Raw genomic sequence first — 72,089 nt, forward strand, 5'->3', positions numbered from 1 at the left:
CCACACATCGACCGCTATCCAGCATGCATCTAGAGTATTAAGTTCATAAGAACAGAGTAATGCTTTAAGTAAGATGACATGATGTAGAGGGATAAACTCATGCAATATGATATAAACCCCATCTTTTTATCCTCGATGGCAACAATACAATACGTGTCGTTTCCCTTTCTGTCACTGGGATCGAGCACCGCAAGATTGAACCCAAAGCTAAGCACTTCTCCCATTGCAAGAAAGATCAATCTAGTAGGCCAAACCAAACTGATAATTCGAAGAGACTTGCAAAGATATCCAATCATACATAAAAGAATTCAGAGGAGATTCAAATATTTGTCATAGATAAACTTGATCATAAACCCACAATTCATCGGATCTCGACAAACACACCGCAAAAAGAAGATTACATCGAATAGATCTCCAAGAAGATCGAGGAGAACTTTGTATTGAGATCCAAAGAGAGAGAAGAAGCCATCTAGCTAATAACTATGGACCCGAAGGTCTGAGGTAAACTACTCACACATCATCGGAGAGGCTATGGTGTTGATGTAGAAGCCCTCCGTGATCAATGCCCCCTCCGGCGGAGCACCGGAAAAGGCCCCAAGATGGGATCTCACAGGTACAGAAGGTTGCGGCAGTGGAAATAGGGTTTTGGCTCCGTATATGATGTTTCCGGGGTGTATGGGTATATATAGGAGGAATAAGTACGTCGGTGGAACAACGAGGGGCCCACGAGGGTGGAGGGCGCGCCCCCCTGCCTCGTGCCTTCCTCGTTGATTACTTTACGTAGACTCCAAGTCCTGTGGATCACGTTTGTTCCAAAAATCACGTTCTCGAAGGTTTCATTCCGTTTGGACTCCGTTTGATATCCTTTTCCTTCGAAACACTGAAATAGGCAAAAAAACAGCAATTTGGGCTAGGCCTCCGGTTAATAGGTTAGTCCCAAAAATAATATAAAAGTGTATAATAAAGCCCAATAAACATCTAAAACAGAATATAACATAGCATGGAACAATCAAAAATTATAGATACGTTGGAGACGTATCAAGCATCCCCAAGCTTAATTCCTGTTCGTCCTCGAGTAGGTAAATGATAAAAACAGAATTTTTGATGTGGAATGCTACTTAGCATAATTTTCAATGTAACCCTCTTAATTGTGGTACGAATATTCAGATCCGAAAGATTCAAGATAAAAGTTTAATATTGACATAAAAGTAATAATACTTCAAGCATACTAACTAACCAGTTGTGTCTTCTCAAAATACAATGGCCAAAGAAAGTTCATCCCTACAAAATCATATAGTTTGGTCATTCTCCATTTTCGTCACACAAGAATGCTCTCATCATGCACAACCCTGATGACAAGCCAAGCAATTGTTTCATACTTTAGTAATCTCAAACTTTTTTCAACTTTCACACAATACATGAGCGTCAGCCATGGATATAGCACTATGGGTGGAATAGAATATAATGATGGGGGTTATGTGGAGAAGACAAAAAAGGAGAAAGTCTCACATCAACGCAGCTAATCAACGGGCTATGGAGATGCCCATCAATTGATGTTAATGTGAGGAGTAGGGATTGCCATGCAACGGATGCACTAGAGCTATAAATGTATGAAAGCTCAACAAAAGAAACTAAGTGGGTGTGCATCCAACTTGCTTGCTCACGAAGACCTAGGGCATTTGAGGAAGCCCATTGTTGGAATATACAAGCCAAGTTCTATAACGAAAAATTCCCACTAGTATATGAAAGTGACAAAACAAGAGACTATCTATCATAAAGATCATGGTGCTACTTTGAAGCACAAGTATGTAAAAATATAGTAGCATTGCCCCTTTTTATTTCTCTTTTTTTTGGGCCTTTTTTTTTCTTTTGGCCTTTCTCTTTTTTTTGGAACAATGCTCTATGAATGATGATCATCACACTTCTATTCATTTACAACTCAATGATTACAACTCGATACTAGAACAAAGTATGACTCTATATGAATGCCTCCGGCGGTGTACCGAGATGGGCAATGAATCAAGAGTGACATGTATGAAATAATATGCATGGTGGCTTTGCCACAAATACGATGTCAACTACATGATCATGCAAGGCAATATGACAATGATGAACGTGTCATGATAAACGGAACGGTGGAAAGTTGCATGGCAATATATCTCGGAATGGCTATGGAAATGCCATAATAGGTAGGTATGGTGGCTGTTTTGAGGAAGATATAAGGAGGTTTATCTATGATAGAGTGTATTGTATCACGGGGTTTGGATGCACCGGCGAAGTTTGCACCAACTCTCAAGGTGAGAAAGGGCAATGCACGGTACCGAAGAGGCTAGCAATGATGGAAGGTTAAGAGTGCGTATAATCCATGGACTCAACATTAGTCATAAAGAACTCACATACTTATTACAAAAATCTACAAGTCATCAAAAACCAAGCACTACGCGCATGCTCCTAGGGGGATAGATTGGTAGGAAAAGACCATCGCTCGTCCCCGACCGCCACTCATAAGGAGGACAATCAAAGAACACCTCATGTTTCAAATTTGTTACACAACGTTTACCATACGTGCATGCTACGGGATTTGCAAACTTCAACACAAGTATTTCTCAAATTCACAACTACTCAACTAGCACAACTTTAATATCACTACCTCCATATCTCAAAACAATCATCAAGCATTAAACTTCTCTTAGTATTCAACACACTCATAAGAAAGTTTTACTAATCTTGAATACTTTAGCATATTTCACAATTAAAGCAAATTACCATGCTGTTTTGTAGGACTCTCAAAATAATATAAGTAACGCATGAGAGAACAACAATTTCTATAAAACAAATCCACCACCGTGCTCTAAAAGATATAAGTGAAGCACTAGAGCAAAAACTATATAGCTCAAAAAATATAAGTGAAGCGCATAGAGTATTCTAATAAATTCCGAATCATGTGTGTCTCTCTCAAAAGTGTATTCAGCGAGGATGATTGTGGTAAACTAAAAAGCAAAGACTCAAATCATACAAGACGCTCCAAGCAAAACACATATCATGTGGTGAATAAAAATATAGCTCCAAGTAAAGTTACCGATGGACGAAGACGAAAGAGGGGATGCCCTTCCGGGGCATCCCCAAGCTTTGGCTTTTTGGTGTCCTTAGATTATCTTGGGGTGCCATGGGCATCCCCAAGCTTAGGCTCTTGCCACTCCTTGTTCCATAATCCATCAAATCTTTACCCAAAACTTGAAAACTTCACAACACAAAACTTAACAGAAAATCTCGTGAGCTCCGTTAGCGAAAGAAAAGAAAACACCACTTCAAGGTACTGTATTGAACTCATTCTTTATTTATATTGGTGTTAAAATTACTGTATTCCAAATTCTCTATGGTTTATAAACTATTTTACTAGCCATAGATTCATCAAAATAAGCAAACAACACACGAAAAACAGAATCTGTGAAAAACAGAACAGTCTGTAGTAATCTGTAACTAACGCAAACTTATGTAACTCAAAAAATTCTACCAAAATAGGAAGACCTAGAAAATTTGATTATTGATCAGCTTCAATTGGAATCAGTATTTTATCACATTCTGGTGATTTTTAACAATTGTTTTCGTGAACAGAAAGTTTCTGGAATTTTCAGCAAGATCAAATAACTATCATCCAAGAAGATCCTATAGGTTTAACTTGGCACAAACACTAATTAAAACATAAAAACAAATCTAACCAGAGGCTAGATCAAATATTTATTCAAAAACAGAACGGAAATATATTGGGTTGTCTCCCAACAAGCGCTTTTCTTTAAAGCCTTTTAGCTAGGCATTGATAATTTTAATGATGCTCACATGAAAGACAAGAATTGAAGCACAAAAGGAGCATGATAAGGCATGTGACAAACACATCTAAGTCTAACATGCTTCCTATGCATAGGCATTTTATAAGCAAACAAATTATCATAGCAAGCAAAAATTAGCATATGCAAGGAAGAAGAAAGAGACGATAGCAATCTCAACATGACGAGAGGTAATTTAGTAACATGAAAATTTCTACAACCATATTTTCCTCTCTCGTAATAATTACATGTAGGATCATAGGCAAATTCAACAAAATAGCTATTACATAACATATTCTCAACACGATCCACATGCATGCGAAGTTGACACTCTTCCAAAATAGTGGGATTATCATTAACTAAAGTCATGACCTCTCCAAACCCACTTTTATCAAAAATACCATAAGATTGGACATTCTCCAAATATGTGGGATCTAAACTTGACACTCTTCCAAACCCACTTTCAATATTATTTCAAACACTATTATCAATCTCATATTCATCATGGGGCTTAAATAAATTTTCAAGATCATAAGAAGAATCACCCCAATCATAATCATTCCAACAAGTAATAGTCATACAAAAACTAGCATCTCCAAGCTTAGGGTTCTGCATATTATTAGCACAATTGACATCAAGAGAATTTATAGTAAAATTCTTGCAATCATGCTTTTTATTCAAGGAGCTATCGTGAATCTCTTCATAAATTTCTTCATCACAATTTTCAGATTCATGAATTTCAAGCAAAACCTCATAAAGATAATCTAGTGCACTCAAATCACTAGAAATTGGTTCATCATAATTGGATCTCGTAAAAAGATTAGCAAGTCGATGGGGTTCCATATCAATAGGTTTTTAGCAAGCGAAGATGCAAGCATATAAAAGGCACATGGTAACACAAGCAAACAAGAAGCAAGCGAAAAAGAGGCGAACGGAAAAGTGAGGGCGAATAAAACGGCAAGGGTGAAGTGGGGGAGAGGAAAACGAGAGGCAAATGGCAAATAATGTAATGCGAGGGATAAGAGTTTGTGATGGGTACTTGGTATGTCTTGACTTGTGCGTAGACTCCCCGGCAACGGCGCCAGAAATGGCTCGTTGTCGGGAGTCAAATCTTGACTTAACTTGGCGCGAATCTCCCCCGCAACGGCGCCAGAAATTCTTCTTGCTACCTCTTGAGCACTGTGTTGGTTTTCCCTTGAAGAGGAAAGGGTGATGCAGTAAAGTAGCGTAAGTATTTCCCTCAGTTTTTGAGAACCAAGGTATCAATCCAGTAGGAAACCACGCTCGAGTCCCACGCACCTACACAAACAAATAAGAACCTCGCAACCAACGCGATAAAGGGGTTGTCAATCCCTTCACGGTCACTTACGAGAGTGAGATCTGATAGATATGATAAGATAATATTTTTGGTATTTTTACGATAAAGACTAAAAGTAAAGAAAGCAAAATAAACGGTAATAGAAATAGCTTGTTGTTGGGAAATTAATATGATGGAAAATAGACCCGGGGGCCATAGGTTTCACTAGTGGCTTCTCTCAAGAGCATAAGTATTACGGTGGGTAAATGAATTACTGTCAAGCAATTGATAGAATTGAGCGTAGTTATGAGAATATCTAGGTATGATCATGTATATAGGCATCATGTCCGCGACAAGTAGACCGAAACGATTCTGCATCTACTACTATTACTCCACACATCGAACGCTATCCAGCATGCATCTAGAGTATTAAGTTCATAAGAACAGAGTAATGCTTTAAGTAAGATGACATGATGTAGAGGGATAAACTCATGCAATATGATATAAACCCCATATTTTTATCCTCGATGGCAACAATACAATACGTGTCGTTTCCCTTTCTGTCACTGGGATCGAGCACCGCAAGATTGAACCCAAAGCTAAGCACTTCTCCCGTTGCAAGAAAGATCAATCTAGTAGGCCAAACCAAACTGATAATTCGAAGAGACTTGCAAAGATAACCAATCATACATAAAAGAATTCAGAGGAGATTCAAATATTGTTCATAGATAAACTTGATCATAAACCCACAATTCATCGAATCTCGACAAACACACCGCAAAAAGAAGATTACATCGAATAGATCTCCCAAGAAGATCGAGGAGAACTTTGTATTGAGATCCAAAGAGAGAGAAGAAGCCATCTAGCTAATAACTATGGACCCGAAGGTCTGAGGTAAACTACTCACACATCATCGGAGAGGCTATGGTGTTGATGTAGAAGCCCTCCGTGATCAATGCCCCCTCCGGCGGAGCACCGGAAAAGGCCCCAAGATGGGATCTCACGGGTACAGAAGGTTGCGGCGGTGGAAATAGGGTTTTGGCCCCGTATATGATGTTTCCAGGGTGTATGGGTATATATAGGAGGAAGAAGTATGTCGGTGGAGCAACGAGGGGCCCACGAGGGTGGAGGGCGCGCCCAGTGGGGGTAGGCGTGCCCCCTGCCTCGTGCCTTCGTCGTTGATTACTTTACGTAGACTCCAAGTCCTCTGGATCATGTTTGTTCCGAAAATCACGTTCCCGAAGGTTTCATTCCGTCTGGACTCCATTTGATATCCTTTTCTTTCGAAACACTGAAATAGGCAAAAAACAGCAATTTGGGCTGGGCCTCCGGTTAATAGGTTAGTCCCAAAAATAATATAAAAGTGTATAATAAAGCCCAATAAACATCTAAAACAGAATATAACATAGCATGGAACAATCAAAAATTATAGATACGTTGGAGACGTATCAAGTGCCTCCACGTTGCGACGATGCAGCTCTTCCCTCTGCTCCGAAGTAAGGGCTTGGGGGCGATATTCGTTGAGACCACGCGAGGGGCCGCCGCTGCCGCCACAACGGAACCCAGGCGAGCTGCAAGGCGAGTGGACCATGAGGACTTCCGCCGCAGGGTCGCTGCTCCCGCACTCGGAAAGAGTATCCGCGCGACCAGTCGACAGGTCGAATGGTCTATAGAGAGATTGGTCTTGCTCGATAGCCACAACTTGAGGAGTGGTCGACTGGCGAGCCACCGCATGCTTCACCCATCGCTGGAGCCGCGATCGACCGGATCGCTTGTGGTGGCGTATAGCGGGGAGAGTGGATGATACGGGAGCCAACCGATACTAGGTCGACGGCTGCCGCAGGAGGACGCCGCAGGCACTCACGCGGAAATGCGCCGCCCCGCGGATGGGAAGGGCCTCAACGTCGAGGGGGGCTTCTTGGAGCCAAGCAGAGTTATCGGCAATGAAGACAAGCGCGCCGAGAGGGATCTCGTGGCCCAAGGCCACACCACTGCCGGAAACCATGTTGATGGAGATCAGAAAAACTACAACCTCACCGGAAGTCGCTAAGACGCCTGCCCCATGGTGGGTGCCAACTGTCGTGGGAGTAAGTCTGACAATAAGAATAGGGGGTACGTAGGAGGAGGCAAGGCCCTAGCTACGGCAAGGTTGTACACGCGAGTTTACGAGTTCAGGCCCCTCTCGAAGGAGGTAATAGCCCTACGTCTCGGTGCCCGGAGGCTTGTCGACTGGTATATGCGTGTGAGTTACAAGGGGTGCGAACCCTTGTGCCAGAGGAGGGGGTGGCTTATAGAGAGTGCGCCAGACCCCTCCAGCCCTCGGTTACACATGGGTCAATGTGAGTTAAGACAGGGGCGTTACTGGTAACGCCTGCTATAATGACTATTAATGACCTTTAAGACTACAGAGTGAACGCCTGACTGTTGCCATCCTGTGGTGGCTTTAGATCTTCTGTATTCCGAGTGATTCTTCATATGGTCGAGTGACTCTATCTTGGTCGAGTGGAATTGGGTATCCGAGTGGAATAGCTAGTCGAGTGGATTGCACTCCAAGGTGATTTCACTCGGTATCTTCTCTTGTACTTCGAATGCCTTTGACTCTAGGGCAATATCCTTAGGTAGGACGTCTAGCCCAGGCCTGTGACCCTACCCTAGGTACATGTCATCGTCAGGGGCTGCGCCCCATTCCCCTTGTCCAATTCGGACTGCCCATGGGGTGGGGGCGCCACCCCTTGTCGTCTGCCCTCTCTCTCTCCCCTATGGCCCATAGAGGCCCATTACTTTCCCCGGGGGGTTCCGATAACACCTCGGTACTCCGATAAATATCTGAATCCCTCCGAAACTATTCCGGTGTCCGAATACTATCGTCCAATATATCAATCTTTACCTCTTGACCATTTCGAGACTCCTCGTCATGTTCATGATCTCATCCGGGATTCAGAACAATCTTCGGACACCAAAACACATAACTCATAATACAAATCGTCATCGAACGTTAAGCGTGCGGACCCTACGGGTTCGAGAACAATGTAGACATGATCGAGACACATCTCCGATCAATAACCAACAGCGGAACCTGGATGCTCATATTGGTTCCTACATATTCTACGAAGATCTTTATCGGTCAAACCTCAATGACAACATACGTTATTCCCTTTGTCATCGGTATGTTACTTGCCCGAGATTCGATCGTCGGTATCTTCATACCTAGTTCAATCTCGTTACTGGCAAGTCTCTTTACTCGTTATGTAATGCATCATCCCGCAATTAACTCATTAGTCACATTTCTTGCAAGGCTTATCATGATGTGCATTACCGAGAGGGCCCAGAGATACCTCTCCTATACTCGGAGTGACAAATCCTAATCTCGATCTATGCCAACCCAACAAACTCCTTCGGAGACACCTGTAGAGCATCTTTATAATCACCTAGTTATGTTGTGACGTTTGATAGCACACAAGGTGTTCCTCCGGTATTCGGGAGTTGCATAATTACATAGTCCAAGGACTATCTACAAGTCATGAAGAAAGCAATAGCAATAAAACTTAACAATCATTATGCTAAGCTAACGAATGGGTCTTGTCCATCACATCATTCTCCTAATGATGTGATCCGTTCATCAAATGACAACACATGTCTATGATCAGGAAACTTAACCATCTTTGATTAACGAGCTAATCTAGTAGAGGCATACTAGGGACACTTTGTTTTGTCTATGTATTCACACATGTATCAAGTTTCCGGTTAATACAATTCTAGCATGAATAATAAACATTTATCATGAAATAAGTAAATATAAATAACAACTTTAATATTGCCTCTAGGGCATATTTCCTTTAGTCTCACACTTGCACTAGAGTCAATAATCTAGAACATTGTAATGATTCTAACACCCATGGAGTCTTGGTGTTGATCATGTTTTGCTTGTGGAAGAGGCTTAGTCAACGGGTTTGCAACATTCAGATCCGTATGTATTTTGCAAATCTCCATGTCTCCCTCCTTGACTTGATCACGGGTGGAGTTGAAGCGTCTCTTGATGTGTTTGGTTCTCTTGTGAATCTGGATTCCTTTGCCAAGGCAATTGCTCCAGTATTGTCACAAAAGATTTTCATTGGACCCGATGCACTAGGTAATACACCTAGATCGGATATGAACTCCTTCATCCAGACTCCTTCATTTGCTGCTTCCGAAGCAGCTATGTACTCCGCTTCACACGTAGATCCCACCACGAAGCTTTGCTTGGAACTGCACCAACTGACAGCTCCACCATTAAATATAAATACGTATCCAGTTTGCGACTTAGAGTCATCCGGACAAGTGTCCAAGCTAGCATCGATGTAACCATTCACGACGAGCTCTTTGTCGCCCCCGTAAACGAGAAACATATCCTTAGTCCTTTTCAGGTATTTCAGGATGTTCTAGACCGCTGTCTAGTGATCCACTCCTGGATTACTTTGGTACCTCCCTGATAAACTTATAGCAAGGCACACATCAGGTCTGGTACACATCATTGCATACATGATAGAACCTATGGTTGAGGCATAGGGAACGACCTTCATTTTCTCTCTGTCTTCTGCAGTGGTCGGGCATTGAGTCTGACTCAACTTCACACCTTGTAACACATGCAAGAACCCTTTCTTTGACTGATCCATTTTGAACTTCTTTAAAACTTTATCAAGGTATGTGCTTTGTGAAAGTCCAATTAAGCGTCTTGATCTATCTCTATAGATCTTGATGCCCAATATATAAGCAGCTTCACCGAGGTCTTTCGTTGAAAAATTCTTATTCAAGTATCCTTTTATGCTATCCAGAAATTCTATATCATTTCCAATCAACAATATGCCATCCACATATAATATTAGAAATGCTACAGAGCTCCCACTCACTTTCTTGTAAATACAGGCTTATTCGAAAGTTGTATAAAACCATATGCTTTGATCACACTATCAAAGCGTATATTCCAACTCCGAGATGCTTGCACCAGTCCATAAATGGATCGCTGGAGCTTGCACACTTTGTTAGCACCTTTAGGATCGACAAAACCTTCTGGTTGCATCATATACAACTCTTCTTTAAGAAATCCATTAAGGAATGCATTTTTGACGTCCATTTGCCAGATTTCATAATCATAAAATGCGGCAATTGCTAACATGATTCGGGCAGACTTAAGCATCGCTACGGGTGAGAAGGTCTCATCGTAGTCAACTCCTCGAACTTGTCAAAAACGTTTTACAACAAGTCAAGCTTTGTAGACAGTAACATTACCATCAGCGTCGGTCTTCTTCTTGAAGATCCATTTATTCTCTATGGCTTGCCGATCATCGGGCAAGTCAACCAAAGTCCATACTTTGTTATCATACATGGATCCCATCTCAGATTTCATGGCCTCAAGCCATTTCGCAGAATCTGGGCTCATCATCGCTTCCTCATAGTTCGTAGGTTCGTCATGGTCTAGTAACATGACTTCCAGAACGTGCTTTGGTTGACCTACGAGGTTCAGTAGTAACTTGATCTGAAGCTTCATGATCATCATCATTAGCTTCCTCCCTAATTGGTGTAGGCATCACAGGAACAGTTTTCTGTGATGAGCTACTTTCCAATTCAAGAGAAGGTACAATTACCTCATCAAGTTCTACTTTCCTTCCACTCACTTCTTTCAAGAGAAACTCCTTCTCTAGAAAGGATCCATTCTTAGCAACAAATATCTTGCCTTCGGATCTATGATAGAAGGTGTACCCAACAGTTTTTTTTGGGTATCCTATGAAGACGCACTTCTTCGATTTGGGTTCGAGCTTATCAGGCTGAAGCTTTTTCACATAAGCATCGCAACCCCAAACTTTAAGAAACGAGAGCTTAGGTTTCTTGCTAAACCACAGTTCATACGGTGTCGTCTCAACAGATTTAGATGGTGCCCTATTTAACGTGAATGCAGCTGTCTCTAATGCATAACCCCAAAACGATAGTGGTAAATTGGTAAGAGACATCATAGATCGCACCATATCTAATAAAGTACGGTTACGACGTTCGAACACACCATTACGCTGTGGTGTTCTAGGCGGCGTGAGTTGCCAAACTATTCCACATTGTTTTAAATGAAGACCAAACTCGTAACTCAAATATTCGCCTCCGCGATTAGATCGTAGAAACTTTATTTTCTTGTTACGATGATTTTCCACTCACTCTGGAATTCTTTGAACTTTTCAAATGTTTCAGACTTGTGTTTCATTAAGTAGATATACCCATATCTGCTGAAATCATCTATGAAGGTCAGAAAATAACGATACCCGCCGCGAGCCTCAACACTCGTCGGACCGCATACATCGGTATGTATAATTTCCAATAAGTCAGTAGCTCGTTCCATTGTTCTGGAGAACGGAGTCTTAGTCATCTTGCCCATGAGGCATGGTTCGCAAGCATCAAGTGATTCTAAAAGACCATCCGCATGGAGTTTCTTCATGCGCTTTACACCAATATGACCTAAACGGCAGTGCCACAAATATGTTGCGCTATCATTATTGAATTTACATCTTTTGGCATAAATATTATGAATATGTGTATCACCACGATCGAGATTCAACAAAAATAGACCACTCATCAAGGGTGCATGACCATAAAAGATATTACTCATATAAATAGAACAACCATTATTCTCTGATTTAAATGAATAATTGTCTCGCATCAAACAAGATCCAGATATAATGTTCATGCTCAACGTTGGCACCAAATAACAGTTATTCAGGTCTAAAACTAATCCCGAAGGTAGATGTAGAGGTAGCGTGCCGACGGCGATCACATCGACCTTGGAACCATTTCCGACGCGCATCGTCACCTCGTCCTTAGCCAAACTTCGTTTAATCCGTAGCCTCTGTTTCGAGTTGCAAATATGAGCAACAGAACCAGTATCAAATGCTCAGGCGCTACTATGAGCATTAGTAAGGTACACATCAATAACATGTATACCGAATATACCTTTGGTCACTTTGCCATCCTTCTTATCCGCCAAATACTTGGGGCAGTTCCGCTTCCAGTGTCCAGTCCCTTTGCAGTAGAAGCACTCAGTTTCAGGCTTAGGTCCAGACTTGGGCTTCTTCCCAGGAGTGGCAACTTGCTTGCCATTCTTCTTGAAGTTCCCCTTCTTTCCTTTGCCCTTTTTCTTGAAACTAGTGGTCTTGTTAACCATCAACACTTGATGTTCTTTCTTGATTTCTACCTCCGCAGCTTTGAGCATAGCGAAGAGCTCGGGAATTGTCTTATCCATCCCTTGCATATTATAGTTCATCATGAATCCTTTGTAGCTTGGTGGCAGTGATTGATGAACTCTGTCAATAACACTATCATCCGGAAGATTAACTCCCAGCTGAGTCAAGTGGTTATGGTACCCAGACATTCTGAGTATGTGTTCACTGACAGAACTGTTCTCCTCCATTTTGCAGCTATATATAGAACTGGCAAAAAAATTAAATCTTTCAGCACAATCATCTAGCCTCTCTTGCAAATTTTTCGTTTCTAAATATTTATGCTTCTTACAAAATCTATCTTCCATTTTTGGTGTGCAATTGCACTCCCAATTCACTCCGCAAAAAGTGACATGCTTATAAGAAACATTTTTGTCATGACTAGTGCAATCATCATTAGCATTTTGGATATTCAAAGAATTCATACTAACAACATTGCAATCATGTTCATCATTCAAATATTTTGTGCCAAGCATTTCATTGACTTCTTCTTCTAACAATTGAGCACAATTTTCCGAACCATCATTTTCAAGAAAGATATTATAAAGATGATCAATAATATGATGCAACCTAAATTCCATTTTTATGTAGTTTTCTTTTATAGACCAAACTCGTGATAAACAAGAAACTAAAAGATTCAATTGCAAGATCTAAAGATATACCTTCAAGCACTCACCTCCCCGGCAACGGCGCCAGAAAAGAGCTTCATGTCTACTACGCAACTTTATTCTTGTAGACACGTGTTGGGCCTCCAAGCGCAGAGTTTTGTAGGGCAGTAGCAATTTTCCCTCAAGTGGATGACCTAAGGTTTATCAATCCGTGGGAGGCGTAGGATGAAGATAGTCTCTCTCAAACGACCCTGCAACCAAATACAAGAAATCTCTTGTGTCCCCACACACCCAATACAATGGAAAATTGTATAGGTGCACTAGTTCGGCGAAGAGATGGTGATAAAAGTGTAATATTGATGGTAGAAATATATTTTTATAATCTGAATAAATAAAAACAGCAAAGTAGCAAATAGTAAACGGGCACAAAAACGGTATTGCAATGCTTGAAAATGAGGCCTAGGGTCCGTACTTTCACTAGTGCAATCTCTCAACAGTGCTAATATAATTGGATCATATAACCACCCGTCAAAGTGCGATGAAGAATCACTCCAAAGTTCCTATCTAGCGGAGAACATAAGAATAAATTGTTTGTAGGGTACGAATCCACCTCAAAGCTATTCTTTCCGTTCGATCTATTCAAGAGTTCGTACTAAAATAACACAAAGATATTCTTTCTGTTCGCTCTATCCTAGAGTCCATACTAAAATAACACCAAAGCAAATTCATATTCATAATACTCAATCCAACACAAAGAACTTCAAAGAGTGCCCCAAGATTTCTACCGAAGAAACAAAGACAAGAACGTGCATCAACCCCTATGCATAGATTACCCCAATGTCACCTCGGGAATCCGCGAGTTGAGTGCCAAAACATTTATCAAGTGAATCAATACGATACCCCATTGTCACCACAAGTATTCAATTGCAAGACATATATCAAGTGTTCTCAAATCCATAAAATTACTCAATGCGATAACAACGAAATCTCAAAGGGAAAAACTCAATTCATCACAACAAGATAGAGAGGAGAAAACACCATATGATCCGACTATATTAACAAAGTCCGCGATACATCAAGATCGTGACATATCAAGAACACGAGAGAGACAGAGAGAGATTAAACACATAGCTATTGGTTCAAACCCTCAGCCCCGAGGGTGTACTACTCCCTCCTCATCGTGGTGGCCGCCGGGATGATGAAGATGGCCACTGGAGATGATTCCCCCCTCCGGCAGGGTGCCGGAAAGGGTCTAGATTGGTTTTCAGCGGCTACAGGGCATTGCAACGGCGGAACATATGATCTAGGTCAACCCCGAAGGGTTTTGGAATATTTGTTATTTTATAGGGTAAAGAGGGGGTGCGGGAGGCCACCGAGGTGGGAACAACCCACCTGGGCACGCCTGGGCCCCCAGGCGCGCCCTGGTGGGTTGTTCCCCCTCGGGGCACCCCCAGGTGCTGCTCTGGCCCAATGGATGTCTTCTGGTCCATAAAAAATCTTCGTGGAGTTTTGTTGCATTTGGACTCTGTTTGGTATTGATTTCCTACGATGTAAAAAACAAGCAAAAAACAGCAACCGACACTGGGCACTGGGTCAATATGTTAGTCCCAAAAATGATATAAAGTTGCTATAAAACGATTGTAAAACATCCAAGAATGATAAAATAACAGCATGAATACTTCATAAATTATAGAGACGTTGGAGACATATCAACATCCCCAAGCTTAATTCCTACTCGTCCTCGAGTAGGTAAATGATAAAAGAAATAATTTATGAAGTGTGAATGCTAGCAAAGAGCATAAGTTTGATCAATGAAAATTTCAATCACTTTTCCTAGCATCATAACAGCAATTCTTTCTTATAAAACTTCTCATGTTATAGTAGCAACCAATTCATATGTTAAGGTTCAAACAATGAACTCTCTTGAAACTCAACAACCTATGTTCTTAGTCACCTACAAGCAATTGCAATTCAACTTATTCAACAGAGTTTAAGTAAGAGCTCCACATACTCAACTATCATATAGTCTTCTATGATTGCTAACAGTCACCGCATACACATGAGAAAAACGTTTCAAACGGACACATAGAAAGACAGGGGCTTATGGTTTTGCCTCCCAATGTATTCACCTCAAGGGTGATGTCAACAATAATAACTCATGCCACCTATATTCAACTGGACATATGTGCCTAGATCTTTCCTCACCACATGATGCTTGCCAAAAGAGAAAAATGAAAAGGAATAGAGAGAATAACTCTGACTCTTTTGCATAAAAATAAATACTGAAAAGTAAAAGATAGGCCCTTCGCAGAGGGAAGCAGAGGTTTCCATGCGCTTATTTGTTTGTATGCTCAACCCCTTAGTGCAAAAGAACGTCATGTTATCTTGCCCCTTATGATAGCAACCTTTATTATGCAGTCTGTCGCTTTTATTGCTTTTCCATCACAAGTTCATACAACGCTCAATTTTCTCTTACACTAAATGATCTAACAGTTTTAGAAGCAATTTTTATTGCCTTATTGCACCGATGACAACTTACTTGAAGGATCTTGCTCAATCCTTAGGTAGGTATGGTGGACTCTTGAAGATAAGATTTGGGTTTAAGGGTTTTTGGATGCACAAGTAGTATCTCTATTTAGTGCGGAATTTTTGGCTAGCAAAGATGGGGGGCAAGCACCACATGTTGAAGGATCTATGACAATATAACTTCTATGTGAATATGAACAAACTTAAATCATTACGTTGTCTTCCTTGTCCAACGTCAACAATTTTGGCATATAATATTTTGATGGGGGCTGACAATCACAGAAGATTTCCAAGATAGTGTATTTGCAAGTGAAAGTTCTCTTCCTTATACTAATTATTCGTGAATGGCTTGTATGACCAAAATTGTGATTGTCAAGCCTCAAAAGATTTCACTTTCTAAACCCAATGTGAAGCTACCACTAGGCCCATGGGGGGTGGGGCGCCACCCCTTGTGGGCTGCCCTCTCTCTCCCCTATGGCCCATAGAGGCCCATTACTTTCCCCGGGGGGTTCCGGTAACCCCTTGGTACTCTAATAAATATCTGAATAACTCCGAAACCATTCTGGTGTCCAAATACTATCGTCCAATATATCAATCTTCACCTCTCGACCATTTCGAGACTCCTCGTCATGTCCGTGATCTCATCCGGGACTCCGAACAATCTTCGGACACCAAAACACATAACTCGTAATACAAATCGTCATCGAACGTTAAGTGTGCGGACCCTATGGGTACGAGAACTATGTAGACATGATCGAGGCACATCTTCGATCAATAACCAACAGCGGAACATGTATGCTCATATTGGTTCCTACATATTCTACGAAGATCTTTATCGGTCAAATTGCAATGACAACATACGTTATTCCCTTTGTCATCAGTATGTTACTTGCCCGAGATTCAATCGTTGGTATCTTCATACCTAGTTCAATCTCGTTACCGGCAAGTCTCTTTACTCGTTCCGCAATGCATCATCCCACAACTAACTCCTTAGTCACATTGCTTGCAATGCTTATCATGATGTGCATTACCGAGAGGGCCCAGAGATACCTCTCCGATACTCGGAGTGGCAAATCCTAATCTCGATCTATGCCAACCCAACAAACACCTTCGAAGCATCTTTATAATCACCCAGTTACGTTGTGACGTTTGATAGCACACAAGGTGTTCCTCCGGTATTCAGGAGTTGCATAATCTCATAGTCAAAGGAATATGTATAAGTCATGAAGAAAGCAATAGCAATAAAACTTAACGATCATTATGCTAAGCTAGCGGATGGGTCTTGTCCATCACATCATTCTCCTAATGATGTGATCCCGTTCATCAAATGACAACACATGTCTATGGTCAGGAAACTTAACCATCTTTGATTAACGAGCTAGTCTAGTAGAGGCATACTAGGGACACTTTGTTTTGTCTATGTATTCACACATGTATCAAGTTTCCGGTTAATACAATTCTAGCATGAATAATAAACATTTATCATGAAATAAGGAAATATAAATAACAACTTTATTATTGCCTCTAGGGCATATTTCCTTCAACGTTTTCGTCCTGCTTTCTCTGGTAGAAATCTTGAGGCACTCTTTGAAATTCTTTGTGTTGGATTGAATACTATTAATCTGAAGTTGTTTGATGCTAATCGTATAATTGACTCACGGATACTTGTGGTGACATTGGAGTATCTAGGTGACATTAGAGTTGGTTGATGTGTATCATATGGTGTTATTTTAGTACGAACTCTAGGGCTGTTCGTGATACTTATAGTAATAGCTCAATAGATTGATCGGAAAGGATAACTTTGAGGTGGTTTCGTACCCTACAAACAATTTCATCTTATGTTCTCCGCTTGATAAGAACTTTGGAGTGATTCTTTATCGCACGTTGAGGGGTTGTTATATGATTCAGTTATGTTAGCATTGTTAAGAGATTGCACTAGTGAAAGTATGAAACCTAGGCCTTGTTTCTAAGCATTGCAATACCGTTTGTGCTCCATTTTATCACTTGCTACCTTGTTTTTTCATATATATTTTCAGATTACAAAAACCTATATCTACAATCCATACTACACTTGTATCACCATCTCTTCGCCGAACTAGTGCACCTATACAATTCGCCATTGTATTGGGTGTGTTCGGGACACAAGGGATTTCTTGTATTTGGTTGCAGGGTTGTTTGAGAGAGACCATCCTACGCCTCCCATGGATTGATAAACCTTAGGTCATCTACTTGAGGGAAAATTGCTACTGTCCTACAAAACTCTGCGCTTGGAGGCCCAACACGAGTCTACAAGAATAAGTTGTGTAGTACACATCAAAGACGTAGTGTATTATCTCATCCGCGAGCGCCAGAACCTGGATAAAATCCTTGTCCTTGTTACCATCGTGCCAAGTCGCCTAGCTAGGATACCCTACAGAGGGATCCGCTAGATTTAGCTCCGACAAACTGCCTAGACGCTCACCCCAAAATTGAGGGAAAACCATCTTTGGGCGAGAGAGTAAGGGTGCGCTAAGTGGACGAGGACTACCAGAATGTAACAGATGGGAGCTACCGAAGCGGGATGGCTCACGCAAAGGCGATCGCTCGAGAGGTCGAGAACGACGATTAGGAGACTGATGGATAGTAAAAAAACGGGGATCTGACAGGCGAAACATACCCGTAACTGGAGGCGGAACAAAGGCGGTGACTACCCCGTTACCAGCCCCCGGTGTGATGTTTCAACAAAGTGGGCATCTGTCCAATTGGTTGTTGCAGTCGGCGGTGTAGAGAGCGGCGCACCTCCCGGTCATGGTAGCAGGGGAGGAAGATTCGTCGGCTTGAACATGAGAGCCGGGTTCCTCGCGACGAGATCCAGCTCCCATCGCACGCCCCCAAGCTCCCTGCTCTAGATCCGCAACCGACTTCTCCAGCGTCGGCCTCCACTCCGCTAGATCGATCACCGCAAGCCGGATCTCCTCGAAGAGAGTTGTGGACGCCTCCACCGCCTTCTAGATAGATGTGTTTTGCTCCTGGATAGCCTTGAGTGCCGCCATCAAGTCATCGACCCGTTGCTCCATTTCGCCGGTGTGACACTGCTGGCGCGTGGTGAAGGGGGTCTCTTGAGATAACCCGGAGGCTCTGATACCATATGTCACGCCCCTCTTCTCGATTCACACAGGCATAGGTCGGCAACAAGGATTTAGGGCACATTTGATTCAAAGGAATTTTATTGAATGTTGAAGGATTGTCCTTAGGATTTTTTTTCCTACGTTGTCCTTTGAGTCCTTTGATTCATACGATTGGATCCCATAAGAATTTTTTCTATGAAACCTTTTGTACTACATTTCATAGGAAATTTAACATCCACTCCAACCTCTTTTTACAATTCCTTTGTTTTTTCATGAGACATCAAACACTCCTTCTGATCCTGTAGGATTCAAATGGTCAGGCCACTTGAACCCTATATTTTTCCTATTCCCACATTTTCGAAATCCTGTGAATCAAAGAGGCCTTTAGGGTAGGGTGTGGAGGAAGAGGAGGCAATATGGAGGAGGAGGAGAGGAGGACTTGGGAAAAAGTGTTTGCCAATTACATCGCCGTGACTGACCCTTAGGTCTCACTCGCTCATAAGTAGCTCCTCACAGCCCCATGTGACGGGGCCGAAGAATTTGTTGGGCTTCCTACTCCTCATGGGCTTGATGGGTTGGGTTCGGGCACCTTGTCGTCCCTCGGCTTGATAGCATGGCTGGTAGGCGTGACATTAAAATTATTGGGCCAGATTCATATTACGCGGCCAATTGGACGAATTAGCATATAACAGTATTTTTGGTGAAGAACAGAGAATACGATACATCCATCCCTAGCACCGGTGTACCACAAAAAGAGCTCCAGGAATGAAAGAAGGTGATGTCCGACGTGTCGGCAAGGCTTGCCATGGATCACGGTTTGGCACGACGGCTCCGAGGACACCACCGAAGTAGAGCATCGAACAAAACCTAGGCCGCTTTTTGAGGTTTTACTCGGGAACCTGGAGCCCTGGAAGGCCGAAGGCGTAACCGGCCAGGGTCACGTGCACCGAGTTTCCGTTCACCAGCCAGCGTTGCGAAGTGGGTGGCGGCGTCCAGATCGATGGATTGGCTTCGTTTCGGCGCACCCAAAGTGAGCCTCCTCTTCTCTCGTCTCCGCCACAAGCTGCCCACCAGTGCCAGGGCGCGCTGTACAGATCACACAGAACCAGCGGCCCCTCTCTCGTGTGCATCGGATGAGGTGCGTTGCGCCAACTGCTCGCTCCGCAGTGGCCAGGCCTTTTTCTTTACTCAAACAAAAGCCGTCGCTTTGCGCCGAGCTGCGCGCACACGAGTCGGGTTTTCACAAGACCATTTTCTTTTTGAGGATAACACTATCATTATGCGTGAAGAAACGAACCCTGGACTGCTACTCGCCACGGTCGAAAAGAAAAGGAAAGGATAAAACCGCCCGAGGCAGCATATCCAAGCATCGACCCTAGCTGGAAGCGTCGCCGTCCCGAACCCAAAGACGGCAATTAAAGCGCCTGTGAGTGAGTGAGTGAATTATTGCCCTCGGACTACGCTACGCTAAACGAGTGGAGCGTGACCCAGCTTAGCTATATCCTATCCGGTCACGCTGTCACCACACAAACAATGGTTTATCTCTTAGTATCAACTCACCAAACGATGTTTTTCTAACCAAATATAAACGGATGGCCGATGCCGATGACGACGACGCCGACGGATAATACCCGGATACTCGCGCAGCTGTGCCACACGGCACGACCTCGTGGGCGACACAGTGGTGGGCACAGGCAACATCCGCCTCTCGCGACTCCGCGAGAAACCCAAGCGTCTGGCGGGCGGGTCACGTCTCCACCCAAACTCCTTCCAGTGGTGGTGCGGAGCGAGCATGTGGCTGGGAAGGCTCCCGTCGACCGCGAGCGGTGCCAACCCGGACTCAGGAGCATGTGGAGGAGGATCGTCCATGCCCATCCGAGGAGGAAAAAGCGCTGCCAAACAGCGGGGCTCCACGTGGGGAGGCGTCAGCAGCGAGCGACGCCCTCGGCCAGCTTGCCGGCTTTGACGTGTCCAAAAAGCGAGTGGCGGGCCCCGCCGCCCTTGCGCTTTTCTATCCATCCGTCCATCCATCCATCCCAGCAGTGAGGCGGGTGGGTGGGTCCCGTCCCGACTGGCGATATTTCGAAGCGGGCAAGGCGTGTGCACACTGTTTCGAGAAAATTACAGTTTTGGAGGAATCAATCCGGGAGGTGGACAGGGTCAGGTCAGAGATTTCAGCAGTCCCGTGCGATCCGTCCCAACACGAGATATTTCCTCTTTCCCACAACGAGCGAGCAGTCCCGTGTACTACTATTCAGAGATATTTCCTCCTGTAGCTAGCTAGCTACGAGAGATATTCTTGGCTACGCTTTTGGGTTTTTGCCCGCTCTTTTGCCGGATCCAGCAGCGAGATATTTGTTGAGGAGGCCCGCCGGACATTCATGGTTGCCCTTTTGCATTTCGCTTGCTCGGGGCGTGAAGCCTCTCGCACTCCTCTCTGTCGACAGACAATAGGGAAATATCTCATCACCATGCCACCATGTGCGGAAGAATAAAAGTTTAGGGAATAGTACTTGATTATAAGATTTATTTTCTTGAACGGTATAAGAAAATCAGATATTTCTACGGTGGTGTTTTGCATTTATGACAATGAGCTTTTTTTCATGATTTTTTTGAAGGCGAGATGCTATATATCCTTGGTTACACTTTTGGTTTTTGCTTGTTCTTCGCCGGATCAAAGCTACAAGATATTTGTGGAGGAGACCACTTATTTGGTTTCCACTTTGTCTGAGGTGTTATGATGAGATTTTAGTCTCTTGAGCTTTATCTGTTGACGAACAGGACATAAATATCTAATCGCTACATGTAGAAGAGTAAAAATGTAGGGAGTACCTGCTTATAACAAAAATATTATTTCTAAGGTTGTGTTTGTCATTTATGAAATGCAACTTAGGCAAAAATGTTGGGTTTTTTTTTATTTTAGTTTAATGATAATATTATCAGTTTCACTTTTGGTTTTTACTTGTGCACTACAAGATGGAGTTGCTTGATACTTTTGGAGCAAAATTGTTAGATATTTTGGTTTTGCTGGTTTGAGGTGTGATGATGATATCTCAGTCTCTCACACTTTTTCTTATGACAAAACAACATGCAAATGTCTAATAGGTACTTGTATAGAAGAACAAAACTTTAGGGGTATATGCTTTGAGAAAAATAATTATTTCTAAAGCCCTAGCTTGCCTGACAAGATTTTTTTGTCTATTTTAGTGATTATTTAATTTATTGTGGAGTATCTTCTTTTTTCCACGACATATTATAAAGTACATGGTCATTCTTTGCCAACATCGAGCTACAGTATATTTGTTGAGGAGAGCTGCTAGATATTCATGGTTGCGCTTTTGCATTTTGCTTCATCTATGTCTGGAGCGGATATTTAGGTCTTTCCCACTTTTTTCTGTCGACAAAACAAGAGGGAAATATCTGATAACCATGTGCAGAAGAACACAATTTTAGGGAGTATATGAGTATAAGAAAAATGATTATTTCTAAGGTTGTGTTTAACATTTATGACAATTTAACTTCTTCAGATATTTTTTTAGGCGAGATGCTAGGTGTCTTTGGTTAAGCTTTTGGGTTTTGCATGCTCTTTTGCCAGATCGAAGCTCCAGGATATTTTTGGAGGAGAACACTTAGATATTTTGGATTTTGCTTGTTCGACGTGTGAAGATGATATTCCTGTCGCTTAAACTTTTTCTTACCACAAAATCAAGCGGTAAATATCTACTAATCAAGAAGATTAGTTATTTCCAAGGCTCCGTTTTTTCTATATGACATTTCAACTTAACGAACCATTCTAGCCTTTTTTTTAGTGTTCACTTAACCAACTTATCTTTAGTTTTTTTTTTTGCCCTTTTTTAGAATACAATAGTAGGTTAGAAAATTTGGATTAGAATTAATGAAGCCTCACCTAATTGACACAATCGAAGAGGAAACTAGCATATGATTCTTATTAGACGGATATGATTCTTCATGTACGTAACTTGGCCGACTATGATCCTTGGACAGCTGAGTAGCATATCTCTTCCAAAAAAGGAAACTAGGATTCACATAACTTTACTATCATCACACTTTTGCAAAAAAAGCAAGCTTGATTCATTACCAAGAACACTTGAAACTAGCATATTTTCACAGTGTAATACCTGAGCATGTTTGAAACCAAAAGGTTTCGGATTTTTTTCTCTCCTTTTGAATTTTCTAAAAAAAAATCTAATTCAGGTGCTGCAATGGGACCTGACTCCTGAGACCCATTTGCTATTTCCACAAAACAAGAGGCAAATAACTAATAGCTACGTGTAGATGAATAAGCGTATCTGATTATGAGAAAAATGATTATCTCTAATGCCCTAGCTTGCCCGACAAGATTTTTGGTCGATTTAGTGATTATTTAATTAGCCATATCGCTTTCCACAACAGATTATAAAAGTATATGGTCGTTCTTTGCCAGATCGAGATGCAAGATATTTGTCGAGGAGAGCTGCTAGATATTCATGGCTACCCTTTTGCATTTTGCTTCATCCACGTGTTACAGTATATGGTCATTCTTTGCCAACATCGAGCTACAGTATATTTGTTGAGGAAGCTGCTAGATATTCATGGTTGCGCTTTTGCATTTTGCTTCATCTACGTGTGGAGCATATATTTAGGTATTTCCCACTTTTTCTGTTGACAAAACAAGAGGGAAATATCTAATAACCATGTGCAGAAGAACAAATTTTTAGGGAGTATCTGAGTATAAGAAAAATGATTAATTCTAAGGTTGTGTTTAACATTTATGACAATTTAACTTCTCTAGATATTTTTGGAGGCGAGATGGTAGGTGTCTATGGTTACGCTTTTGGGTTTTGCATGCTCTTTTGCCAGATCGAAGCTCTAGGATATTTTTGGAGGAGAACACTTAGATATTTTGGATTTTGCTTGTTCAACGTGTGAAGATGATATTCAAGTCGCTTGCGCTTTTTCTTCCCGCAAAATCAAGCGGTAAATATCTACTTATCGCTACGTGTAGAAGAAGAAAACTTTAGGGAGTATGCGATTATAAGAAGATTAGTTATTTCTAAGGCCCCATTTTTCCTATATGAAATTTCAACTCAACGAACCATTCTAGCCTCTCTTTTTTAGTGTTCATTTAACCAACTTATCTTTATTTTTTTGCCCCTTTTTACATACAATAGTAGGTTATAAATTTTGGATTAGAATTAATGAGGCCTCATCTAATTGACACAATCGAAGAGGAAACTAGCATATTATTCTTATTAGACGGATATGATTCTTCATGTACGTAGCTTGGCCGACTATGATCCTTAGACAGCTGAGTAGCATATCTCTTCCAGAAAAGGAAACTATGATTTACATAACTTTACTATCATCACACTTTTTGCAAAAAAGCAAGCTTGATTCATTACCAAGAACACTTAAAACTAGTATATTTTCACACGAGTGTACCTGAGCATGTTTGATTCCAAAAAGTTTCAGAATTTCTGACTCTTTTTGAATTTTCTAAAAAGAAAAATCTAATTCAGGTGCTGCAATGGGACCTGAGATCCATTTGCTATTTCCACAAAACAAGAGGCAAATGTCTAATAGCTACGTGTAGATGAATAGGCGTACCTGATTATTAGAAAAATGGTTATTTCTAATGCCCTAGCTTGCCCGACAAGTTTTTTTTTGGTCTATTTAGTGATTGTTTAACTAACCTTAAAGTTTTCCTCAACAGATTATAAAAGTATATGGTCGTTCTTTGCCTGATGGAGTTGCAAGATATTTGTTGAGGAGAGCTGCTAGATTTTCATGGCTACCCTTTTGCATTTTGCTTCATCCACGTGTGGAGCGGATATTTAGGTACCTCTCACTTTTTTCTTTCAACCAAACAAGAGGGAAATATATGATCACCATGTGGAGAAGAATAAAACTTTAGCGAGTATGCGATTATAAGAGAAATGTTTATTTCTATGATATTGTGTTTAGCATTTATGACAATGCAGCTTTCGCAGATATTTTTGGAGGCAAGATGCTAGATATCCTTGGTTACGCTTTTGGGTTTTGCATGCTCTTTGGCCATATCGAAGCTCCAGGATATTTGTGGAAGAGAACACTTAGATATTTTGGATTTTGCTTGTTCGACATGTGAAGATGATATTCCAGTCTCTTGCGCTTTTTCTTCCCACAAATCAAGCGGTAAATATCTACTAATCGCTACGTGTAGAAGAAGAAAACTTTAGGGAGTATGTGATTATAAGAAGATTGGTTATTTGTAAGGTCCCGTTTCTCATGTACGACATTTCAACTTAATTAACAAACCATTCTAACCTTTTTTTAGTGTTCATTTAACCAACTTATCTTTAGTTTTGTCACCCTTCTAATGCCAAAAGTCCCATTTAACTGACTCGGCCAAACAGAAAACTAGCATATGATTTTATTTTTATTTTTGCGGGGGAGCATATGATTCTTATTAGACGCCTACGATTCTTGATGTATGTAGCTTGGCCGACTATGATTCTCATACGGCTGAGAAGTAGCATGTCTCTTCCAAAAAGAGAAAACCAGCACGCCCAAAACTTCACCAACACTTTTTCGCAGAAAAGAAAGCTCCATCAATCACCAAGAAGACAAGTCGAAATTCGAGACGTGACAATATCCTCACTGACTGGCGAAATTTCGGCCTAACAAAACACATCCATCAAACGTGTCGGTAAAACACGCGCGCACCACAAGGTGAAATCTTGCGGAAAAGAGAAAAACAAAGGCGAAAAAGAGGCGATGGATAGACAGTCGGATGAAGACGCATCCATTTCGTGCAGCCCCACGGGAGGAGCACAGCACATGGATTAACCACACCACACACAAGCGCCACGTACCGTCATCGAGACGTGACCTCCCTTGCCTTGCCAGTAGTCCTCCACTACCCAACAAACCATGGGAGGGAGGGAGCGGTAGCAGGTGAAGGAAGCAGCGAGAGCCACAAGAATCGAGCGGCCTCCCGAATTTGGCCGCTAGGATATTTGCGCGAGTCAGAAAAGCGCACCGGGGAAAAGCGCAAAGCGACCAAAAATCCCGTCCGAGGTGGCACCCCTGGCCTCGCCCTTTTTCTCCCCCCTCCCCTCCCCTCTCGTCGCAGCACACGCCTCCTCATTTTCCTCCTCTCATCTCCGCTCCTCCCGTCTCCTGCTCTGCTCTCCTTTGAAGAGAGAAACAACAACAAAGATTAGGAGCTGCTGATTTTGCCTCTGTTCTTCGTCGCCCGCCTCTCAGCCCGATTTGGCTTCGCCGGTGCTCCGATTTTGAAGGATCCAGAGAGAGATATGGCTCGTTTTCAGGTACTGATTGCTCGATCTTTGTTCAGATGTGTTTTTTGTTGGAGTAGAACATGTTGACGAAAGATCCACGGCCGCAGAACTGTTTTTCTTTTTTGTTCTCAAACGAAAAAAGATGCTAGATATTTGTTGGTTGGAAAATATCTTTTATTTCCGCAGTACAATTTGTTGACCAAGCAGAAAATTCCTGCTGAAATTAGTAGAACGTTGTGAATCGAGTCTAACAAAATCGTCTGCTTTTCTTTCCTCAAGGAAACCAAGCCGGATCTGCTGAATTCCGGCAGCGATACGCGGATGATGGCCGAAGCCCGCCTCCCCAAGGCGCGAAAGCCGTACATGATAACCAAGCAGCGGGAGAAATGGACCGAGGAGGAGCACAAGCTCTTCCTGGAAGCCATGCAGCTCCATGGCCGCGCCTGGCGCCGAATTCAAGGTACCCTTTCCTCCCCAAGAAGCTCCATCTGTGATTCTGCTACCTTATTATCCGAGAACAAAAATTAAAAATCCTTGTGATCTGACAAATGGTTTCTTTCACTCCGCAGAGCACATAGGCACCAAGACGGCCGTGCAGATCAGGAGCCACGCACAAAAATTCTTCTCCAAGGTCACCCGGGACTCGTCCGGGGACAGCGGCGGCAGCAGCTCCGGCGCCGGGCCGCCGATCCAGATCCCGCCGCCGCGGCCCAAGAGGAAGTCGGTGCACCCGTACCCGTGCAACCTGAGGAGCGCGCAGCCGGGGAAGCGCGCCCCCGCGCTCCTGCGGGTCGACAAGCCTCAGCTGTCCATGTGTGAGCAGGGGAATGGCTCGCCGACATCCGTGGTGACCACCTCGCAGATAGGCTTGGGCGGCTCCGAGAGCTTCGACAGCGACACCTCGACCATCGACGTTGAAGAGCGATGCCCCACGCCGAGCACGGGGACCGCCGAGGTCGCTGTGCAAGCGCCACCAACCAATGATTCCAAGGTATACTCCCAGCAAAAGCATAATATCTTGCAGGATATAACTATCCGATCTTAACAAGTCCACAAAATATCAACACAACACACTAGCAGCTCTTTTATTATTACTAAATGAAATTGTTCAATCTTTTCCAATTCTGATGAATTTCTTGATTGTGTGTTTCAGAAATCCAAGGGCAGTAGTAGTACTTCAGAAGAAGTGGTATGTGACAACGCGTCCGATGCTCCGGTCCTGAAGCTGTTTGGGAAGACAGTTGTTGTGAATGAATCGCATCAGCTGCCAAGCCCTGGTACCTGCGACCTGCAAACTGCCGCAGATATGGAACTGGATACTTCGTCCGAGACACTCACCAGTGCACCAGAAGCAAACACATGGAGCCCATGGCTGGCAAACTCACAGCAGTTCATGTACTATGTCCCTCAGGGGGCAGTTTTCTTCGGCTACAACAATGGAAGTGTGCCGTACCCCATGTCATCGAGCCCCAAGGCAGATCAACAGCACCAGCACCAGGCTTCTGAAGCCGCCGCCGAGCTTAGGCGGAGGGAAGCGTCGTCGAACACGGCCTCCAGCAGCGTGGCTGAAACAACAGCCCGGAATTCTGCAGAATCATGCACTGGAGCGGTCGGCGACGACAACGAAATGGTGCATGCTGCAGGTTTGAGAGAGCGTGTGAGCCCGGCCTTCGTCCAGCAGCGAGGTTTCATGCCGTACAAGAGGTGCGCGGCTGAGACCAAGGCGATGCAGCCCCAGGCTCCCAGGGAGGAGGCGGATAGAGAGATGACGAGGCTCTGCTTGTAACTCTGGTAGGCTTGAGGTACAGAGTGTTCATTGGGCGTCTGTGATCTCGCCCCATTGGTGGAGGTTCAGAGGTCGACGTTGACCTATATAATTTTGGTGTAGTTGTAGTAGGATCGATCGCCCTGATGTAAATTAATTATTGCACAGCTCTCATCAATGGCATGGCAGGAGAATGCCGCAAGGCCTTCTTAGTTGTACTATGTTGTTCTTGACCAATGAACTTAGCGCCGATGCCCTACTTGCACAATGTTTAAGCATGGCAAATGAACCGAAGACTTCATAACTATCACTGTACTAGTTGTTATACTACTAGATGATGTGTTGTGCTGGGTGAATGTAATTAGATGAGGACTGGTTGTTAAGCCTTCTTCTGTAGACGGTCCTCACCGGAGAACTTTCAGAATGACGGATTATGTTGTATGTGTGCTATCCACCCACAGGTGAACTTGAATCAGGAGAATCAGAGACTAGCAGATGAAAACCAACCTACAAATAGGCCCCTCTTTAGTCCGACAACTAAATCAACAAAAAAAAAATCAGGGAGAAGTACCATAACTTTTGAAATTCTACTTTGTTTAGTTCAAATAAGTAGGGTGAGGGTCACAAACTTGCATCCCTAAAACTACTACTTTTTCGGCTAAGAAAACCCTACTACCTTCTACCTTTCAGTGCACCCCTTCATTGTGCTTTAGGATCCGTGCTGAAGAACAATAAGATGTGCCTGCAGTTCTTCGCGTGGGAATCCAGATCAGCTTTCTTCGTATCCTCACAACGGTTGCAAGGAACAACATCGAGAAGCCTAACGCTGATGTATAGCCTAGCGACGCAGTGTGGTGTGAGGAAGCAGGCGGTGGTGGCGTCGCGCGCTGCAGCTGCTAGAAAGAATGTGGAAGGGTATTTGAGATTTTGCCAGTCCAATTTGCTATTGTGCATCGGTCAGCTAGGTTTTGAGATTAAGAGATTCTTTGATACATCATGACTGCCACCGTGATCTTGCACAATAAGACCACTAAGAATAAGCGTGGCCAAGATTTGGAATACTAATTATGTGAATTCATGTAAAAATGTGGTGCGTCCATTTAGAAGGAAAGACCGCATTGAACTCTTTCCAAGTTCACTATGGAATTCGAGATGCGGAAATTCGCTAACATCTTGAAAGATATCTCATCGTGTAGTGATGGACGTGGAATGGGCAATAAAATCACTAGTTCTATATCTGTGTTTCATGTCATGTGTGTTCAACTTTATATGCTATGTTGTATTGAGTTTGAGCTTGTGCTTTCATAAGCGATGTAATAATTATGTACTAGAATGTTGTTTGATGTTAGAAAATGCACTCTTGATTGCGTTGGTCCACAATTAGAGGATAAAATCAATGCAATTACGAATGCGGCGAATAAGCCATGTAATGACAAAAAAATGTTGACCCAAATGTGCAACAAACATATGAGGTTCTTAGTGCTGCAAAGCTCAAGAAAAAAAGAGGTTCAATCAAAAGAAATTGAGGAGAAAGAAAACTTGGCTTGACAAGTTACTCAAAGGGAAGCGCAAGCCAACTAAAGTTGCTGCATCCAAAAACAAAGGAGCAAAGATATGTAGCAATATGTACATGATGTGTTTGTTACCATTCATTCCTAAACTGCTTACTAGGTTTTTTATTGCAGCAACAAAAGAAACATGATGGTGCAGAGCCTCTAGTAGGAGTGGAGAAGGATGGCCGCGATAAAGGAGCAAATATGGAGTTTCAATAGTGCAACATGATCATGAGTTACCCGCAACTCATGACAGCTACCGCTTATGATGAAGATATGTTCTAACATGTACTCCCTCCGTTCCGAATTACTTGTCATGGTTTTAGTTCAAATTTGAACTAAAACCACGACGAGTAATTTGGAACGGAGGGAGTATAAGCTTGTTAGATAGTATTTTGGACAGGGTTAACTACATTCTTTTGTAGCCTAAGTGTACAAGTAAAAGGGCCAAATCTATGTACTTGAATGATTATGTAAGAACAAATGTCAATGTTAAGTGCTTAAAAAATTAGTCTGTTCAGACCTACAAAAGAATCTCTATTGTGTTAAACTTTCTGTTGTTGTTCCCTGAACCTGTCAACTGAATGTCCATGTATTAAAAGTGCACGGGTGGTAGTAATATATTGAAGTGTTGAGACCTATGTGGCTATGTACATAAGTATGGCTCAGGTTTTCCTTTTTGCTTGATGTTTGCTAAACTGAACTGAAGTGGTGTCGTTTGCTAAACTGAAGTGAAGCGATGTTGTTGCTGAACTGAACTAAACTGTGCTGTGTTGTTTACAGCCTTGTAATACTGCTGTTTTGCCGAACTGAACTGAACCGATGTTCTGCTCTGTTAACTGCCTGAAGAAGTTGGACTCTGTTGCTTGTTCTCTGAGCCGCGCCGGCAGAACCGATGTCCTACACTGAATCATTGCTGGGCTCGTAACTACCGGCGGCAAGCCCACTTTGTTGAGGTGTCCTATGGGGCCGTCGAATTCAGGGCGGAGGGAGTAGCCGGAGGCGGGCGGAGAGGGCCTTCGAGGCCGTTTTCTCCATCGCACGCCGCCGGAGATCACCCTGGAGGTGCAGCCGGCGCGGCTCCCCTCCCTTCCTGCAGTAGCAGCGGCGAGACGCCTCTGTTTCCCCTGCCCGTTCTCGACAGGTTAAGTCGCTTGGCTGTGAACCGCTGCTGGCCGTAGGATCGATTTGGACGGTGGATGGTTGGGGCAAGGCGCGCGGTGACTTGACCACAGCAAGGCACCGGATCTCGGTCCGAGCGGCGGCGGGTGGCCAAGACGGCGCGGGCGCTCGCCATTGCTGCGGCCCGTGGGAGGATGAAGCTTTCTAGGGTTTATATTAAGCTCGTCCTCCGTCGAAACAGAAACCGTATACTGATCATCAAGGTTGGATTCAGAACTGATGCGACATCAGCTTTGTTTTTCTTCATCAATGACACATTGACATTCCAATCAGGAACACCACAGGAGACCATATTGGTCGCAACCATGTGTTCCCATCTCATCAGCATCAAACCTATGTGCAACTAAATCCACATAGGTCGATAGATACCGTCGCGCCAATCCGTCAGTTCTACTTCTTCCTATCGGAAGCATGTCTACAGTAGTAAGTTTTAACCGCCCCCCATTGTATAAAGCAAATGGTAGATCAGATCACTTGGTATCAGCTTACAAAATTCCATCAGCTTCATGCTACAATAAGGCCTGCTAGCTGAAGACTGTTTGGTTTGGTCAGTTAATAGCGGTAGCACCGGTTACCTCTGTACAATTATTTTGCCGGTCACCATTACGCGCGGTTCAGGTGTGGTGTCGCCGCTTGCTCAACGCTGTAGTTTGCATATACCCTGCTCTTGTTCTCTTCCCACCAGCACTGAGCTGCCTTCTCGCCAAAATGCTTCCGACTGCGGCGAAAAAGCAAAAGATATTGGCACAAGTATAATGGCAGGTTAATAATCAGCAACGGTAACAAGCAAGGCCTTATAGGATTCACCTGAATCTTATCCGCCTTATGTCTTTCCTTCCACCTGGGGATACAGCAAGTGTCACATACACCCCTCGCTCAATCTGCTCAATCACACCGTCGACAGGAGCATCCACGGAATCTGCTTCCGTGGTGTAGCCATCACGGTCGAATGTTCTGGCGATATTCCGGTGACTGAATGATCCATCTGCTGGCACCGCGGCACCTGGTGACGGTGCTTGTTCTGCGACGCTATTACGTGTCATCTTTGAGTTCTCTGGTTGCTGACCAACCGAAAGTTTCGCTGACAAGGCATTACACTGCAAAGTTTACAACGGCCGAACAGGTCATATATCAAGGGTGAGCGATAATGATCCATCATACAGCATATGAGTTCTCTGTTATACTGGAAAAGAAACTACCAATACCGTGTAATGAGGTTACATGGAGATCATACCTGATTAGTTAGAACCTTTATGACATCTTTGGCAGCTTTACACTTTGCAGCCTCATCCCTAACAATTAGCCATGTTTCATCAAGTCTTTGTTTGTACACTTTGACTATAAGATCTTTCTGCTGGCATTGCTCTGCAAGAGCCGTGACCTGGTTGAACAACAATAACAATATCAGCGTTCTTTAGTTCTCAAAAGGGGGAAACAATTAATTTGCTGGGCAGTGGAAAAAGAATTACCTGTGAGCGCAGCTGCTTTACTTCCTCCGTGAGTATTCTTTCCATCATACTCATTTCATCTCTCTGGCTATCAGTAGACTGTCGCAAAGGGTTTCCAGCCTTCAGCCCTACAGCATCATGCATTCTTTGGGAAAAAGAGACACCAGACATCTGATTATTTGGTACCAGCTGATGTCTGAAATTGTCTTGTGCAGATATAAATTTGGTGGGACACTCAACTTGCCCCCATCTTTGAGTTTTCACTTGTATCGGAACGGCAGAGTCCATATTTCTCTGGTTGGGACCTTGTACTGAAGCCATCTTTTCAACAATGAGGTTTGCTTCCTTGAACAAACGTGACAACTTAGGTGTGTATGCCATTATTTCTGCTTTAAACATTTCTCCTTTGCTGATCTTTGGCTGTGGCTTGACTTCGCCAGAGTACAAGACTTTCTCTAGTTGACAGAAACACGCATCGCAGACACGATACCTTCTGTTCCTGTCTGGCGCAAGTGCTGCGTTTGCGGTCTTGTTACTGCTGCAGGAGTTGCAGAACATGGAACCACAGTTGTAACAGTTGTGTTTCTTTCTAGTAAAATTAAAAACCATCTGACATCTGCTGCATATGGGTTGGTCCTTCACTGAGATACCCTTATGCAAACAGATTGCAGCACTAAAATTGGAGCCACAAGCTATACTCTGAACTTGTCTACCTTCTAATGCCTCTACTAAAGTAGGAGAGCTCCTGTTGGCATAGTCACCTAAACCAAGTTGTCCATCCGCACCTTTACCCCAGGTGAAAACCTTTCCGTTCATAGTCAGCGCGGCTACGTGGGAAGAACCAGATGATATCTCTGTAACAAACTCATTCTTAAGTATTCCTCCAACAGTACAAACAGATTCACCATCTGCCTGTGGGTTCCCTAGTTGCCCATGTTTGGAACTTCCGATAGTAAATACCACCCCATTAGAAGTAAGCACAACAGTCAGAGCCATCCCACATGATACCTGGAGAAAATCATGACTGATGAGTGAATCGACGCATGTTGGTACAAGCTTCATCTTTTTGTCAGCATGACCCAGCTTCCCTTTATCTGCATCTCCCCATGTGAACAGGTTGCCAATTGGAGCGTTGCACTTGACACTGCTCATTCCTTCAACAATGGCAGCTGTGTGCCATGGCCCGCATGCCACGGATTTCACCCGTAACCCTTTCAAGGACTCTACTTCTTTTGGCCTAGCAATTCCTTGTGTATCCCCATGCCCAAGAACACCAAATGTTCCATCCCCATATGTGAATAGCTGACCAGAAGATGTTATAATAGCTGTGTGCCACTCGCCACAAGCAATTTTCGACACGGAAATGTTGTCCATGGGACCAAACAATTTGTGGGGTAACCATTGGTTCCTTCCATGCCAGTTATTATTCAACAAACCCAAGCTATGACCCCATTCAAAAAGTTCGCCAGAAACCGTGACTGCACAGGTGTGCTTTGAACCAAATGCCACAGCCTTCACATGTACAGAGGCAAGAGACTCGACCATTTTAGGACACGGGGCGCTGCCATTTACTTTGTGTCCCAGTCTCCCGCTACTCTCCTTGCCCCAGGAGAAGACCTCCCCTTGCTTGGTGATTATGGCTGCATGGTTCTCCCCACAAGCAATGCTCTGTACATCAAGCATCTTGGTTGATCCCACTAACCTCGGAAGCGCCTTTGGGATATCTTCACTGTCTAACGTACTGCCAACAACATCGCCCCAGAGAAAAACATCCTTCAGAGAATCCAGTCTGCATGCTGCACGGGGCCCTTCAAATGCTTTCACTTTAGGTGTTCGACTAATTGTCTGTGTCTTGTGTTTGTTGTTAGCAACCAAAATGTCCTTCAAACTATGTCTAACTGGATTTGCCACCTTGGGACTAAGCCTCTCCAGGTAAGAGTCCACGTCCGAAAATGTTCGCTGTCTTTGGTAAAATAATGCTTCCGAACAATCAAGGTAACCACCAAATAAATCTTTCTGTGTCATCCTAGGACTCCCATAAGATGGATATACCTTCAAGAAGAAATTCATTAACGAAGGATCAGTCCCACAGAGGATACTACAAAATGACAGAGAACATCCAGCAAAATTAAACTATAGCTCAGCAATGTCTACACACTTCAGCATTAACGACAGTAAGATGCCACTCCTTTTTTTTAAATGGAGTTCAGTGGTAAGTCCAATAATTTATATGCGGATATTATTGATACCCATCGCACTTATCATGCTATCTGGACAGAGAATGGTTTGTTGAAATTGACACACCTCACTAGTAGAACCTAAGAATGTCGTGTTTGTCCATTGGACCAATGCCCTGAATCCAAAGTTTAGATAGACCTAATTGGCCCTATGAATCTTTCTGAAGTGAAAATAAAGTTCACTTAGATATCATTGTACAAGTTTTAGAACTAACCTGTTTGTGCCTTGGTGTGTCATGCACAGCTGATAGCTTGCTCTTTCGCTGAATATAGCTGCGGGGAGTACTTGTGCAACTGGTCATCTGCCTGCTGCTCTTTGACCCAACTGATGAAAATGGACTAGAAGGACCCGATATTAAGGCTGTCAAGCCAAGATGCCAGCACTCAGCTTGATCTCTGTCTCTGCAGATCTGGATTAGCATGATCTTTAGAAGATGTGATACGAGTGAGGAACAATGGACACTGAAATCCTACAAATGAACTGACATAATATCTGGCAAGGGATATACCAAGTCGAGTGAGCACTCGCCATTTCTGTATACGAGTGACAAGGATTGGTGTTCTTTCTCAGGCCAACGCTGACGATAAAAGTTTGTCTGCAAAATTCTGAGATCCTTAGAACTAGTGGTATTATATGATACATAGATAACACAACAATTTGTGCAGGGTAAGGAATTACGTACAGTCTTCTGGCCAAGAATTACAGTTGACACAGAATTTACGCTCAGGTGTTTTTCCCTGTCTTTCGAGTACCACACCAGTGTTTTCTCATCCTGCAAAAAGGAAGAATAGTTTGTCATGACCGGAAGATGGATTTTAGTTGCATAGCGGTTACCCTGCTACAGATTTATAGGTCATAGTGATAAACTAAAAGGAAAAGACCAAGCTGTATGCTTCAGTTTGATTAGACCAATTTACTGTCGAAACTTTAACAGCAGTCTTAATATAGTGTCATCGATCGCGATTGAGCATTTACAAAAAAATAGAAATGCAAAACATAAGTCTTAAAGCATCAGTAGTAGCTAGTAGCTAGTAGGTGCAGATTAGTATATCAGCCATAACTTTATTGCCTGGGAACTCTGGAAAATCCCCATGACAGTGACAGATTTGCGTACTTCAGACAGCTTGTTTGAGCTGCGAAGGCCGCAGTCAAAATGTGCTACTACTATATAAAAGGAGTATTACGATTGCGCTGGGCATGCGAATCACCGCAGAGCTCCAGAGAATCGGGGTAGCTTGTCTGCAGTAACCGCGTAAATAAATAAATTCGGTAGTAGTAACTGTGAGGCATCTCAGGGGCTCACAGGTCACAATCTCTGCTCCCTGATTTAAATCCTCGAGTTTATTAATACTACTAGATGAATAGAAGCCAGAAAAATGGTAGAGTACTCACAGAAGACAGCCTGAAGGGGCAGAACTTGGGCTTCCCTCTCTTGCCACACTTGAGCAGATGCGCGCCCTTCTTCAGAGAGCAACAATGGCCTGGAGGATACAGTAATCGGAAGAAGTAATCCGTCAGAATCAGATCACACTCTTGGCAGATTCTACCGGGGAATAAATCCGCCCAGCTTTGAAGTATACAATGGCCTGGAGTAGTAACTAGATACTGGTGAAAGCCGAGATGAAGGGGAAAAAAAGGAGAGCAAATCCAGAACAAGCATTTCAAGCCTTCTGATAATCCATGTGATCTACATCTACCAAGAAATCTAAGAAAGGGACGCTAAACAGATTCTCAAGGGGGTGCATGGGAGGAAAAATTGACAAGGAAAAACAAGTTTTTACGCACCTGCTCAACACCTCTGGTTGGCACCCTCCCGTCGAAGCTCCCGGCCATTGCAGGCAGAAGGAAGCAGAGGGGCAGATCAAGCAAGCAGACGGCAAGAAGTAGGATTCGGTCGAACAACAAGCATATGCCAAAGATTGCAGTGAAGCCACTGAAGGAGAAGCTGCTGGAAAACTAGCAGCGGGCGGGCGGGCGGGGAGGATGAATGAAAGAGAGAAAGAAAAGGAGGAAAAATCATGGGGCAATGGTTAGAAAAAGGAGATGGGTGTCTCTTGCAGGTGCAGGCGCCAGGCGGAGCTGCAGCAAAGGTGAAACACGAGAGAGAGAGAGAGGCGTTGGGGCATCGGCAGTTGGGCTTTTTTGTCAGGCAGGGACACACGAGGCGTGCGGTGCGGAGGCGTATATCGAGGAAAGGCGCGTCCGTGTCTTCTTTGGGGCAAGGGGGACGTGGACGGGCCGGCAAAACGTGAGCCGGAGACAGACCAATAATGTTATTCATCCAAGAGGAATCCATTACAAGTTACGAAACACTTGGATTAGCAGGTCTCCGGTGGAATGGAATGGCTCACGAGATGCACACCGCCGCGTTGGAGGACGCGGCGGTTTTGGCCGGGTGTGCGTAAACAAATCGCCTCTCTCTTTAGTTAACGGTTGGCAATGTACGTAGTAGATTCTATGTGCCGCTACGAGTGGACCGGAATGAGTCGAGTGTCTGGTGAGATTGCTGGCCAGCCCGGGAAGAAAAGTTTCCTTTCCACGGGGGATCCGACCCGTCTCCGCCGCACCGATGGCACCGGCGGACGGCTCGTCGCCGTCGGTTGGGAGTAGTAGTGGTTGTGAGCTCGCCGCGGAGGAGAGCGCAGTGGATTCAGCTGAAAGAAAAGGCGAGCGCGCGCGGGCGGGCGGCCGGCCGGCAACATGATGCCCAGGGGTGGGGGGGCCGGGGAAGAAAAGGCACTAGCCTGGACTGGACTGAACTGGACTGTACGGCCTCGCGCGCTACACATGACCCCCTGTCGCCTTTTCGCACGAACCAAACCAAAGCAAACCAACCCATTGCTTTGCGTGCAGCGCCACCGTCGCCGTTTACTCGCTCCGACCGATGCGTTACTGCTGCTGCTGCCTAGCCCCGGCAGTGGACTCGTTTCTTTGCGCTGCGCACATTCTTTCTCGTGTCCTGTAGGCGTGAATGCGCCGAGTTATGGCGACTCATGTTGCTAATAACTGGAGTTGGACAGGAATTGGACCATGGATGCAATGGGCAAGTGGGTACAAAACGGTGGTGCGTGTGAGGAGCGCCCATGTGACGAACCCACTCGGAGAGGTCCTGCTGTCCGTGGAGTGGGTGGACGACATGTTCCCCGATCGATCCGAGCCGTTTTTGGCAGGGCTCGGCTTGAATTAAATTAACTAGCGGCGGGCCATTGCGTTCGGTCGCCGGGGATTCACGCTAGAGCAGGATCGCCGGTGCTGTGCTACGATGCTGGTACCGGTACGGGACACGGTTGGCGTTGCTCTCGCCCCTCCCCCTCGGCCTAGCCATGTGCCACGATTCTGTAGACTGCAGTATACACACGCACACGTACTACTCAATCAAGGATAGTTTGAGTTCCTCATTGACTTCGGTGGATGCGCTAACATGCAACCCCATCGCAACCACTCTTTGTTTTGGCGTGGTTAGCTAGCTCTGGGGTCATCTTCCTCGTGTCATGCTGGGCAATCATGCGGGGTGGGATTACTGGGGATGATGATGTACGCGCCGCTCTCATGCGTACGTCTGCAGCAGTGGGGTAACTGGCGGACAATTGGCGTATGCGCGTAAAAATGATACTCCTAGATCGCCAAATATCTGTGTACTGCACGTAGACTATGGCCCGAGACCGACTGGCCTGACGAGCCAGATTCGCGACACCGACCGCCGACGACGGAGACACATGCCGCCCGGTCGGGCTTGTTGAACGGCGCGGGAGTGGCGGCAGGCGCTAGCTGACACATATAAACTGCGACGCCCAGCGCGCCCCGAGCCCATCACGCTGTTCGTGCCCTTCAGGCGCACCCACTAGGCACCGCTAGCCACGGCCCTACGCGGCTACGCCGACAACTCGGGCCGTCCGTTACACCAAACTCTAGCGAGTCCATATCGCCTTGATCTCCACAATAATCATCATGCCATTGCAGTAATTATGTCTGAAATGGTCATTCTCACACAGTTGCTATCCATTCTTAATCACCATAATTTTTTAAGAGCGCTTCAAATCCATCCCGCGAGCCTCAATATTTGAAGGTCGGGCTTGGTGATGCAGTACGTCCTCCATCCACTCAAATATTGGCACCACTCCTTGTATCCAGTCCACTCCATGCTGAAGCATTAGCCATGCTATATGCAATCCATGCCACGGCAAGGATGGGAGGTAACCAAAACATCTTTGAAACTGATTCCATGGTGCTGAAACAGGCGGCAACAAGCGAAGAGTATGATAAATCTACCTTAGGATCATTGTTTCAGGAGATAAAATTTCAGTTGAATGTTGCTTTTTATGTATGTCCTAGAATCTGTAACAATGCAGCACACTCTTTAGCTGCGTATGGTCATGGTCCAGGAAGTGGCAGATGTGAGACCTAGTTGGGCCACTTCCCTGAGTTTGTACAAAACTCTGTAACTGGCGACTTAGCCAGATTGTCTTCGTAATGAAAACAAGGGTGTTCCGTTTCAAAAAAATAATAATATATTGGCACCACATACATTTATTCCCTTCCACTACTATCCACATCCCCGTGCCGCTTTCTTTTGCCGCGATTTGGCCTCTGTCGCCCCCCGCTGAGCTACGCTTCGCCGCAGCCACGTGCCTTCTTCCCGCCATCTGGCCGCGCCACCCCTTCCGCCGAGCGACCTCGAGGTGTCCAACGACTTGCTCAAAGGTAAAATTTCCCAACCTTTTATTGTATATTTTGTTTAGCGTCTCATAAATTCATGCATATGACATAAATTCGCATTATTTGTGGATGGATTAGATGGCAGAACTATTGTTTTTTATTCATAGTTGGATTCGAGCTACGAGTCTGAGAGTGAAATCATGGATGTCGAAGAAGACGAGGCAATATTGATGGTCGATTAAGGGATAGCATCAACCGAAACGAAGAAGAAGCGTTCGGGATCGCATGTTGGTCATGCAACATTTTGCTGGAACAAAATCGACCACGAGCGACTCATGCTCGACTACTTTGTGTCAGGTTGTACCTTCCCGCCATATGTGTTCCGGTGACGCTTTCACTGACCGAGTGACTACTTTATAGAATCATTGATGACATGGAAGCCAATGAACCTTTCTTCAAACAACAGAGAAATGCAGTCAGTCTCCTGGGTTTTCCCCTTTTTAGAAGGTGACCACGGCACTTTAGAGGATTGTCTATGGCTCCCTTGCAGGTTCATGGGATGACATTTTTCAAATGGCCAAATATACAATCATCACGAAAGTGTTCGCTAATGTTGTGGTGCGGTTTTATGGAGAGAAGTATGTGCGAGCACCCAACACTGAGGACACATCCAGGCTTTTAGCGATGCATGAAGCAAAATGGCGACTTGGGATGCTAAGGAGTGCTGATTGTATGCATTGGACATAGAAGAATTTTCACGCATCCTTGGTTGCGCAATGTGCACGTGGTGACTGCTGCCGGCAACGCGTGACGAGATCCTCTGGCCCCGGATCCGGCCGCCGTCGGGCAATGGATTCCCACCGGCTCGCTGAAGACCGCAGGAGGGTGCACTGCTCACAGGAGCGTCAGAGAGCAGCGCGGACAGCCATCTGCTCCTCAGCGCTGCAAGGGATGAGCTCCCAATCCTCGGATCCTGGCATGTCAGAGTCGGATCTAGGCGCCGCCATGGAGGAGAACGTCGAAGCTGGCCGAAGAGGAGCTCGATAGTGTGGGAGGGGAGGGGAATGGAGTGGAATGCGGCTAGGGTTTCAGCCGGAGTGCGGATAGGGTCCATTTTATGTGGGGTCGGGTGGGACCATGTGGGCCGGATCCAACGTGGCAGGTGCGTCCGGGCGTCCCTATATCCGCCCTAGATTTGGACTAGTTATCGGGAGTGCCGGTCAGTCCGGGCGTCCCCATATCCACCCTAGATTTGGACTGATTAAGGGGTGTGCCGGTCAGTCCGGACTTTTGGGCCAGAAATGAGGCGCCCAGTTGGGTGACGTTTTTTTCGTCAAGTCACTGACCGGACAGCCCGTTCGGGTGTTTGAGGCGGGTATGAGGGGCCCGGTTGTAGATGCTCTGGAGGACACCCAGTGTATTGTTCACTGAACTCGTCATCTGTTATCTTAACGAAGTTGCTTCGCCAAGTGCCCAAGTTAGCCGTTGCCGTCTTGGATCACGATCTTGCTGTGCGATACTTTGAAGATTTGTTATACTCCATAAGAAAGAGAGTACAATGGGATGTCGAGTTTTCACTAGCTACGGCATGTTCACCTTTTTACTAGTACTTCGCATGAGGAATGAAGGTCCAGTTTGTCTTGGAAAGTGGAGGAAACACACAGAGAAAAATATATCTGAAAACTACAAAAGGAAAAGTTAGTGTTATGTGCATAACTTCTGAATTTTTAGTGCTGAGCTTTTGCCTCTTCGGAGACGTGTTATTATTTCTGCTTGAACGGACATTCTGCGACTGAACCTATCGTTGAGATTGATGCATCCATTTTATCACATAGATCAGAAACTTAGAACAACTCTCAACAAAGTTCAAGAGCCACGGGAAATTGTTTACCAAAGGTACAACGCTGCTATGATCTACTAGTGTGGAGTAGAAAAGGGATAGGGCTTTGGGACGATGGTGAGCAGCTCGTTGAATCCAGTGGAGTACCTCTCCCCGGTGGAGCTGGCCGCCTTGAGAACATGGCTAACTTCTTGCCCTTGGCCGGCACGACGTCATTTGTACCTAGACAAGCATATATATTGAGACCATCAGAAGACAGATATCTCTAATTAACAACCCTACAGTTATAAAAGGAATGTGCTGAAGTGCATTTAAATAAGAAACACGAGAGTTTGATATTAATGTTAGGATCTAAAGGGCAAGGTTTCAGTACATTCCTATTATCCAGCTCTGACAACTCAAATCTGTCTTTCACCTATTCAAAACCATGTATGAATTTTGACTGCCGCTGAAAAATAATTTCTTTGAGGAATGGAGAGTTTAAATAAGGATAATAAGCTCAAAATGGATGGAAAGGTAGCAATGCCTGTGACTTTTCTGGTGCATGCCGCTGAATCTGTCGATCACCTGTTGTTGATGTGTCTACTTTCCTAGCTTACATCTATTTGGTCAAATTTGTGGTTGCGCTTCTGGAATGGGAACTATACCTTCTGGACAATTGAATCTGTTGATCAGCTGTTTGGTGGTTTGTTGAGTTCATTCCAAGAAAATTACAAAAGGTTGGCCACAGGAGTGCGGCATATTTTCAGTGCATAAGACCACCTGACCCTTCCATTGGTCTTATTCACAATGTGTAACTGGATCGACTATTGGTATAAACTACTTAAGAAAATAATGATGTCACATTGCAGCATAAATGCAAAAAATGAGGGCATTTAGGTTATGGTTGAGGAAGGAGAGTCTTGTAGTGGTCCACTTCAATTATTTTTCCCCATTTTCGTCATTGGATCTAGGAATGACGACATATTAGTTTTCCAACTGATGTGCATCCAAACTTTAACCAACAACATTTTTCACCTTCTCCTTTATTTATATATGCAAATATTGTGTCAATATATGAAGCAGAATGGTGAACATCTACGCTAGATAGTCCAAAAGAGTTGCATTGTAGTAGAAGATTCGAATGGTTAATCCAACTTAATCAAGACACTAAAAAGGTCAAGCAGCCACCCAACTACACAGCACTACCCAAAACATGCTCCGTGCATTTCTAAAATATTAAAGAGACCTAAATCTAAGAACAGTCCAGATCTTCGTACCTCTAGTTTTCGCTGAAACCAGTGCAAACAAAATTGAAACCTGCAAGATAAGAAAGACACAGAATCAATTCAGAGAGAACCTACTACAGACAAATAGGAATTTTCAATGCTTTGTGAGTAATATGGAAACATGCATATGATCTTCTAATAAGAGCTTCACTTGTAACATACTTCTTTATATCAAAATATTGTAAAGTGGGACTAACTTCACTAAAATAAAATGGTATGGTAATATTTTGGCTTCTTTCTGGTTATTTAACATGTAACATCACACATAACAGGATTCATAAACGATTACAGAGGCCAATAGTATGGAGTTAAAATTTGCCAAAATCATTGACATGTTATTTGTTGTGAGCTTTCCGCTAAAAAGAAGGGACAAAATAATATGCAACATTCACAAGGGGGATCGTAAAATAAGAAGAGCAAGATAGTCATGTCGTGGATCCTAGCTATGGCGAAATTGTACACACGAGTTTTACGAGTTCAGGCCCTTCGCGGAGGAAGTAATAGCCCTACGTCTCGGTGCCCGGAGGCGGTCGACTGGATTATGCGTGTGTGTGTTACAGGGGGTGCGAACCCTTGTCCCAGAGGAGGGGGGTGGCTTATATAGAGTGCGCCAGGACCCAGCCATTCCCAGTTACATAGGGTTCGATGTACATAAAGGAGCGTTACAGGTAACGTCCGTAATAAAGTGCTATAAATGATCATTAAGTCTATGAGTAAACGCCCGACCGTTGCTGTGCAGAGTGACTTTAGATCTTCTGTATGTCGAGTGGTTTCTGTTACGGTCGAGTGACAGTGATTCTTCCGAGTGGAATGTTTCTGGTCGAGTGGATGATGGTACCCTTCGAATGCTTCTGACTTTATGGTGATGTCCTTGGGGAGGGTGTCTAGGTCAGGCCTATAACCCTACCCTAGGTACATAGCTTCATCATTAGCCCCCGAATGGTTCAGGGTTTGAGTGGAGGAGTTGAAAATACTTCCGATTCAATTTTCACGCTTCGGAAGTGTCTTTTTGGGATCGACGAATCAACACGGTGACACCAACTTCTTTTTCAGTCGCCTTGATCCATTCTTGGTTTTGTCGAGTGAACTTTTATTGAAAAGCTTCGAGCGTTGATATGAAGAAAATCTTCCGTTTGACAGGTTGCTCTGTTGTCCACGGATCTCGCGGGATTCGAATTTTGGGAAGCGCGCGGGGCGGAGGAGGCCGCAGTAATCGGGTTGGATTAGGCAGGGCCGCCTCAATTTCCGCGCCACCTTTTTCGCCACGTATCTCGCGCGCGTTTGTTGCGGGATTTGATAGGATCGCCCGGGTCCACAGGTCAGTCACTCGGAAGCAACCTCATATAAGGCGTCAGACTGGGGTTTTTGAACAGTGCATTCCCATTCTACCTCTTCCTTCTCCGTTTTCTCCATCGCATCTGTTCGAGCTCCGTCCGCTGCGATGGGGAAGGAGAAGACGGTGGCTTTGGAGCGCGCGAAGAAGGCAACGGCGAAGGCGAAGGGGAAGAAGTCCAGCCGGGGCGGATCTTCGTCGAGGTTCGGTCTGCCGCGCGGCTGGATCCAGGGCGATTGGATCCGGTCGACGATTCGTCAGGACGACATCGACGATCTGGCCGAGGAGGGACTGATCCCCCACGGATCCGCGCGGCTCCCGGAGGACGAGACTGAACCCCGACCGCAAGAGGGTGAGTGCGTCCTCCTCGCCACTCACGTCAACCGCGGGTTTTCTTTGCCTCCTCATCCGTTTTTCCGAGCTTTCCTGAACTTCTTTGGAGCACAACTTCATCACTTTCCCCCAACACCATCGTGTATCTTGCCGCTTTCGTGTCTATGTGCGAGAATTTCTTGGGTTGTCAACCACACTGGGGCCTCTTCAAGCACATTTTCACGTGTCGCTCTCAGTCGGTCAAAAAAGCTAATCCGAGTGATGAGAAGACAAAAGTGATCCAGATGTGTGGGGGTCTTGGGATTCAAATGAGCGGTAAGAGCTCCTTCCTAGCCATAATCCTTCCCGAGTCAGTTCGAGGGTGGCAGTCGACCTGGTTTTACTGCAAAGACCAGCCGACTCCAGGTCAGTCGACTGGACTTCCCCCTTTTCCATGGCTCGAGTAGAGAAGCCCACTGCCTTGAAAGTAACCCCGGGGGAGAAAGCGGAGGTGAAGGTGCTGGTTGAGCGAGTGGTCCAGCTCATCCGTGACGGCGTGACCGGCATGGATCTGTTGGAAGTCTTCCTCAAACGACGCATTCAGCCGCTTCAAGCCCGTGACCATCCGATGTGGATGTATTCGGGCATTGACGATTCCACTCGGATCCACCCAGAAGAGGTCGACGAGGATACGGTGGAGAAGTGGTTGAAGGGTATCACTGGCAACAAAGATAACCCCAGGGGGTCCAGGAGAGTCCCTCCACTCGACAACTCGTACGAAACAGACAAGGTCCAACTCTGAATTGCCGAGTATTATCTTGATTTATCATGTAGCTGCTTGTAGTCAACCGACTGACTTTTGTCTTGCTTGTTGTCTTCTAGGCTCTTACTGAGATGTATTCGATGCCCAACGGAGAGCAGGAGCAGGACCCGGAGGGGGAGGCGAGTGGAGGCGAGAGCGGCGAGTGGCATTCTGATGGCAAAGAGGACGAGGAGAGCGACGACCCGAGTGATGAAGAAGAGGTCGACTCACCTCCCCGTAGGGAAAGGCGATCCAAGCTCACTCACGATCCGGCAAGCGTCCGCGGCAAAGCGACCGGGCAAACCGGGCAGTCGTCAAAGCGCCCTCGGACGTCTTCTCCAGCGCCGACCGAAAAGGCACCGAAGCAACCGAAAGTTGCGCCATCAAAACCGCAGAAAGCTTTGCCCAAGATCAAAGTGACCATTCCCAATGTTTCCGGGTAATAGTTGGACTTGAATTCCTTGTTTAGTGCGAACTGGATCTTGGTCGACTCACTGTTATAGACATGACCGACTGAATCTTGAAATTTGCAGTGCTGCTACCTCCGAGACTTCCGCTTACAAGAATGAAGACGAAGAAATGGAAGATGCCGTCACCTCCAATCCAGGTACGATTCTCATAATCTTGTCCTTATTTACTCGGTCGTTTTATTGGTCGATTGAGTTTCTGGCAATTGATTCTTCTTGCAGCTCCTCCCCATGTCATTGATCTTCCAGATGATGACGAAGACGTGCCACTGAGGTCCCAGGGGAGAAGAAACAGGAAGGCGTCAGCTGTAAAGACACCTCAGTCTGCGTCGGCGACCGAAACAGCGATCCAGGAAGGTGGCAATGCCAATCGGACTTCTGTAACTTTCGCCGTACCACTGACGAGTGCTCAGCCTTCGGCGTCGACTGCTCAGACTCCAGCCGATCCATCTTCGCTCTTTACCGCACATCACGTCCCATAGGACCAAGTGGGTGCTGCCAAGGAAGCCATACGCCAGGCGGGCATCATGATGGAGCAGATGAAGATGGTCCGGGAAGCCAGCCAAGCGGCTTACGACGCCAGCTCAGCCCTTCAGAGCAACGTCCAGGTTGGTTGATCACCGGCTGACTCTTTAGCTTGCCACTTGTTCTGTTAGGATATGCTACCTGAAAACTTTCTTTGAAGAAACTTTTCATCTGTCTGCGTTTCGCGTTCGTACACCCACTGGGTGTTTTGATTTGCCACTGAGCAAACTTGTATCTTGATTCGACTAGGTTGTGTCGATTGGATCTTTGAACTAGTGGGGGCACGCTGAGTGCACCCACTGGGTGTAGTCCCCGAGATCATAGTTGACTACGGGCAGTCGACTATGGTCTGAGAAGCTGAATTTTCTACTAGGCCCGGACGGACCGTGTCGAGTGGAACCTGAACCAGTGGGGGCACCCTAAGTGCACCCACTGGGTGTAGTCCCCGAGACCGTGGTCGACTGCGGGCAGTCGACTACGGTCTGAGAACAACTTGCCTCTTTTTTTTACACTCGGCCTGGACAGACCATGTCGAGTGGAAACTGGACCAGTGGGGGCACGCTAAGTGCACCCACTGGGTGTAGTCCCCGAGACTACTGTTGGATGTTTGATTCGGCAGTAGTCTTAGAACTTATTGAATTTATCAGACCATTGCTCTGAAGTAACCAGTCTTTTCACCTGTCGATTGACTGTCCTTTGATTACAGAAATCTTGTGAACTTGGAGCTCGTTTTGCTGACCTGGAGAAGAAGCAGATTCAACTCAACCTCGATCTGGAGCTGGCCAAGACAAATCTGCAAAAAGCCAAGGATGAAGCCGCTGGTAAGAAAAAACTTGTCGACTGATTTGCCTCTGAACCGGATTTTATTTTGCTTTTTCTGAACCGAGCGTTATTTCTTTCAGAGAAACTGAACCAAGCTCTGGCAAAAAGGACCAAGATCTTGCGGCCGCACAGAAAACAGCTGATGAGAAAACTGCACTCGCTGAACAGAAGCTAGCTTCAGTCGGCAAACTGGAGGAAGAAAACGCCAAGCTGAAAACTGCCCTTGATGAAGCCAATAAGGAAGCGACTCGCCTGAAGAAGGACAAGAACAATCTGAACGAGAAGATGGAAGGCATTGCTCGCAAGAGGGATGACCTGGAGAACTATCTGGGAGGTCTTGCTAAGAAGCTGTTCGTCATGCTTGAAGGTATTTTCTTCGACCCGACTGACTTGTTACTGTCGACTCGACATACAACCACTGACTCATCTTTGAATTGTGCGAGCAGAATTTTGCCAGAACTTCGAGGAAGAGACTGGTCGAGTTGAGACAAGCTTGGACCCCATCCATTCTCCAGTGAGGGACGAAGCTGCCATGAACGTGCTCCGACTGGAATCTCGCGTTGCTAGTGTTGTCGACTATCTTGCTCGACTGAAAGTCGCAATGTCGCGGTTCGACACAGCTCTCTGGCCAAGGGCGATGCTCCAGAATGACCTCGAGTCTCTGATGACTCGGCTTAATGAGGTTCCCGGTCGAGTGCAAGAATGGAAGAAGTCTTCTGCCCGGTGCGGCGCTGATGTGGCTCTGTCCTTGGTTCGTGTCCACTGCAAGGAAGCGCGAGAAGAGAAGCTGGCAGCGGTCAAGGTTGCCAATACCAAGAAGCACGACTTCCAATCTTTCATGGAGACCTTCATTGCTGCTGCCACTCGGATTGCCGACGGAATCGACCTGGACCAATTCGTTGAGCCTACTAGCCCTCCCCCTGCGGAGTGAACAAACTTTTATGCCTCACCTTAAATTTGCCTCAGAATGCCGAGTGATTTTGTAACCGTTAAACTCCTTCGGGCTTGATGCCCGTGTACTTTAATCCACGGTCCGGAACCTTAGGATTTATCTGAATTTGGTTTATCTCCGAATATGCTTGTGTTTGCTATCGAGTAGAACTTGTCCTCACTCGGAATAACCTTTGTACTTGAGATGCAGCTCTGAGGAGGAGATTCCAGTCGTCCTGCATCTCGTCGACCTTGCGGACATGGATGGAGCGTACGTTATACTTGTGGCGTAGCTCCGAGGAGAAGGTTGCAGTTGACCTGCACCTCGTCGTCCTTGCGTATAGGGATGGAGCGTACGTTATATTTGTGGCGTAGCTCCGAGGAGAAGGTTGCAGTCGACCTACACCTCATCGTCCTTGCGGATAGGGATGTGTTTAAAACTTAGGCGAGTACTGGACTGCAGCTAAGCCTCCGAGTGGGAGGATTGCTCACCACTCGATAGGATTTTTCAAACTTAGGCGAGTACTGGACTGCAGTTAAGCCCTCGAGTGGGACGGTTGCTCACCACTCGGTAGGATTTTTCAAACTTTAGGCGAGTACTGGACTGCAGCTAAGCCCCCGAGTGGGAGGGTTGCTCACCACTCGGTAGGATTTTTCAAACTTAGGCGAGTACTGGACTGCAGCTAAGCCCCCGTGTGGGAGGGTTGCTCACCACTCGGTAGGATTTTTCAAACTTAGGCGAGTACTGGACTGCAGCTAAGCCCCCGTGTGGGAGGGTTGCTCACCACTCGGTAGGATTTTTCAAACTTAGGCGAGTACTGGACTGCAGCTAAGCCCTCGAGTGGGAGGGTTGCTCGCCACTCGGTAGGATTTTTCAAACTTAGGCGAGTACTGGACTGCAGCTAAGCCCCCGAGTGGGAGGATTGCTCACCACTCGGTAGGATTTTTCAAACTTAGGCGAGTACAGGACTGCAGCTAAGCCCCCGAGTGGGAGGGTTGCTCACCACTCGGTAGGATTTTTCAAACTTAGGCGAGTACTGGACTGCAGCTAAGCCCCCGAGTGGGAGGATTGCTCACCACTCGGTAGGATTTTTCAAACTTAGGCGAGTACTGGACTGCAGCTAAGCCCCCGAGTGGGAGGGTTGCTCACCACTCGGTAGGATTTTTCAAACTTAGGCGAGTACTTGGACTGCAGCTAAGCCCCCGAGTGAGAGGCTTGCTCACCACTCGGTAGGATTTTTCAAACTTAGGCGAGTACTGGACTGCAGCTAAGCCCCCGAGTGGGAGGGTTGCTCACCACTCGGTAGGATTTTTCAAACTTAGGCGAGTACTGGACTGCAGGTAAGCCCCCGAGTGGGAGGATTGCTCACCATTCAGTAGGATTTTTCAAACTTAGGCGAGTACTGGACTGCAGCTAAGCTCCCGAGTGGGAGGGTTGCTCACCACTCGGTAGGATTTTTCAAACTTAGGCGAGTACTTGAACTGCAGCTAAGCACCCGAGTGAGAGGCTTGCTCACCACTCGGTAGGATTTTTCAAACTTAGGCGAGTACTGGACTGCAGCTAAGCCCCCGAGTGGGAGGGTTGCTCACCACTCGGTAGGATTTTTCAAACTTAGGCGAGTACTTGGACTGCAGCTAAGCCCCCCAGTGAGAGGCTTGCTCACCACTCGGTATGATTTTTTAAACTTAGGCGAGTACTGGACTGCAGCTAAGCCCCCGAGTGAGAGGCTTGCTCTTCACTCGACAGGATTTTTTTTCTCTTTTCAAACTTAGGCGAAACGGATTCGCAGCTAAGGCACCCACTGGGGGATTTGAAACATACAAAAAGGAAACAGCAATCATTTAGGAGACTGTAAAAATGTGTCTTTGATAACCAAACTAGAAGGTATTTCTTATTACATCTCAACAGTCTGAATGCTTAAGTGTAAAATGGGCGGAGCAGCTCCGCATTCCAAGTGCGTGGCTCGTCTTTCTTGTGCTCGACGTTCTAAAGGTGGTATGCTCCGTTGTGGAGCACTCTGGTGACGATGAAGGGGCCTTCCCAAGCAGGAGCAAGCTTGTGTGGTTTCTGCTGATCCACTCGAAGAACCAAGTCACCCTCTTGAAATGCTCGACCCCTCACGTTTCTGGCGTGGAATCGACGCAGGTCTTGCTGATAGATGGTAGACCGGATCAAGGCCATCTCTCTTTCCTTTTCCAGGAGATCGACTGCATCTTGCCGCGCCTGTTCTGCTTCATCTTCTGAGAAAAGCTCGACTCGGGGTGCGTTGTGGAGCAAGTCACTCGGAAGTACGGCCTCAGCTCCATAGACCAAGAAGAATGGAGTTCGGCCAGTCGACCGATTGGGAGTTGTCCTCAATCCCCAAAGCACTGATGGAAGTTCATCGACCCAGGCGCCTGCTGCGTGCTTGAGATCACGCATCAGTCGGGGTTTCAGTCCTTTGAGAATCAACCCGTTTGCTCTTTCAGCTTGTCCATTCGACTAGGGGTGGACGACTGAAGCATAGTCGACTCGAGTACCTTGGGAAGCACAGAAAGCTCTGAACTCATCAGAATCGAAGTTCGACCCATTGTCAGTGATGATGCTGTGCGGAACACCATATCTGAATGTTAACTCTCTGATGAAGCTGACAGCAGTACTGGCTTCAAGGTTTTTGATAGGCTTGGTTTCAATCCATTTGGTGAACTTGTCGACTGCCACGAGCACATGAGTGAAGCCGCTCCTACCAGTCCTCAGAGGTCCAACCATATCCAATCCCCAAACAGCAAAGGGCCAGACGAGTGGAATGGTCTTCAGGGCTGATGCAGGCTTGTGAGACATGTTGGAGTAAAACTGACAACCTTCACATTTGTTGACTATTTCTTTTGCCATCTCATTTGCTCGTGGCCAATAAAATCCCGCTCGGTATGCTTTGGCCACAATGGTCCGAGAGGACGCATGGTGACCACAGGTCCCCGAGTGGATGTCATTGAGGATCACTCGACCTTCTTCTGGTGTTATGCATTTCTGGCAGACTCCAGTCACACTTTCTCTGAACAATTGTCCTCTTATCACAGTAAAGGCTTTGGATCGACGGACGATCTGTCGAGCCTCTTCTTCATCCTCTGGGAGTTCCTTTCTAAGAATGTACGCGATATACGGTACTGTCCAGTCGGGAGTGATGACCAAAACCTCCATGATCAAGTCGACTACGGCTGGGACTTCGACTTCAGTCGGATCAGTGGCACTCTTTGGTTGTGGGGGCTCTTCAGTGAAAGGATCTTCTTGAACTGAAGGTGAATGAATATGTTCCAAGAACACATTGCTGGGAATGGCTTCCCTCTTGGAACCTATCTTTGCCAGATCATCGGCTGCTTGATTTTTCAGTCGGGGTATGTGATGGAGCTCTAACCCCTCAAACTTCTTCTCTAACTTCCTCACTGCATTACAATAGCCAGTCATAACTGGGCTTCTGACGTCCCACTCCTTCATCACTTGATTGATCACTAAATCCGAGTCGCCATGGACCATGAGGCGACGGACGCCGAGTGAAATGGCCATACGCAACCTGTACAGAAGTGCTTCATATTCAGCTTCATTGTTGGAGGAGTCAAAATGAATCTGGAGAACATAGCTGAGTTTGTCACCTCGGGGGATACCAATACCACCCCAGCACCGGAACCATTCAGCATCTTGGATCCATCAAAAAACATGGTCCAATGCTCCGAGTGAATCTGGGTCGGAAGTTGCTGTTCGATCCACTCGGCGAGGAAATCTGTTATTGCTTGGGACTTGATAGCTTTCTTTGCCTCAAACTTGATATCCAAAGGAAGGAGTTCAATCGCCCACTTTGCCACTTGACCAGTTGCATCTCTGTTATTCAGGATCTCTGACAATGGTGCGTCGCTGACGACTGTAATGAAGTGATTAGAGAAATAGTGAGCAACCTTCTTCGTGGTCATGTAAATTCCATAAACAAGCTTCTGATAATGTGGATATCTTTGCTTGGATGGAGTCAGAACTTCAGAAACATAGTATACTGGGCGCTGAACTTTATAGGCTTTTCCTTCTTCCCGCTCGACCGTGAGTACTGTACTGACAACTTGTCATGTGGCTGCAATATAAAGCAGTAAAGGCTCTTTGCTGATTGGGGCAGCAAGCACCGGCTGGGTGGAAAGCAGGGCTTTGAGCTCTGCAAACGCTGCGTTAGCTTCATCTGTCCACTCGAACTTGTCAGACTTCTTCATCAGTCGGTAAAGAGGCAAGGCCATTTCACCGAGACGAGATATGAATCGACTCAAGGCGGCCAAACAATCAGTAAGCTTTTGGACATCATGTACACACACAGGGCGTTTCATCCGGAATATAGCACCAACTTTCTCTGGGTTAGCGTCGATCCCTCGTTCGGAAACGAGGAAGCCGAGTAACTTTCCACCAGGGCCGGGCCGGCAAAATCCGGGGCCCTATGCGAAACAAAAATTGGGGCCCTATGTCGCTAAAAAAATGAACTAACGAGCAAATTTTCTTTTTTGGAGGGGGAGGGGGGGACTAACGAGCAATTATTAATGTACATATATAACTCACATAATTTTTTTATAATGTAAATAATATAATGTCAATGTTTTGCAATTAGACAAATCGTCTAACTCATCTAGTTTTGGGTACTGTCCGGTTGAATTGCTACATTGTGATCTTTAATCGAGGAGGTAAGAATCAATCTCTAACAAAGTAATGATCACTACCAAAAGTTAATTAGAAAATGAAGAATTAGAATTTAGGAGTAGGAACTGGAGTATTCGCTAAGCACCTGGAGGCTGGAGTGGGTCAGTCGGTCACGGATTGATCCGACGAGACGACGAGTCTGAAAATTATGAGAGAAGCTAGGAAGGCAACGACAGCGGCCTGAATCCGATCGCTCTGATGAGGCAGAGGCGACGACTGACGAGACGATCTCGTCTCCTTTTTTTCGTCTCCTGACTCCTGTAGCAGCGTCGATGAGACTGTTGTTGGCCTGTTGGTTTCCCGATCCCGATTGACTGGTATAGCGATCCCCTTTTTAGACCCACGATCCCGTTTCCATCGCTAGAGAGCGGTTTCCTTATTTCTTTGGGAAAGATCGATCGAGTCTTCTTTTTTTAGATCGATCGAGTCAAGCGACGAGCCGATGAGCTCCAGCGCTCGATGGGCTCGACTCAGGCCCAGCTCCAGCGCCTAGCGGCCTAGTGTGGCAGTTGCTACGCTTTTTTCTTCAGAAAATACTAGGCCTATATAAAAAAACTGGGGGCCCTCAAAATTATGGGCCCTGTACGGGCCGCACATTTGGCACCACTATGGGCCCGGCCCTGCTTTCCACCAGGAACTCCGAATGTGCACTTTGATGGATTAAGCTTGATATCATACCTTCTGAGGTTGGCAAAGGTTTCAGCAAGGTCAGCCAGCAGGTCGGAACCCTTACGTGACTTGACCACAATGTCATCCATGTATGCATCCACATTCCGACTGATTTGAGTGAGCAGACACTTCTGAATCATCCTCATGAATGTGGCTCCGGCGTTCTTCAGGCCGAATGGCATGGTGACATAACAGAAGCATCCGAATGGAGTGATGAAAGCCGTTTTTATCTCATCGGGTCCATACAGTCGGATCTGATGATACCCGAAATAGGCGTCCAGAAAAGACAATCGCTCACACCCCGTAGTCGAGTCGACAATTTGGTCGATGCGGGGGGAGAGGAAATGATCTTTCGGGCAGGCCCGGTTGATATGCTTGAAGTCAATGCACATGTGAAGCAAGTCGTCCTTCTTGGGGACCATGACAACATTGGGGAGCCACTCGGAGTGGTAAATTTCTCGGATGAACTCAGCTGCCAGGAGCCGAGCCACTTCATCACCAATTGTTTTTCTCTTCTGTACGGCGGACCGTCGAAGATGTTCCTTGACTGGTTTTACTTTCGGGTCGACTCGCAAACGATGCTCAGCCAGTCCCCTGGGTACACCTGGCATGTCAGAAGGCTTCCATGCAAAGATGTCCCAATTCTCACGGAGGAACTGGATGAGCGCTTCTTCCTATTTGCTGTCGAGTGAAGTTGAAATATGAGTAGGAGCAGCACTAGGATCGGTCCGGTGAATATGAATCGGCTTGGTTTCACCGGACGACTGAAATGCAGAATCAGTCGCAGGCTTCTTGGAGCGCAACAAATCACTCGGATCTGCGTTCTTCCGGTATTCTTGCATTTCGACTGCTGCCATTTGTGCATCGGGGATTTTTGAGCCCTTCTGGAAGCACTCTTCTGCCTTCTGCCGATTGCCAGTGATAGTGATCACTCCTCTGGGACCAGGCATTTTCAACTTGAGGTACACGTAACATGGTCGAGCCATAAAACGTGCATAGGCAGGCCTACCCAGAATAGCATGATAAGCACTCTGGAAATCCACTACTTCAAATGCCAACTTTTCTTTGCGGTAATTCTTGGAATCACCGAAAACCACATCAAGGGCGATCTGGCCGAGTGATTCAGCCTTCTTGCCAGGTATAACGCCACGGAAACTCATATTGCTTTCACTAAGCTTGGACATCGGAATGCCCATTCCCTTCAAGGTCTCAGCATACAGGATATTCAGGCCACTACCTCCATCCATCAGCACTTTAGTCAGTCGAGTGCCTTCAACAACTGGGTCGACCACCAGCGCTTGCCTCCCAGGGGTGGCTATACGCGCTGGATGGCCAGACTGGTCGAATGTGATGGCAGTCTGGGACCACTTCAAATAACTTGGCGTTGCCGAAGCAACCATGTTCACCTCTCTGCTGATAACTTTCAGACGACTTTTGCTTTCAACATCAGCAAAAATCATCAGAGTGGAATTGACGTTGGGAAAACCATCATCCCTATCCTCACCCTTGTCCGACTCCTTTTCCTTCTCCTTGGGTTGTTTCTCTCGGAACTGCTGGATCAGGAGCCGACACTGTCGAGTGGTGTGTTTAGGGTAAATGAGATTACCCTCTTCATCTTTTTTGGTGTGAATGTGGCATGGTAAATCCAACACATCATTTCCATCTTGATCTTTCACTTTCTTATGGTTCCACGGCCCTTTGGGCTTCCCCTTGAACTTCCCTTGAGCCACAACTAAAGCTTCACCAGGAGCCGCTGGTTCGGCCTTGCGTTTCTGTTTCCGACTAGAATTCCCTCCTCCGGTTTCTTGGGCGACTATTTTGTGTTTGCCACTCCGGAGTCGGTCTTCTTATTCACCATTAGCGTGCTTGGTGGCGATCTCCATCATCCGAGTCAGGGACATATCCCCTGTCCGACCGAATTTCAGATTCAACTCTCGATACTTAACACCCTCCTTGAAGGTACAAACTGCTTGGTGATCCGACACATTCTCCACTGTATGGTGCAATGTGATCCATCTCTGGATATAATCTCTCAAGGTCTCATTCGGTTTTTGCATGCAGGACTGTAATTCTGTCAACCCTGCTGGTCGTTTGCATGTACCTTCAAAGGTTCTAACAAACACTCGGGCAAGTTCCTCCCAACTATATATGCTGCCAGGTGCTAACTGATTCAACCATGCTGTGGCCGAGCCTTTCAACATCAGAGGGAGGTGCTTCATGGCCACTTCATCATTGCCGCCACCGATTTGTACAGCCACTCTGTAGTCCTCAAGCCAATTGCCAGGCTTGGACTCACCAGTGAACTTGCTGACTCCAGTCGCCAACCTGAAGTTGGGAGGAATCACTGCAGCCCTGATGGCTCTGCTGAAACACTCTGGACCTGAAACATGCACTCTGCTGCCAGTCGGATAATCTCTGTCATGACCTTCTCTGTGTGCCCTGTTCCTGTCAACCAGACCTTGAACGAGAATAGATCTCGCACCAAAGCCCGGCTCTCTGGGGTCGACTGGAATTCATCGTGCTGCCGCGGCACATATGACCCACTCCTCGGGGGAGGCGTGGGCACTCGACGACGGTCATCGTGGTCGAGTCGGTGATCATACTGCTCACGGTTTCTGTACTGATCTTGCCGGTCTCCACGTCCCTCACGCCGCGGGGGCAATCTTGGGCTGTGAGCCGACTGAACTATGTCTGTCATCACAGATTTGCTATGAATCCTATTCCGCGACTGAGATACTGCTGTGTCCGGATCTGCATCAAACCTCTGCCAGCTTCCGACTGGGAAGGCTGAATCGACTCTGCTATTCGGGCTGCAGCTGTGAGATTCTGAATCGGAGTTCGGTATACCTGAGTTGGAGGCGGAAAAAGCTGTCGTCGACTGGACTCAGGAATCCGCTGCCGAGCACGCTCGTCGAGTGCGTGCTGGAGGTTCTCCAGTCAAGTGCGCTCAGCCAAGTTGGCCAGGCGCATCTCCTCCAAGGCCTGGGCCTCGGGGTTTTCTCCAACTATAGGAGTGTGAAGTGCATCCATATTGCGGTGGCGGAGCTCTTCCCTCTGCTCAGTCTGCTGCGAAGAAAGAGGCTCGGGGCGGTACTCCTCGTGAGCGCGCGACGGATCGCCACCGCCATCACCACCGTCGTCACGGGGGAAGCCAGGAGGACTGCGTGGTCCATTGACCATCAAAACTTCCGCCGCGGGGTCACTGCTGTCGCACTCGAATGCGGTCTCAATGGAGCCAGTCGAACAGGCCGTAGAGAGTTTTGTCGGGCTCGATTGCCGCGACTTGTGGGGTGGCGGACTGGCGGGCCACCGCGTGCCTCACCCACCGCTGGAGCCGCGACCGACCGGAACGCTTGCGCCGGCGAACAGCGGGGAACGAGGACGTCACAGGAGCCGACTGATACTGAGTCGACGGCTGCCGAAGAAGGACGCCGCGGACGCATGCGCGAAAGTGCGTCGCCCCGCGAACGGGGAGCACCTCGACGTCGAGTGGAGCCTCTTGGAGCCAGACGGAGTCGTCGGCGACGAAGACGAGTGCGCCGAGACGGATCTCACGGCCCTCAGCCAATCCACCGCCGGAAACCATGATGATGGGAATCGGAAAAATCGCAACTTCACCAACAAGCCGCTAAGACACCTACCCCACGGTGGGCGCCAACTGTCGTGGATCTAAGACTGACAGTAGAATGGGGGGTAGGTATGAGGAGGCAAGATCCTAGCTATGGCGAAGTTGTACACACGAGTTTTACAAGTTCAGGCCCTTCGCGGAGGAAGTAATAGCCGTACGTCTCGGTGCCCGGAGGTGGTCGACTGGATTATGCGTGTGTGTGTTACAGGGGGTGCGAACCCTTGTCCCAGAGGAGGGGGGTGGCTTATATAGAGTGCGCCAGGACCCCAGCCATTCCCCGTTACATAGGGTTCGATGTACATAAAGAAGGAGCATTACAGGTAACGTCCGTAATAAAGTGCTATAAATGATCATTAAGTCTATGAGTAAACGCCCGACCGTTGCTGTGCAGAGTGACTTTAGATCTTCTGTATGTCGAGTGGTTTCTGTTACGGTCGAGTGACAGTGATTCTTCCGAGTGGAATGTTTCTGGTCGAGTGGATGATGGTACCCTTCGAATGCTTCTGACTTTAGGGTGATGTCCTTGGGGAGGGTGTCTAGGTCAGGCCTATAACCCTAACCTAGGTACATAGCTTCATCAAGTCACATGCTAGTTCGTAAAGGATCTAGATGGCAGTAGGCTCAATCAAAACAGCTGGATAGAGGACACCGCTCGCCTATATGATGTTGTCTACCAAGAGTACTGGAACCATTCATTTGCAATATGTCGATAATCTGAACTGCTATTTAATGCCAATACATAATAAACTTAGAGTTGCTTGATGTGTAATTGTTACTAACTAATTTGCACATACAGAGTAGTTTAATCCAAAATCCAAATTGATAGTATAAGTTTTTGGATAATAAAGCCAGTTACAAACATGCAATATGTTGTTATCTTCACTACCTTTTCATGGAGCCTAAACGTCAGCTCTGCTCAACATTTCGCCACACGCGCCCAAATTTCTAACCATAGTCTACTAACAAGTTTGAGATTTTCTTTACTGACTGCTGTATAACGTATAAACACATTAACAAATGGAAATATAAGTAGCATGAAGAGTGCCAACAGTATAACTCACATCCAGATCCAGGAATGCCGCTAGTTTGTTGGACACTAATTTGCTCAAGGTGTATACCATAGGTAGCCAGTATCTTCAAAATTTTGTGAACCTTATTATCAACATTTTCACATTTGATTTCAACAATCTTAAGACAGTTGGATGCAACTGACTGTCCCAATGGTTTGTAGATTCCTTCTGCTTCAGTTACATATGGAGGTCCCTGACACACACACACACACACAAATAAATCAATCAGGTAATCATGGGCGGTCATTTTAAATGATACACAGCTATCCAGCTTAAAAACTATACCTTAGAAAGTTGAAGAGTAAGCTTCTCCAAAATTGGCGAGTGTTGGAGAAAACAAATTAGTGCATTATGGTCAGCAGCCAAACACCAATCATTGAGTAGCAAAGTCTTTAACTTGGTAAATGTAGGGCACCACTTCAAATCTCTGTTGAAAACAACCTACGTAGAATGCAAAAGAGCCTGATCAAATTAGGAACCTTTTGACCCCTTCCTAGTACAAACTACAAAGTGCAATCAGCTGATGTGTGAAGTAAGTCATATGTAAAGCAATTGCGATCTGTGATGATGAATATGGTTTCTACATGAGAAATGATGAAACATATATAGCATGATAATAAGAGAGAAGCGGCTGCAAGCATACCACGTCAGAATTAGCTGACAGCTCCAAATCTCTGGCTTCTGACAAACCTTTGAGAAAGATGCAGTTGTTGCAGTCATACTGAGGCCCACGTTCAGGATCCCCATAATAATAATAACAACTATCACACATATCATCATCAGCACCACAACTATCAAACCGACCCTGAGAGCATTGATCGGCACAACTCTCCTTAAGCACAACAACAGCTCTTGCCAACGACGGCAAGCTCCCAAGTAATGGAATCCTTCCTTGGCCCCATTCGATCAACTCAAGCGAAACAAGATTTGGTAGAGAAATAAGAATGCGGTAATTATCATGAGCATAGCAGCGGGTAATCCGCAGATGTTTCAAGGATGGAGACAAGAGCTGTTTGACAAAGACGTCGCAAGTATCCATACTCAGTTCCACCAATGCTGGACAGCCTGTAAAATCAACAACGGTGTCGTAGAAACCGACACCAACAAGCTCTAATCTGGTGAGGTGCTGGGAGAAGAGATGCATGTCAGATAGTGGCGAGGCTCCCGGATCCTCTGGAATGCGAAGCCGGAGCCGGAGCGCCCGGACACGAGGCAGGGCCTTCCAGAGCCAGTTGCTCGCACGCCGCTGGTTGGCGGGCAACAGCATGAATCCGTCGGAATCGAAGTCGAAATCGCAGGAATCCAGAGGCGGGCCGTCGCCCCCGCACCTGAGGTGGAGCAGGTGGCCCACGAACTGGGCGAACCTGTCGGCGCTGCCTTGGCCTCGGTGAAGAGGAGGGTGGGCACGGACCTCCATACGCCGCGCCAGCGCCGGGCGAGCAAGGACGTCCGCACCACCTCTTCAGCCGGCAGGAGGCGGAGCACGTGGAGGAGGATGCCCTCCGGGAGGGCGCTGATGCGGTCCTCCCCGCTCGCCATGGTCGAAGCTTCCCGCCCCGGAGCGGCGTTCCGTCGAACAGGTGTTGTGCTCCGCCGCACGGGGAGCACGGAGGAAGACTGCTGCGAGGAAGGGAGAGGCCAAGCGGGGAAAGAAGAGTTCAGTTCATTTCCTTAGGGCAACTCCAACCAAAGCTGGCCAAACGGGCCGGGATAGCTGGGCCTGATACGATTCCTGAATACTATCCGTAAATGAGGTATTTTTCGTGAAATCTATGTATTTACATTTAATAGATTCTGGTCCAATCCCAAAATCAATTTATATTTGGAAGACTAATATACCTTTAAGAATCAAAATCTTTAGAGCAAGTACAATAGGATGACATAGGCGGGCTATAAGACTTTAAATATTACTAGCAAAAGGGCCCGTGCGTTGCAACGGGAGAAAAGAATACCACATGGGACGAGGATTTGGAGCACTCGGGTGCTCCGCACCCCTATACGAACAATTCATTCAAAAAATACCGAGAAATTTGAAAAAAATCTGGGATTTTGGAATATCAAACGTGGGTTCCCGATCTACTCCCGTTGAAATTTCGTGAAAAAAATACCAGGAAACGTATTCGTGGCAAAAAAGACAAAAAATTTCCTATGTATAGAAAAAACTGTTTGGGTAGATTTTTGTTCGGACAGTATTTCCTTCGCCGCGGATATGTTTTTGATTTTTTTTTTCACGAAATTTCACATGGGAGTAGATTGGGAACCCATGTTTGATATCCCCAAATTTTAGATTTTTTTGATTTTTTGGCTATTTTTTACGATTATTTTTCGTACAGGGGTGTGGAGCACCCAGGAGCTCCTGTGTATTTTCCATACCACATGCTCTTAATTTACAAAAAAATGGTCTATAATCTGAGTATTTGTAGCTACGACCCAAACAAAGATGGTATTTGCCTACAAAATCGCAAGTTCAAGATTCCACATGTCTTCTATTTAAACACGGCTTGTATGTAGATTTAATATGTACAAAGAAACGGGCAAGTAATCTTCAATTTCGTATTCAATCCTGATTTTGCTGAGATGTTCATCCACAATCCAGATCAGTACAGATATGAAAGAAAGACGAATAATGCACTGTTGATTAAGATTGCACCCTAGATAGTATTTTTTTTAATGATTAACAGGTAAAATAACATCATATTTAGATTCTATATATTTTTCTAATAAAATTTCATATATAACATGTTAAATTTGGAATTACGGTTTAGAAGATATGAGTATTTTAAAAAATATTTGATATGTATTGCGGGTTTAATGTCAGAAACATCAGGGGGTTTCCTATAAAATAGCATGACGGACTAAGAATACCTATTTCTTTTATTAGTAGGTATAGAGTATAGATATTTTTGATGAGTTGGCACAGAGAGAAGAGGAGAGAGAAGAGAAGTGGGCTACTCATTAACAGCCGGCTATAGTACGTGCTCCTAGACACTCTGTGAGAGAGAGATGTGGGCCATGTATCAACAAAGTAGTACAAATTTATATGCATTTATTGTACTTGCCGGCTATAAGGTTGACTATAGATGACATGGCAAGATCATTTAGCCAGCAGCTGGCTATACTATTAACCATGCTCTTAAGTGGTTTGTGCACAATGAAGTGATTCTGATTAAAAATAACTTGGCAAAGCGAAGATGGGAGTGTAATAAACGATGTTGCTTTTGTGATCAAGATAAAACTATACAACATCTCTTTTTCAAATGTCCTCTTGCCATGGCGTACGATTCATGTAGCCTTGAACGTCAGCCCTCCAAATAGTATTAATACATTATTTGGGACGTGTCTAAATGTAGTGGAGCCAAATATTGCGGGTCATATTTGAATAGGAGTATGCACATTACTTTGGGCTATATGGACCTGCACAAATGACATGATCTATAATAGACAAACTCTTATAAATGTTTTGCAGGTCATATAGAGAACTACTGCTTGGATCCATACGTGGTCGTCACACAGTTACGCGGTAGCCAAGGACAAGGAGCATATGGCCATTGGGTGCAACCGTTCGAACACGGTAGCACGGAATATCTACAAACTGGTTTGGATGACGGTCCAATAATAGGCTAGGTGTTTAGTCATCTTGACCGTTTTTTCGCTGGTTGTGGCAACTTTTATCTTCAATTTTCTCCCGCTCTTCTTGTGAGCTTATACCGCACCACAGACCTTTTAATAATATGGGTGCATGCATCATTCTGATGCAGAGGCCGGGGATGACCCTTCTTTAAAAAACAAAGTTGAGTTGTAAATTCAATCACATCTGAGAATCACTTCGTTGCAGCAATTTATTAGTAGCACAGTAATATGATAGCAGCAAAAACAGTAGTAACATTAACAGTAGCAGTTTTACAGCGAGTGTATTCTACTGCTTAGTTTGTTTATCTCTAGTAGGCTTGTTGTCTCTGATGCTTGTTTAGAGCTCCAATGGTACCTACTAGCTTAGTTTGTTTATCTCTAGTAGGCTTGTTGTCTCTCTGATGCTTGTTTTCTATTGCGCCAGCACTCTGTATCAATCGCTTTTATTTTCTTTTTTTGTTGGATATTGCTCGTTGCAAGTCCTGGTTGATGGCTTTGTTAATTTAAAGTCGGGCTCCCACATAGTCCCACAAGGGAACTGTTTGCCAGATCAAAATGCAAGGGAACTCCCACATAATCCGATGGCTTTGAGCATGAATTTTGCTATAATTGGTAACATAAGATTAGTACTATGAAATGTAAACTTCGACAAAAAATTCAACAGCTAGCACATACACACAGTATGATGGCTACCTCATAATCAACTAATGTTATGTAAATTGTCATGCAGATGTGAGCCAAAAACACTATGCTGTGTTTGGATGTCTTTATTGGAGACCTCTGTATCGTGTTAGTTTCAGTTCCATTTCAGTCAGGAACTGTAATGAACATGAATACGAATTCAGTTGTTTGGATGTTAACTGAATTGGATCACGGAATCCTACTGAGGTTTCAATACAGAATCATGTTTGGATATCAAACTATGGAATTGCATAGCAACATTAGTATATGCATCAAAACAGAAGTTGTATAATGTGTTACTACAACTGGATGATTATATAGCAACAGACAAAATTATGAAATATTCTAGAATGGTGGAGGAAAAAGGGGAGCCGTGTTGATGCAGGAAGAAGGGGAGTCGTCTTGGTATCCGGCGGTAGCTAGATGGGCAGAGGAGGTGTAACACCCCGCATGTAACTTGCCATATTTGTAACTCCGACTCTTGCCATTTACGGCTATGTGATATGTTTTCCCTCCGTTGTTGGGTTTTGTCTTTCGTTTTGTATTTTGTCATGTCATGCATTTTCATATCATGTCATCATGTGCATTGCATTCGCATACGTGTTCGTCTCATGCATCCGAGCATTTTTCCCGTTGTCCGTTTTCCAATCCGGCGCTCCTATCTCCTCCGGTGCACCCCTCTAGTTTTCTTTCGTGTGCGTGTGTCAAACTTTCTCGGAATGGACCGAGGCTTGTCAAGTGGCTTTATTATACCACCCGGAGACTACCGGTCAAGTTTCGTTCCATTCGGAGGTCGTTTGGTACTCAAACGGTTAACCGGGCCTCCGCAATGTCCATTTGATTGTCCAGCAAAACCCCCTCTAAAACCAGCCCAAAACCCACCAAACTCTCTTCCATGCTCTAGGTCGTTCGATCACGATCGTGTGGGCGAAAACCGCACCTCATTTGGAGTCTCCTAGCTCCCTCTACCTATAAATGAGTGGGCATCCCGAAAAACGAAATCTCAGACGAAACCCTAACCCTCTCCCTCCGCGCCGCGCCGGACGCGTTCGCTCCGGCCGGACAACGTCCACCGCGCGCCCGGCCAACCGGAGCGCGCCACGTCACTCCGCCGCCGCCCGGACCGCGCCGGCCCGCCGGGCCTGTGGCCGGCCCCCCTCGGCCCGCTCCTCCGCGCCTCCCGTCGGCCGCCGCCGCCTCCGCCACCGCAGCGCGCCGCCGCGGCCGCCCGCCGGCCGGCCCAGCCGCCCGCCGCCGCCCGACGCGGGTCCGCCGCCACCCGCCGCCGGCCTCCCCTCCGGCCACCGGCGCCGCCCGCCGCCGCCCTCCGGGCCCCTCCTCCACCGCCGGCGACCGCCACCGCCGGTCCCTGCCTCGCCGCCGTCGGGCTCGAGCTCGAGCTCGGGAGCCGGCCCAGATCCGATCGAGTGGTACTGCCCGTTGACTTTTCCCTCGCTTCGTTTTTTTCCTAAGTCCCAGAATTTTCTCAGCATATGCTCCTGTTCCTGATGCGATAACTTTGTGTATATAGCTCCGATTCACGCGTATAATATGTCAAATTGTTCGTCTCGTGATGCTCTTCATTTTGTTCAATTGCACCATTTTCATTAGAGGTCATCTTGATGCCCAAATATTCGTTAGAAGAGGGCTAGTTGCTGTTATTCTCTGGTTCTTATCAGAACTTGGAGATTTGTCATTTTTGTATCATTTATTCTGTGCATCTTTTGAGTATGAGCCCTACATGTGTTTTGAAGTATGCCATGCCATATTTCCAGTGGTATAGTGCATGTATTTTTGTGATCTCTGTGGTGACTAGCACAAGCATGCAAAGTAGGTCCCGTAATATTTCTGATTTCAGGGACTTAGTGATTTCTCTAAGTCTTTGTCTGCTGTAATTTTGTTGCCATGTAAACTTGATGCTAGAGAGAGATACGTGCATATTTTGGAGATATTCAGTAAGGATGTTTTGTAGCTATAGTTGTAATTGATCCATTCCTGTAATTGTGTGCAATTTTAGGGTACCATAACATGACTCAATCTTGCTCTACTTTTGCTATAAAATATTTCTGGCAGATTCTTAACATGATTTGCAATCTTACCAAGCTTATTTTAGTTGATCCATACATGCTATGCAATTGTTCTTGACATGGATAGCTTCATAAACATGCCATCTTGCTGTAGGTATGCTTGGTTTGTCATGAATTGCTCTGTAGTGAGTGCATCAAGCTCACAAAGAGGCCTACATATTAATATTTCTGCCATGCTCTGTTTTCTGCTAAGTCTGGAACCTGATAACGAAACTTGCTATGTTTACATGTTTGTCATCATATCTTCTGGTCCTTTTTGGCTTATGGTCATTAAGGGACTTTTGTCATGAGAAGTTAGTAGAACACTACCATGCCTTGTTTTGCTATGTTAAGTTCCTGTAACATGTTGATTTCGTGCTCTGAACATTGCTACCTGATGCTAATTTCTGCCATGTCCAGTTTTCCACCAAGTCTGTGAACCTGTAATCTTTTGCACTTTTGCCATGCTTGTTTGAGCTTGATATGTTGTGAACTAGCCGTAGCTCAGTGTTCATCTTTTGTCAAGCATCTCCTGTAGATTACTGCCATGTGCTTTGTTGCTATGTTGGGGTGCTGTAGCATTGCTACTTGTTGCATTTTAAGTGCTATCTTGCTGTTTATCGCAGATTAGTGTCATTCTTGTTTTGCTTGCCATTTGCAAACCGTGCATCCGATTCCTGTGATCTTTATATCGATTTCGACCGAAATCATCTCATCTTTCCAGTGGCATGCTTGGTTTTCCAAGTTACTTCCATGTTCATCATTTTCCTTCCGGAACAGGCATATGCATCGCATATCATATCTTGCATATCATACATGTTTTGCATCATGTTGCTTGCGCATTTCTCGTTGTTGATTGTGGTTCCGTTTGTTTGTGTTCTTGTCTTGGGTAGAGCCGGGAGACGAGTTCGTGAACGAGGAACCTGTCGAGTACGCTTACGAGGATCAAGCTTTCGACAACTCTGAGAACCTTGCAGGCAAGATGACCACCCCTCGAAATCACTTCTATCTTTGCTATGCTAGTTGTTCGCTCTATTGCCATGCTCCGCTACCTATCACTTGCTATATCTTGTCTCCTATTTTAGCCATGTCAGCCCCTAACCATCCTTTCCTAGCAAACCGTTGTTTGGCTAAGTTACTGCTTTTGCTCAGCCCCTCTTATAGCGTTGCTAGTTGCAGGTGAAGTTGAAGTTTGTTCCATGTCAGAACATGGATATGTTGGGATATCACAATATCTCTTATTTAATTAATGCATCTATATATTTTGGTAAAGGGTGGAAGGCTCGGCCTTATGCCTGGTGTTTTGTTCCACTCTTGCCGCCCTAGTTACTGTTATACCGGGATTATGTTCCTTGAGTTTGCGTTCCTTACGCGGTCGGGTGATTTATGGGACCCCCTTGACAGTTCGCCTTGAATAAAACTCCTCCAGCAAGGCCCAACCTTGGTTTTACCATTTGCGACCTATACCTTTTTCCCCCGGGTTTTCTAGAGCCCGAGGGTCATCTTTATTTTAAACCCCCGGGCCAGTGCTCCTCTGAGTATTGGTCCAAACTGTCAGTCGCCGGTGGCCACCAGGGACAACTTTGGTCTGGCCTATCGGAAGCTTGGACAATCCGGTGTGCCCTGAGAACGAGATATGTGCAGCTCCTATCGGGATTTGTCGGCACATTCGGGAGGCTTTCCTGGTCTTGTTTTACCATTGTCGAGATGTCTTGTAAACCGGGATTCCGAGACTGATCGGGTCTTTCCGGGAGAAGGTTTATCCTTCGTTGACCGTGAGAGCTTATGATGGGCTAAGTTGGGACACCCCTGCAGGGTATTATCTTTCGAAAGCCGTGCCCGCGGTTATGAGGCAGATGGGAATTTGTTAATGTCCGGTTATAGATAACTTGTCACTTGACCCAATTAAAATACACCAAGTGCGTGTGTAGCCGTGATGGTCTCTTCCCGGCGGAGTCCGGGAAGTGAACACGGTCTGTGTTATGTATGACGTAAGTAGGTGTTCAGGACCTCTTCTTGGTCATTGCTAGATGACGTCCGTTCCTTTGCTTCTCTTCTCGCTCTCATTTGCGCAAGTTAGCCACCATATATGCTTTTGCCGCTGCAGCTCCACCTCTTTGTGCCTCCTTGTCCTATAAGCTTAAATAGTCTTGATCTCGCGGGTGTGAGATTGCTGAGTCCCCGTGACTCACAGATACTTCCAAAACCAGTTGCAGGTGCCGACGATGCCAGTGCAGATGATGGCGTCGATCTCAAGTGGGAGTTCGACGAGGAACGTGGTCGTTACTATGTGTCTTTTCCTGATGATCAGTAGTGGAGCCCAGTTGGGACGATCGGGGATCTAGCATTTGGGGTTGTCTTATTTTCATCTGGATTTTGGCCGTAGTCGGTCTATATGTTTGTATTTTGGATGATGTATGATGATATTTATGTATTGTGTGAAGTGGCGATTGTAAGCCAACTCTTTATCCCATTCTTGTTCATTACATGGGATTGTGTGAAGATGACCCTTCTTGCGACAAAACCACTATGCGGTTATGCCTCTAAGTCGTGCCTCGACACGTGGGAGATATAGCCGCATCGTGGGCGTTACAGGAGGACCAGGAAGAAGGGGAGTCATGTCTCAGCTGAGGAGGCCCGAGAGAGAGAAGAAATGGGCTCCGGCGGTGGGTCACCGTAGTGTCGGGGATGAAGGGAAGGTAAAAGGATCGATACGGTCTACTAGAGGGGGGGGGGTGAATAGGAGACTACAAATTTTAATCTTTCTTGTCAATTTTAAGGCTTAGCGGATAAATAGGGTTCACTAGATATGCAACTAGGTGAATGCAACCTATATGACAAGCAAGATCCAAGCTAAATATGCTAGGCAACAATCTAAGTAGCAAGCCAACAAGCAAAGTAAGGTGCGGGGAAGGATTAACCACAAGTGAGACGAGGACGCGGATTTTATCCCGAAGTTCAGTCTTCCTTGGGGAAGAGCTACTCTCCGTTTGGAGCAGTGTCGGGCCAAAGCTTGCGGAATGCCACCGAAGGCTCACCGTAATCTCCTTCGAGTCACTGCTGTCTACTACACAACCTTCTTCTTGTAGAAATTGTTGGGCCTCCAAGTGCAGAGGTTTGTAGGACAGTAGCAAAATTCCCTCAAATGGATGACCTAAGGTTTATCAATCCGTGGGAGGCGTAGGATGAAGATGGTCTCTCTCAAGCAACCCTGCAACCAAATAACAAAGAGTCTCTTGTGTCCCCAACACACCCAATACAATGGTAAATTGTATAGGTGCACTAGTTCGGTGAAGAGATGGTGATACAAGTGCAATATGGATGATAGATATAGGTTTTTGTAATCTAAAAAATATAAAAACAGCAAGGTAACTAATGATAAAAGTGAGCGTAAACGGTATTGCAATGCTAGGAAACAAGGCCTAGGGTTCATACTTTCACTAGTGCAAGTTCTCTCAACAATAATAACATATTTGGATCATATAAATATCCCTCAACATGCAACAAAGAGTCACTCCAAAGCCACTAATAGCGGAGAACAAACGAAGAGATTATTGCAGGGTACGAAACCACCTCAAAGTTATTCTTTCCGATCAATCCATTGGGCTATTCATATAAGTGTCACAAACAGCCCTAGAGTTCGTAGTAAAATAACACCTTAAGACACACATCAACCAAAACCCTAATGTCACCTAGATACTCCAATGTAAAACCTCAAGTATCCGTGGGTATGATTATACGATATGCATCACACAATCTCAGATTCATCTATTCAACCAACACATAGAACCTCAAAGAGTGCCCCAAAGTTTCTACCGGAGAGTCAAGACGAAAACGTGTGCCAACCCCTATGCATAGGTTCATGGGCGGAACCCGCAAGTTGATCACCAAAACATACATCGAGTGAATCACGTGATATCCCATTGTCACCACAGATACGCACGGCAAGACATACATCAAGTGTTCTCAAATCCTTAAAGACTCAATCCGATAAGATAACTTCAAAGGGAAAACTCAATCCATTACAAGAGAGTAGAGGGGGAGAAACATCATAAGATCCAACTATAATAGCAAAGCTCGCGATACATCAAGATCGTGCCAAATCAAGAACACGAGAGAGAGATCAAACACATAGCTACTGGTACATACCCTCAGCCCCGAGGGTGAACTACTCCCTGCTCATCATGGAGAGCGCTGGGATGATGAAGATGGCCACCGGTGAGGGTTCCCCCCTCCGGCAGGGTGCCGGAACAGGGTCCCGATTGGTTTTTGGTGGCTACAGAGGCTTGTGGCGGCGGAACTCCCGATCTATTCTGTTCCCCGAAGGTCTTAGGGTATATTGGTATATATAGGAGGAAGAAATACGTCAGGGGAGCCACGAGGGGCCCACGAGGGTGGAGGGCGCGCCCAGGGGGGGTGGGCGCGCCCCCTGCCTCGTGCCTTCCTCGTTGATTCCCTGACGTGCACTCCAAGTCCCCTGGATTGCTTCCGTTCCAAAAATAACTTTCCCGAAGGTTTCATTCCGTTTCGACTCTGTTTGATATTCCTTTTCTTCGAAACACTGAAACAAGTGAAAAAACAGGAACTGGCACTAGGCTCTGGGTTAATAGGTTAGTCCCAAAAATAATATAAAAGTGTTTAATAAAGCCCATAAACATCCAAAACAGATAATATAATAGCATGGAACAATAAAAAATTATAGATACGTTGGAGACGTATCAGCATCCCCAAGCTTAATTCCTGCTCGTCCTCGAGTAGGTAAATGATAAAAACTGAATTTTTGATGTGGAATGCTACCTAACATATTTATCAATATAATCTTCTTTATTGTGGCAAGAATATTCAGATCCATAAGATTCAAGATAAAAGTTCAACATCGACATAAAAATAATAATACTTCAAGCATACTAACTAAGCAATTATGTCCTCTCAAAATAACATGGCCAAAGAAAGTTCATCCCTACAAAATCATATAGTTTAGTCATGCTCCATTTTCGTCACACAAGAATGCTCTCATCATGCACAACCCCGATGACAAGCCAAGCAATTGTTTCATACTTTTGTAATCTCAAACTTTTTCAACCTTCACGCAATACATGAGCGTGAGCCATGGATATAGCACTATGGGTGGAATAGAATATGATGATGGGGGTTATGTGGAGCAGACAAAAAAGGAGAAAGTCTCACATCAATGAGGCTAATCAATGAGCTATGGAGATGCCCATCGATTGGTGTTAATGCAAGGAGTAGGGATTGCCATGCAACGGATGCACTAGAGCAATAAATATATGAAAGCTCAACAAAAGAAACTAAGTGGGTGTGCATCCAACTTGCTTGCTCACGAGGACCTAGGGCACTTGAGGAGGCCCATTGTTGGAATATACAAGCCAAGTTCTATAATGAAAAATTCCCACTAGTATATGAAAGTGACAAAACAAGAGACTCTCTATCATGAAGATTATGGTGCTACTTTGAAGCACAAGTGTGGTAAAAGGATAGTAACATTGTCCCTTCTCTCTTTTTCTCTCATTTTTTTGGGGCCTTCTCTTTTTTTATGGCCTTTCTCTTTTTTTTTAATTCCTCACTTGGGACAATGCTCTAGAAAATGATGATCATCACACTTCTATTTATTTACAACTCAATGATTACAACTCGATACTAGAACAAAGTATGACTCTATATGAATTCCTGCGGCGGTGTACCGGGATATGCAATGAACCAAGAGTGACATGTATGAAAGAATTATGAACGGTGGCTTTGCCACAAATACTATGTCAACTACATGATCATGCAAAGCAATATGACAATGATGAACGTGTCATGATAAACGGAATGGTGGAAAGTTGCATGGCAATATATCTCAGAATGGCTATGGAAATGCCATAATAGGTAGGTATGGTGGCTGTTTTGAGGAAGATATAAGGAGGTTTATGTGTGAAAGAGTGTATCATATCACGGGGTTTGGATGCACAGGCGAAGTTTGCACGAACTCTCAATGTGAGAAAGGCAATGCACGGTACCGAAGAGGCTAGCAATGATGGAAGGGTGAGAGTGCGTATAATCCATGGACTCAACATTAGTCATAAAGAACTCACATACTTATTGCAAAAATATACAAGTCATTAAAAACCAAGTACTACGCGCATGCTCCTAGGGGGGTAGATTGGTAGGAAAAGACCATCGCTCGTCCCCGACCGCCACTCATAAGGAGGATAATCAAAGAACACCTCATGTTTCAAATTTGTTACACAACGTTTACCATACGTGCAGGCTACGGGACTTGCAAACTTCAACACAAGTATTTCTCAAATTCACAACTACTCAACTAGCACAACTTTAATATCACTACCTCCATATCTCAAAACAATCATCAAGTATCAAACTTCTCTTAGTATTCAATGCACTTATTATGAAAGTTTTTATTATATCCCTCTTGGATGCCCATCATATTAGGATTAAATTCATGACCAAAGCAAACAACCATGCTGTTCTAAAGACTCTCAAAATAATATAAGTGAAGCATGAGAGTTCATCTATTTCTAAAAAATAAAACCACCATTGTGCTCTAAAAGATATAAGTGAAGCACTAGAGCAAACGACAAACTACTCCGAAAGATATAAGTGAAGATCAATGAGTAGCCGAATAATTATGCAACTATGTGAAGACTCTCCCATTTAAGAATTTCAGATCTTGGTATTTTATTCAAACAGCAAGCAAATCTAAAGAAAATAAAATGACGCTCCAAGCAAAACACATGTCATGTGGTGAATAAAAATATAGCTCCAAGTAAAGTTACCGATGAACGAAGACGAAAGAGGGGATGCCATCCGGGGCATCCCCAAGCTTAGGCTCTTGGTTGTCCTTGAATATTACCTTGGGGTGCCTTGGGCATCCCCAAGCTTAGGCTCTTGCCACTCCTTATTCCATAGTCCATCGAATCTTTACCCAAAACTTGAAAACTTCACAACACAAAACTTAACAGAAAATCTCGTGAGCTCCGTTAGCGAAATAAAACAAAACACCACTTCAAGGTACTGTAATTAACTCATTCTTTATTTGTATTGGTGTTAAATCTACTGTATTCCAACTTCTCTATGGTTTATAAACTATTTTACTAGTCATAGAGTCATCAAAATAAGCAAACAACACACGAAAAACAGAATCTGTTAAAAAACAGAACAGTCTGTAGTAGTCTGTAACTAACGCAAACTTCTGGAACTCAGAAAAATCTACCAAAATAGGAAGACCTAGATAATTTGTTTATTGATCTGCTGCAATTGGAATCAGTATTTTATCACGTTCTGGTGATTTTTAACAATTGTTTTCGTGAACAGAAAGTTTCTGGAATTTTCAGCAAGATCAAATAACTATCATCCAAGAAGATCCTATAGGTTTTACTTGGCACAAACACTAATTAAAACACAAAACCACATCTAAACAGAAGCTAGATGGATTATTTGTTCCTAAACAGAACCAAAAAGCAAGAAACTAAAATAAAATTGGGTTGCCTCCCAACAAGCGCTAACGTTTAACGCCCCTAGTTAGGCATGATGATTTCAATGATGCTCACATAAGACATAAGAATTGAAACATAAAGAGAGCATCATGAAGAATATTAATAGAACATTTAAGTCTAACCCACTTCCTATGCATAGGGATTTTGTGAGCAAACAACTTATGGGAACAATAATCAACTAGCATAGGAAGGCAAAACAAGCATAACTTCAAAACTTTAAGCACATAGAGAGGAAACTTGATATTATTGCAATTCCTACAAGCATATATTCCTCCCTCATAATAATTTTCAGTAGCTTCATGGATGAATTCAACAATATAACCAGCACCTAAAGCATTCTTTTCATGATCTACTTGCATAGAAAATTTACTACTCTCCACCCAAGCAAAATTCTTCTCATTCGGAATAGTGGGAGTATCATAAGAGACTTGAATACTATAAATTGTTTCCACATTAAAAGAGTAATGTTCAGAAAAAGGGTAATCATAATCATGACAAGTTTTAAAAATATAATCATCACTACTTTTTATAGCATAAGTTTCATCACAATAATCATCATAAGTAGCAACTTTGTTCTCATCATAATCGATTGAAACCTCTTCCAAGATAGTGGATACATCACTAAATAAAGTCATGACCTCTCCAAATCTACTTTCATAAATATTATAAGATTCAACATCCTCCAAAATAGTGGGATCATTACTTCCTAAAGTAGACACTCTTCCAAACCCACTTCCATCAATATAATCATCATAAGTAGGAGGCATGCTATCATCACTATACATTTGCATATCAAAACTTGGGAGACTAGAAATATCATCTTCATTAAACGTAGCATCCCCAAGCTTGGGACAAACATTAATTGCAGAAAATATATTCTCAAATATGTCATTCTCATCAAACATAGCTTCCCCAAGCTTGGGCCTTTTCATATCATAAGCATAATCACTCTCATCATTAATAGTATAGATAGCACCAATAGTATAGCAATTATCATATTCTTCCAAGCAAGTACCAAAAAGATTTTCAAGATCATAAGAAGTATCATTATCTTCCCAATCATAATCATCACAACAAGCAATAGGCATAACGAGATCATCATCAA

The 72,089-nt window shown here is 45.1% G+C and overlaps 2 protein-coding genes and 1 pseudogene across 3 annotated transcripts; 1 reads left to right on the plus strand and 2 right to left on the minus strand.

Annotated features, from left to right (window-relative positions):
* Nucleotides 1-25,679: 25,679 nt before the first annotated feature.
* LOC123054556 (protein REVEILLE 7) lies at nucleotides 25,680-27,934 on the plus strand. The gene is made up of 4 exons (XM_044478346.1): nucleotides 25,680-25,910; nucleotides 26,160-26,340; nucleotides 26,450-26,871; nucleotides 27,034-27,934. Exons 1-4 carry the CDS (start codon nucleotides 25,896-25,898, stop codon nucleotides 27,664-27,666), a joined length of 1,251 nt encoding a protein of 416 aa, XP_044334281.1. The 5' UTR covers nucleotides 25,680-25,895; the 3' UTR covers nucleotides 27,667-27,934.
* A 2,870-nt stretch (nucleotides 27,935-30,804) lies between these two features.
* Nucleotides 30,805-36,215, minus strand: LOC123054555 (PH, RCC1 and FYVE domains-containing protein 1). Of its 2 annotated transcripts, none has more exons than XM_044478345.1 (9): nucleotides 35,848-36,215; nucleotides 35,459-35,547; nucleotides 34,749-34,838; nucleotides 34,575-34,661; nucleotides 34,281-34,475; nucleotides 31,850-33,880; nucleotides 31,615-31,761; nucleotides 31,188-31,477; nucleotides 30,805-31,098 (listed from the first exon to the last, which is right to left on the minus strand). In XM_044478345.1, the coding sequence occupies exons 1-9, from the start codon at nucleotides 35,897-35,899 to the stop codon at nucleotides 30,984-30,986; spliced, it is 3,096 nt and encodes a 1,031-aa protein (XP_044334280.1). In that variant the 5' UTR covers nucleotides 35,900-36,215; the 3' UTR covers nucleotides 30,805-30,983. The 2 variants fall into 2 exon arrangements, with proteins under 2 accessions (XP_044334280.1, XP_044334279.1); XM_044478344.1 differs by having other exon boundaries at nucleotides 35,852-36,214.
* Nucleotides 36,216-40,526: 4,311 nt separating this feature from the next.
* On the minus strand, nucleotides 40,527-58,629 carry LOC123054557 (putative F-box/FBD/LRR-repeat protein At5g56810; annotated as a pseudogene).
* Between the last annotated feature and the right edge of the window lie 13,460 nt (nucleotides 58,630-72,089).

This window comes from Triticum aestivum, chromosome 2D (genome assembly GCF_018294505.1).
Source record: "Triticum aestivum cultivar Chinese Spring chromosome 2D, IWGSC CS RefSeq v2.1, whole genome shotgun sequence".
Lineage (NCBI taxonomy): Eukaryota > Viridiplantae > Streptophyta > Magnoliopsida > Poales > Poaceae > Triticum > Triticum aestivum.

Coding starts and splice junctions, on each gene's coding strand:
- LOC123054556 (XM_044478346.1), top strand. Junction 26,341..26,449: donor CGCCTGGCGCCGAATTCAAG/GTACCCTTTCCT, acceptor TTCACTCCGCAG/AGCACATAGGCACCAAGACG. Junction 26,872..27,033: donor CACCAACCAATGATTCCAAG/GTATACTCCCAG, acceptor TGTGTGTTTCAG/AAATCCAAGGGCAGTAGTAG.
- LOC123054555 (XM_044478345.1), bottom strand. CDS start 35,899: ATGGCCGGGAGCTTCGACGGGAGGGTGCCAACCAGAGGTGTTGAGCAG. Junction 34,839..35,458: donor GCCCCTTCAGGCTGTCTTCT/GTGAGTACTCTA, acceptor TCCTTTTTGCAG/GATGAGAAAACACTGGTGTG. Junction 33,881..34,280: donor ACACACCAAGGCACAAACAG/GTTAGTTCTAAA, acceptor TTCTTCTTGAAG/GTATATCCATCTTATGGGAG.